Source organism: Theropithecus gelada, chromosome 17 (genome assembly GCF_003255815.1).
Source record: "Theropithecus gelada isolate Dixy chromosome 17, Tgel_1.0, whole genome shotgun sequence".
NCBI lineage: Eukaryota > Metazoa > Chordata > Mammalia > Primates > Cercopithecidae > Theropithecus > Theropithecus gelada.
The window spans coordinates 60,483,408-60,555,496 of NC_037685.1; the positions used below are offsets into that span (position 1 = coordinate 60,483,408).

The window sequence follows — 72,089 nt, forward strand, 5'->3', positions numbered from 1 at the left end:
CTCTTTAATAATAAGGAAGTTGGAGGTTTCTTCTGTACCTTAAACCTAGGAATGATAGATACCCTTCCTGACCAGTAGAGGGTACTATGTTTAAGAGTGTAGTTTAAATGGAAAATGTGAGGCTTTAATATAGAACTTGGTAATCATGAATAACACTATCTTTTTGCCTCCTCTCTCCTCTTAACCTTTGTGTTTATATCAGTGGCCCTCACCCCTGGATGCTTATAGGAATCAGCTGGGAATCTTTTGAAGAAATTTTAGTGTCAGGATTTTAATCTCATAAGTTCCAGCAGGACTAGTCTGAGGTGGATCCCAGGAAGTATATTTTTTGAAAGTGCTCCACGTTGAGAACCTTTTATATGCTTTATTCCCTTTCTCTGCTTGCTCTGCCTTTGTGTTAGTGACAATTGCGAATTGCAATTCCCAGGTTGTGACCTGTGCTTCTGACCGACTGGTTGTAAATTGGGGTTCCCACTGTCCCTCTTCTTGGGTTCCATAATTTGCTAGGGCAGCTCATAGAACTCAGGGGAACACTTTACTTACTTTTATCCTTTTATTATAAAAGATATTGCAAGGGCTACAGATGAACAAGCAGATGGAAGTGATGCATAGGGCAAGGTAAGGGGGAAGGTGCTAGGAGCTTCTATGCCCTCTCCCGGCACACCACCCTCCAGACACCTCCACGTGTTTACCAACCTGAAAATTCAGGGGTTTTGATGGAAGCCTCATCTTGTAGGTATGATCAGTTATGAACTTATTCTCCAATCCCTCTTGCCTTCCTAGACGACGAGGTTGCAGTTCCAAGGGAGGCTGCAGATTCCAAGCTCCTAGTCGTGATATCACAGTCCTTGGTTAAAATGTATTGATACTAAGATAAAAGCAGCATACGTAATGGGAGTACAATCTAGTTTTATATTAAGCCTTTAATATATATGAGAACAAGGGAGTTGGCGGGTATGACCATCTGGAAGTGTTGGGGGTTTGGTGTATCATTGAACACTGGCACACCACAGGATGGCTCCTTCACTAGACACAACTTTTCACTATACAAAATGTAAATAATAGGCTTATTACTTTTTTTAAATTTTGCCCTTTACTGTGGGTGTTATCCCTTTTTCTGGAGGACAGGGAATGCAGCTCAATGCTCTTCTACATTTTGTTATTCCTTTGTTTATTTTATTTTTTAGAGATGAGGTCTTGCTATGTTTCCAAGGCTGGAGTGCATTGGGTATTCACAGGCATGATTATAGCTCACCGAAGCCTCGAACTCCTGGGCTCAAATGCTCCTCCTGCCTTACCTTCCTGAGTAGCTGGGACTACAGGTGTACGCCACCATGCCCCCAGCTTGTTTTTCCTTTAAATGCAGACATTCAAGAATGAGAAAAACGATCTGAACAAGTGCTTTTGAAAAATGGAAGAACTATGTGAAATATAATCTTTCATTGGATTCTACAGTTGGATAAATGTGTTTATTCAAACACATGAAATATAAGTTAAATATAAGTTAAAATCAATTCATCTCTTAAAAAGTGTGGTCAAAGTCAAATTTAACCAAATTTTGACCTGCTATTCCAATAAAACAAAATAAAAAATGCTGTTACACTTTGTTGGACATACTTTCCTCATGACTTCAAAATTGAAATTCAAGTTTCTTCATATATAAGAAATGCTTCATTAAGAACCTACACTTAGGCCGAGAGCGGTGGCTAAAGCCTGTAATCCCAGCACTTTGGGAGGCCGAGGCAGGTGGATCACGAGGTCAGGAGATCGAGACCATCCTGGCTAACACAGTGAAACCCCGTCTCTACTAAAAATACAAGAAAACTAGCGGGGCGTGGTGGTGGCGCCTGTAGTCCCAGCTACTCCGGAGGCTGAGGCAGGAGAATGGCGTGAACCCGGGGGGCGGAGCTTGCAGTGAACCCAGATCGCCCCACTGCACTCCAGCCTGGGCCACAGAGCAAGACTCTGTCTCAAAAAAAAAGAACCTATACTTAATATGTTACAGATCTTTAAATATTCCTAAAGAATGAAAATATACTATTAGTTTGTTTTTGTTTTTGTTTGTTGTTTTTTGAGACAGAGTCTCACTCTGTAGCCCAAGTTGGAGTGCAGTGGCACAATCTCAGCTCACTGCAACCTCTGCCTCCCAGGTTCAAACGATTCTCCTGCCTCAGCCTCCTGAGTAGCTGGGATTACAGGCACACGCCACCACGCCCGGCTAGTTTTTGTATTTTTAGTACAGATGGGGTTCCACCATGTTGGTTAGGCTAGTCTCAAACTCCTGACCTTGTGATCTGCCCGCCTCTGCCTTCCAAAGTGCTGGGATTACAGGTGTGAACCACTGTGCCCAGCCAACTTTAAAAACTTTTAAAGATGAAAAATTAAGTTTTGAAAGCTTAGGGTTTGCTTCCAGATTTGAAGTTACTTCTGGAGCCAGTAGACCTGCTTTGTCAGCTATACTTTGCTTTTTGCTGCTTTTCAGTGTCTTGGCTTAATGGAGACAGGAAAAAAGCTATATTGTTCAGCACTGTGACAAAATGGAGGTCACGGAGGATGTGGCTTTGGGTCAGTGGAGGATCAGGTAGAACTCTGCTTTGACTTTTGCCACACTTTTGGAGAGATGAATTGATTTTAACTCAAGACTTTTGTATTTTTAAAATTTCAAAGTCAGAGAAAATCTGGAAGAATAATACCAAAAGCACCCATATGACCTTCACGTCTCTAATATATTATCTTATTTCCTCATGAGTAAATTCAGGAGAAACATTTTTGGCAGGACATCCATGGCGGTGGCGATGTCTGCTTCTTAACTGCAGCTCATCAGGAGTCATACAATGTCAGGGTGTTCCACTTGCTGGTGATGCCACGTTTGATCACCTGGTTAATGCGTGATGGCTTTCAGAGATCTTTGTTGTAAAAGTACAGTATTCTTTTTGTAATCAATAAGTAGTCTGTGAAGCAATAATTTGAGACCTTGTGTATATCCTGTTCCCTAAGAACCTTTCACTGAGGTTTTAGTATTCATGGAAAATCTTTGCCCAAATCATTTATAACACAGTCCTGGGGGTCAAAAGAGGGCTACAAAATCGTGACATTCTTTTTCTACTTGTTTTGGCTGACCAGTTGTAAAGCAGAGTTTCCCCACATTTCTCTTTCTCTCCTCAAGTGTCCTTACGCACTCATGGATTCTTCTGAAATGCTTTAGAGCCTATTTCTACACAGTACCCTTTTGATGGCCTAAACCTAACCATTTGATTGAACAGGTCTTCAATTTGAAAATGACTGGTGCCAAAATGTTTAATTTTAGAATTTTTCATTAATGTTATTTCAGAGTATTGAATATAATTTGAGATATTTTTGTTATCATAATCATAGACATTATGGCCAAAGAAATACCATGTTGGCCATAAAGGGAGCAACTGCTAACCCTCACACTACCAGTGTTCTGCCAGATCACAGCATAAGCAAGTCCAGAGTGAGATCACGGGGTGGTGGTTCTTGCCCCATTCTGTGTGATAGCCTTGAAGTAGGCATTAGGGTATGAAAATTTAAGAGAGCTGGGCACAGTGGCTCACACCTGTAATCCCAGCACTTTGGGAGGTCGAGGCAGGCAGATCGGGAGTTCAAGACCAGCCTGACCAACATGGTGAAACTCTGTCTCTACTAAAAATACAAAATTAGCTGGGCGTGGTGGCACACTGTAGTCCCAGCTACTTGTGAGGCCGAGGCTAGAGAATTGTTTGAACCTGGAGCAGGCTAAGAAAGCAACCAGGAAGCAAAACAGCAGAAGGAGGCAGAGGTTGCAGTGAGCCTAGATTACGCCACTGCACTTCAGCCTGGGCAACAAGAGTGAAACTCCGTCTCAAAAAAAAAAAAAAAAGAAAATTTAAGAGAAGATGGAGGAAACTGATAAGGCACAAGGAGTGGTGCACATTTGTTCTTCTTAAACTTTTTACTGTGGAAAATTTTCAATATCCAGAAGTAGATAGAAAAATACAACATAATCCCATGTCCCCATCATCTGTCTTCAATAATAATCATGTTTCATCTATATTTGCACCCATTGTTCCCCTCAATATTGCCTTAAAAGAAATTCCAGACATCTCATGTGTAAATATTTCAGTTTATAACACGAGCATAACCATAAAACTATTAACAGTAATTCCTGACAAATACCCATCGTTCAAATTTCTAATGGTCCAATAAGTGTCATATATAAATTGTGCCAATTGTCCAAATATATGGGTTCCACCGCCATCTCATTTTTCTTTTTTTGCTAGTTGTTGAAAAAACTAAGCTAGTTGCTCTATAGTTTCCCACAGTCTAGATTTCACTGTCTGCCTGTTTGTGATACAGTTTAACATGTTGTTTTCTTTCCTTAGTATTGCCTATAAACTGCTAGTTGAATCTATAAGCTTGATAAGGTTCAGGTTCATTATTTTTGAAATAGTCACTTCACCAGTGGTGTATTTTTCCATAAAAAGACACCTAAGGCGTAACCATTGCCCATTTTGTGACAGTGGTGGCCATTGACACACAATACATAGATTTATTTATTAAGGCTTGCAAAATGATGATTCTACATGTCATTTTTTGTTTCTTTCTTTATTTTTTTTTAGCCAGAATACTGTCTTAAAGAGAATCTTCCTGTTACGTACAATTTGGTTACCCAGGGGTAGAGTTAATATAGGAAAGGCAGAGGGAATAAACTTTATTCTGTTATTTCTAGCAATTTTCAAAATAGCAAAAATTATAATTATACAGTAATACTTATATAATAAAAATTGCATTATGCAGTAATAAAACATGGGTTATTCTGTAACCAATTGGTTTTTTTTGTTGTGTCATGAAGGTGCATATTGTTTAATCAATGTTTTTGTTTTGTATGCTTGTTTTTCACAAAGATAAAAAGGGCACGAACCAACTTATCATTTTGGGGACTGGCTTAAGAAGCCCTCTCTTGCCTTAATACAGCAAAAACTGCACACTCCCAGGGTTTAGTTCTGGGGAAAAGATAAGTAAGGTCAGCATCCAGATTCCATTACCCTCTATTTCACCTTCTCCTTTGGAGAACTCATTTGTCTTCTTTTGGCTGTCTGGCATTCACCCTTACTTCCCAGCAAGATTAACACCTAATTCTTTAGGGGAATCACCTGTCTTCCTTGTGCGTGGTCTTGAGGAGAGAGCGCATGCCCCCTTCTCGAATTCTAAGGGGGCGCTCTCTCTTCCTTGTCTGCTTCAGGGGCCTCCAGAGGGCAGGCATGGGACCCACGTCAGTCAGTTAAACTTCTCTCCTGGGACTGGGGCTCCTGAGCAAGGACATGGGGAGGACAGTGAGGTGCTACATCACCAGCAACAGCTGCTCTCATGCTGCGTCATCATTGCTGTAGTTGCTGCTTCTTTGTGAGTGCTGTTTTGCTTCCTGGTTGCTTTCTTAGCCTGCTCCTCAGCTTTCTACTGAATGGGTGAGTCTCTGTTATCATTAAGTCAAGCCTCTTGTGCTTAAGATAAAAGTACATTTTGTTGCTAGCAATCACAGTCTCTGAATGAGTAATTGACCTCACATAGTTTGTGTTATAGGGCAGCAGCCCCCAGCATTTTGCCACTAGGGACCAGTTCCATGGAAGACAATTTTTCCGTTGACCTAAGGGTGAGGTTCCGTGATGAAACTGTTCCTCCTCAGATCATCAGGCATTAGATCCTCATAAGGAGCGTGCAAGCTAGATCCCTTGCAAGTGCAGTTCACAGTAGGGTTCACGCTCCTATGAGAATCTAATGCTGCCATTGGTCTGACAGGAGGCGGAGCTCTGCCGTAATGCTCACCAGCTGCTCACCTCCTGCTGTGCCACGCAGTTCCTAACAGGCCACAAAACAGTAGCGGTCCACAGCCTAGGGGTTGGGGACCCCCGTTACGGGGAACAAGTCTCCAGAGAAATGTGGGAATTGGAAACTAGTTACCTGACTGAGAGGTTAGGCAGTGAATCTAGGTAGGAAATCTAGCTGCCTCTGGCAGGCAATTGTAAAATAGCTATCCTATCTGGTCACATAAAATCACAGACCCATTTTATAGCAAGGTTCTGAACAATCAGAATATCAAAAAGTCAGGATTCTGGGATGGCAGCTTCTAACAACACTGAAAAGTTTAAAGCAAGTGAGTAACAAGCTCCAACCCCCAAAGCAACCTACAGCAGCCTAAAGGATCTCATTTCTTGCAGCTATAATACTCAGCGAAAATCAAGATCTCAGTCTCCACAATCAGCACAGCTGTCGAAGCCGCTACCCCACCAGATCTATTGTATGAAAGTTGGAGCAGTCATTAGAACCAGTAGTATCCTGAGAATGGAATTAAGTGGGAATATGACTGAGGAAGCAGTTTCCTCATCTCAGGGTCAGTTTATCAGAGAAAACCAGTTCCCCTCTTGCTAACTCCCTCTGTTTCCAAACCCATAGCTAGCGTTAAGAGTCCAGCATGCCCCCTGGAGGCCAAATCCAAAGAAAGCTAACATGATAGAATCTGTGGACTTTGCCAATTTCTATCTATAAGAAATTCAGGGCACGGTAATCTTAGCACTTTGAGAGGCCGAGGCTGGAGGATCACTTGAGGCCAGGAGTTTGAGACTAGGCTGGGCAACATATTGAGACCCTATCTATATAAAACATTTTATTTTTGTTTTTTTAAATTTTAACAATTTGGGGGGTACAGATGGTTTTTGGATGCATGGATGAGTTCTTCAGTGGTGAATTCTGAGATTTTACTGTACCCAGCACCCAAGCAGTATACATTGTACTCAATATGTTGTCTTTTATCCCTCATCACCCTCCCATCTCCCCCAAAGTCCCCACAGTCCATTATATCACTGTATGATTTTGCAACCTCATAGCTTAGCTCCCATTTATAAGTGAGAACATGCAGTATTTGCTTTTCATTCCTCAGTTACTTCACTTAGAATGGGCTTCTGGTTCCATCTAAATTGCTGCAAAAGACATTATTTTGTTCCTTTCTATCACTGAGTAGCATTCCATGGTGCATAGATACCATATTTTCTTTATCCACTCAATGGTTGATGGCTACTTAGGTTGACTGTATATCCCTGCAATTGTGAATTGGGCGGCTATAAACCTATGTATGCAGGTGTCTTTTTCATATAATGACTTATTTTCCTTTGGGTAGATACCCAGTAGTGGGATTGCTGAATCGAATGGTACTTCTTTGAGTTCTTTAAGGAATCTCTATACTGTTTTCCATAGGGGTTATACGGATTTACATTCCCACTAGAAGTGTAAAATGTTTCCTTTTCACCTCATTTATGCCAACATCTATTGTTTTTTGACTTTTTGTTTATGGCCATGCTTGCAGGAGTAAGGTGTTATCTCATTGTGGTTTTAATTTGCATTTCCCTGATGATTAATAATATTGAGCATTTTTTCATATGTTTGTTTTCTGTTTGTATATCTTCTTTTGAGAAATGTCTATTCACGTCCTTTGCCCACTTTTGATGGGATTATTTGTTTTTTTCTTGCTGATTTGTTTGAGTTCCTTGTAGATTCTGTCCTTTGTTGGATGCACAGTTTGTGATTATTTTCTCCCACTCTGTGGGTTGTCTGTTTATTCTGCTGATTATTTCTTTTGCTTTGTAGAAGCTTTTTAGTTTAATTAGGTTCCATTTATTTATGTTTATTTTTGTTGCATTTGCTTTTGAGGTCTTAGTCATGAATTCTTTGCCTTAGGCAATGTCCAGAAGAGATTTTCCAAGGTTATCATTTAGAATTTTTATGGTTTCAGGTCTCAGGTTTAAGCCTTTGATCCATCTTGAGTTGATTTTTGTATAAGGCGAGAGACAGGGATCTAGTTCCATTCTTCTACGTGTGGCTTGCTAGTTATCCCAGCACCATCTATTGAATAAGGAGTACCTTCCCCAATTTATGTTTTTGTATGCTTTGTTGAAGATCAGTTGACCGTAGGCATTCAGCTTTATTTCTTGGTTCTCTATTCTATCCCATTGTTCAAAGTGCCTATTTTTATACCAGTACAATGATGTTTAGATAACTATTGCCTTGTAGTATTTATAGCAGTGGCGGCCCATCTGGAGCAGCTGCCCAGCCGGGCTGTGGACCCGAGCATCCCTGAGCTCTTGGAGACTCAGGAAGCCCCCGCCCCCGGCTTGGAAGTGCCTTCTCCTGCTGCCTGGCCTCTTGCTGCTCCCAGCACCTGCTCCAATTTCTGAGCAAAGTTGAGGCTGAGCCGGGGCACTGTCACAACTCGGCCGGGTGTGCATGCTCAGAGTAGCGCTGACATCCCACCTCCCTGCCACCTAGGCCCTCTCCAAACTTTAGGTGCCAACAAACATGGCAGGGAGGCCAAGGTGGTGCTGAGGGTGGCTTGGTATGGGCCTGCAGGTGACCCTCCACACAAACAGCCCGGGAACCATGGATGACATGATTTATGGCAGCAGGAGGCAGACAGGCTCCTGGGCAGAAAGGGGCATGTCCCCAGTGAAGCCCCACCTTCAAGCCAGGGATGGCCTGAAATGTGGGGGCTGGGTTGTCAGTTCTGTGAGGAGTCTGCAGCCTGGATGGAGTAAGAACTTAACGGTGCTTTTTCTGGGCTGGCCCGTGGCTGCCCATGGACCAGTCAGCACACACTTTCTCCCTTCTGATGCCCAGAAAAGCACTGGGTTCAGCCAGACTTGCAGAGATGTAGGGACCACCTGCCTGCAGATAGGAGCTACCAACTCTGTATCTCCTCTCTGCTGAGGGCTGCACAGACATCGGGATAATCTGCCTGCAGATAGTAGCTACCCACTCCAGGTCTCCTCTCCACTGAGCGCTGCACTCATTCAGATGACCTGCCTGTGGAAAGGAGCTACCCATTTCAGGTTTCCTGAGAGCTGTACTGTCACTCCAAAAAGCATCTCTTTGCCTTGCTCACCCACCAGTTGTCCACGTACCTCATACTTTCTGGACATGGGACGAGAACTTGGGACCTGCCAAATGGCAGAACTGAAAGATCTGTAACACACATAGGGCTGAAACACACCCCCCAACCCACTGGCCATGTTGTGAGAAGGAGAAGGAGAAAAGAGCTGTGACCCTTTGAGGAGCCCAGACCCAAGCCAGGGCTGTGACACCCTCTTTGGGACCCTGTGGTTCCTGGCATCTCCGAGCTTCCAGATGCCACCACATTTCTTGAATCCTGCAGTGGAAGCTGCTTGCGGTACGCCTGGTCCAGCCACAGCCTCACACAGAGCCAGTGCCCGTGTGGGTGCCTGGAGCTGTCCACCCTGCCACAGCAGCCAGTGTGCCTGCCTGTGCAAAGTGGTCAGACCCCATGCTCGCTTACTCACACTCCCCTTGCCACACTGTGCCTGGCTCGCCCTTGGCAGGAATGGAATCTGGGCTGGTGGCACAAGCCAAGCACAGCCTGCCAGGCCACGTGGGCGGAATGAGCCCGGTGGGCCCAAACAAAACTCCCGCAAAGGCGCCACAGCCACTGAGGCTTCCAGCTGGAAAAGCGACACCCTAAGGATCCTGTGACAGTATAATTTGAAGTCCGGTAACTTTATGCCTCCAGATTTGTTCTTTTTGCTTGATATTACTTTGGCTATGTGGGCTCTTATTTGGTTCTATATGAATTTTAGGACTTTTTTTTCTAGTTCTGTGAAAAATGATGATGGTATTTTGATGAGAGTTTTATTGAATCTGTAGATTGCTTCGGACAGTATGGTCATTTTCACAATACCGATTCTTCCCATCCATGAGCATGGTTCATATTTCCATTCATTTGTGTCATCTGTGATTTCTTTCTTCCTCCATCCCTTTATTTTGAGCCTATGTGTGTCTTTGCACGAGAGATGGGTCTCCTGAATACAGCACACCAATGGGTCTTGACTCTTTATCCAATTTGCCAGTCTGCGTCTTTTAATTGGGGCATTTAGCCTATTTACATTTAAGGTTAATGTTTGTATGTGTGAATTTGATCCTATCATTATGATGCTAGCTATTTATTTTGCCTGTTAGTTGATGCAGTTTCTTCATAGCATCGATGATCTCTACAATTTGGCATGTTTTTGTTGTGGCTGGTACCAGTTGTTCCTTTTCATGTTTAGTGCTTCCTTTAGGAGCTCTGAGCAAGCCTGGTTAATGACAAAATCTCTCAGCATTTGCTTTTCTGTAAAGGCTTTTATTTTGCCTTCACTTATGAAGCTTAGTTTGGCTGGATATGAAATTCTGGATTGAAAATTCCTTTCCCTAAGAATGTTGAATATTGGCCCCCACTCTCTTCTGGCTTGGAGGGTTTCTGCCAAGAGAGCCACTGTTAGTCTGATGGGCTTCCCTTTGTGGGTAACTTGGCCTTTCTCTCTGGCTGCCCTTAACATTTTTTCCTTCATTTCAATCTTGGTGAATCTGACAATTTTGTGTATTGGGGTTGCTTTTCTCAAGGAATATCTTTGTGGTGTTCTCTGTATTTCCTGAATTTGAATGCTGGCCTGCCTTGCTAGGTCGGGAAAGTTCTCGTGGATAATACCCTGAAGAGTGTTTTCTAACTTGGTTCCATTCTCCCTGTCACTTTCAGGTACAGCAATCAAATGTAGATCAGGTCTTTTCACATAGTCCCATATTTCTCGGAGGCTTTGTTCGTTTCTTTTCACTCTTTTTTCTCTAATCTTGTCTTCTCACTTTATTTCATTAAGTTGATCTTCAATCACAGGTATCCTTTCTTCTGCATGATTGATTCGGCTATTGAAGATTGTGTATGCTTTACAAAGTTCTCATGCTGTGTTTTTGAGCTCCATCAGGTAATTTATGTTCCCTACACTAGTTATTCTAGTTAGCAACTCATCTAACCTTTTTTCAAGGTTCTTAGCTTCCTTAAATTGGGTTAGAACATGCTCCTTTAGCTTGGAGGAGTTTGTTATTACCCATCTTCTGAGACCTACTTCTGCCAATTCGTCAAACTTATTCTCTGTCCAGTTTTCTTCTCTTGCTGGTGAGAAGTTGTGATCCTTTGGAGGAGAAGAGGTGTTCCGGTTTTTGCAATGTTCAGTCTTTCTGCACTGTTTTCTCCCCATCTTTGTGGTTTTATCTACCTTTGGTCTTTGATGTTGGTGACCTGCAGATGGGGTTTTGGTGTGGATGTCCTTTTTTTATGTTGATGCTATTCCTTTCTGTTTGTTAGTTTCCTTCTAACAGGTCCCTCACTGCAGGTCTGTTGGAGGTTGCTGGAGGTCAACTCCAAACCCTGTTTGCCTGGGTGTCACCAGCAGAGGCTGCAGAATAGCAAATATTGCTGCCTCATGCTTCCTCTGGAAGCTTCGTCCCAGAGGGGCGCCTGCCAGATGCCAACCAGAGCTCTCCTGTATGAGGTGTCTGTTGGCCCCTATTGGGAGGTGTCTCCCAGTCAGGCTACATGGGAGTCATGGACCCACTTGAGGTGGCAGTCTGTCCGTTATCACAGCTCAAATACTGCTGGGAGAACCACTGCTCTCTTCAGAGCTGTCAGGCAGGGATGTTTAAGTCTGCTGAAGCTATGCCCACAGCTGCCCCTTCCCCCAGGTGCTCTGGCCCAGGGAGATAGGGGTTTTATCTACAAGTCCCTGACTGGGGCTGCTGTCTTTTGTTCAGAGATGCCCTACCCACAGAGGTGGAATCCAGAGAGGCAGTTGGCCTTGCTGAGCTGCTGTGGGCTCCGCCCAGTTTGAACTTCCTGGCAGCTTTGTTTACACTATGAGCATAATGCCACCTACTCAAGCCTCAGTAATGGTGGACACCCCTCCCCACCGCCAAGCTCCAGCATCTCAGGTCGATCTCAGACTTCTGTGCTAGCAGCGAGAATTTCACACCAATGGATCTTAGCTCGCTGGGCTCCGTGGGTGTGGGACCCACCGAGCCAGGCACTGGAGGGAATCTCCTGGTCTGCCAGTTGCAAAGAACGTGGGAAAAGCACAGTATCTGGGCAGAAGTGTACCATTTCTCCCCATACAGTGTCTCACAGCTTCCCTTGGCTAGGAAAGGGAAATCCCCCAACTCCTTGGGCTTCCTGGGTGAGGCGATGCCCCGCCTTGCTTCGGCTAGCCTTCCGTGGGCTGTTCCCACTGTCCAACCAGTCCCAGTGAGATGAACCAGGTACCTCAGTTGGAAGTGCAGAAATCACCCATCTTATGCGTTGATCTCACTGTTAGCTGCAGACTGGAGCTGTTCCTATTCAGCCATCTTGCCGGAAATTCCCTTTTGTATCTTTTAAGTAGAGCATTTAGGCCATTTACATTCAACGTTAATATTGAGATGTGAGGTACTATTATATTTATCATATTAGTTGTTACCTAGATACTTTGTGTTTTCATTGTGTTACTGCTTTATAAACCCTGTGAGTCTGATGCTTTCAGCAGGTTCCATTTTGGTGCATATCAAGCTTTTGCTTCAAGATGTAGAACTCCTTTAGCATTCCTTGTAGTGCTGGTTTGGTAGTGGCAAATTCCCTCAGCATTTGCTTGTCAGCAAAAGATGATTTCTCCTTCATTTATGAAGTTTCGTTTTGCTGGATACAGAAATTTAAAGAAAAAGAAATTCAGGTATGTGTGATGGAATCGATTTTTTTTTTTTTTGACTCAACACCACTCACTGAAGGAATAGATTTTGAATGTGCTTTTAGAATATTGTATAATGTCCTTATGTAAAATAATTCTAGACTCAAATATTTCAAGGAGCTGGATGTGGCTTAATACTCTGTAGAACTGGATTCAACACAGGCACACACTAAGTGAAATGGAGATGCCGGAAGCCCATCGATTCTCAAGCTTTTGTGTGCACCAGAATCATGGGACGGCTTTTAAAAACACTGATTGCTGAACCCCACTCCTGAAGTTTGTGATTCAGAAGGGCTGAGTTGAAGCCTGAGAATCTGCATTTCTGACAAGTTTGTAGGTTATGGTAATTCCACTAAACTAAGGACCATACTTTGAAAGTCACTAGTATAGAAGAAAGAAATCAAATAACTTTGAAGGACAGGAATGTTGGAGTGCTTTGCCTATGTAAATCCCCTCTTCATTTGCTACCTGTCTTTCCCAAAAGGGTCAATATAATCTTTTGAACTTTACTGAGATATAATTTACATAACATGGTGTATTCATATATTTTGACAAATGTATATAACTGTATAACCGACATAATCAAAATGAAAAATATATCCATCATCCCACAAAGTTCTCTCCTATCACTTTTTAATCCCTGTATCTCCTGCCCCAGCCCCAGGCAAACCCTCATCTCATTTCTGACACTGTGGATTAGTTTGTGGGTTTTTTTTTTCCCCCAAGAATTTCAATTTCATGTACATAGAATCACACAGTATGTAATTGTTTTGTATTTGGTTTCTTTTGCTTTGTATAATGTTTTTAAAACTTATTCATGTTGTTGAATATATGAGTAATTTGTCTTTTTTGTTGCTCAGTAGTATTCCATTGTATGGATATTTATATTTTGTTTATTCATCTATTGAAGTTTATTTGGGTCATTTCCAGTTTGGGGCTATTATAGATGAAGCATCTATAAACATTTATAGACAAGTCTTTGTATGGACATGTGTTTTCATTTGTCTTGGGGCAAATGACATAGGAGAGAGCTGCTGCATCATATGATAAGTGTATGTGCATTCCACTTGCTTAACAGTGTCATCAGCTCTTGGTATTGTCACACTTTTTAAACTTTAGCCACTGTAGCGAATATGTGATAGTATCTCATTGTGGTTTTAATTTGCATTTCTTTGATGACTAATGGTGTTGAACATTACTGTATTTTTTGTGTGACCTGTCCTTTCAAATCTTTTGTCCAGTTCCCCACACTCTTTTTAAATTGATTTGTCTCATTGAGTTGTAAAAGTTTTTAACATATTCTGGTTATTAAGCATTTGTCAGGTATATGTATTGCAAATATCTTCCGGAGTCTTAGCTTGCTTTTTCCTCTTTTTTCTTTTCTTATCTTTTTGTTTGTTTGTTTTTGAGACAAGTTCTCACTCTGTTGCCCAGGTTGGCACATTCCCGGCTCACTGCAGCCTTGATCTCCTGGGTTCAAGTGATCCTCTCACCTCAGCCTCTCGTATAGCTCGGACTACAGGTGCACACCACCATGCTCTGCTAATTTTTGTATTTTTTGTAGAGATGGGGTTTCATCATGTTGCCCAGGCTGGTCTTGAACTCCTGGGCTCAAACGATCTGTCTGCATTAGCCTCCCAGGATGCTGGGATTACAGGTGTGAGCCATTGCACCCACTTCTTTTTATTTTCTTAACTGTGTATTTCAAAGCAGAACATTTTAATTTAGATGAAATCCAATTAAACTATGTGTATGTGTTTTACATCTTTGGGGTCCTATCTAAAATCTTTACCTAACCCAAAATTATGAAGATTTTCTTGTTATTTTCTTCTAGAAATTTTGTATTAACTTTCATATCTTAATGTTGAGTCTTCTAATCCATCAACTTGAATTTCTTTCCATTTATTTAGGTCTTCTTTAATTTCAGCAGTGTTTTGTAGTTTTCAGCATACAGGTCTTGCACATATTTTGTTAAATTTATTCCTAGGTATTTTATGTTTTTTGATGCTTTTATTAAATGGTTTGTTTTAACCTTAATTTTTTCAGTTGTTTGTTGCTAGTATACAGAAATACAATGATTCATACATATCGACTTTATATTTCACAGCCTTGCTAAATTCATTTATTAGTTCTAGTAGTTTCTTTATCTTAATGAAGGTTCTTTAGAATTTTCTATGTCATGTTATGCAGATAAACAGTTTTACTTTTTCCTTCCCAATCTACATCCCTTTTATCACCTTCTCTTGCCTTATGTCTAGGGTTTCCAGCATGGTGTTGAATAGGAGTTGTTAGACTGGATACACTTGCCTTATTCCCAATTTTAGAAGGAAAGCAGCCAGGACTTTTACCATAAAGTTTCATTAGCTGTAAGGTTTTAAAAAAATAAAATAGATGCCCTTTATCAGTTTGATCCCTAGTTTCTTGAGAATTTTTATCATAAATGGATGTTGAACTTTGATAAATATCTTTTCTGCATCTATTGATATGATCGTGTAGGTTTTTTCCCCTTTATTCTGTTAATATTATGATTAAGTAATTTTTAAATGTTGAGCCAGCCTTGCATTCACAGGATAAACCTCGCTTGGTCAGTATATATAATCTTTTTTATATATTGCTTGATTTGTTAATATTTTGTTGTGAATTTTTTATTTGTGTTTATGAGGGATACAAATTCATAATTTACTTTTCTTGTAACTTCTTTGGTTTTACATGAAGGTAATGCTGACTTCATAAAATGAGTTGGGAAGTGTTCCTTGCTTCTATTTTCTAGAAAAGCTGTAGGTAATACTAATATGTTTATTCCTTAAATGTTTAGCAATGAAACCATTTGGGCCAGGCCCCATCTTGATCATACACAGCTGTGCCCATTTATTTTTGTATGGTCTTTGGTTACTTTGTGCTACATTGGCAAAGTTAAGTAGTGCGACAGACTGTATAATCCACAAAGCCTAAACTGTTTACTCTCAGGCCCTTTACAGAAAATGTTTTCTAGCCCCTGACCTAGAGTAGTGATTCTCAACTCTAGCCATATACTGGAGTCACCTGGAGAACGTCTGAAAAAAAATACTATCTGGATCTCATACCTAGAAATTCTAATTTAATGTGTTTGAGCTGAGACTAGGCCATTGGAAGTTTCAAAAGCTCCCCAGGTGATTTGACTTGGCAGGTTGAGAACTGCTGGATGAGAAGAAGACTTTGTGTTTGTATTCATTTTACTTCCCACCCCAACACTGATTATTCTAGTGTGCATTTAGGGTTGAAAATCACTCATCTAGGGCAGTAGTTTCCATGTCTGGATGTGTATCAGTCACCCGGGGAGCTTTTAGAAATACATTGCAAGACCTCACTGCAGAGCTACTGAAGCAGAATCTCCAGTACATGAGGCCAGAGATTTTTATTTTTACTAATTTATTTATTTTATTTTAATTTTTTAATTCTTCAGATAGTTCTCACATATGCAGGGATTTCTTTAAAAGAGTACTGAACCCAGGGCACATTATTCTATTGTCAAGATTCTTGGGCATTGAATGAGTAATTAGAGGATTATGAGAGGTGAAGCCAGCTGGACTTTCTAGGTCAGGTAGGGACTTACAGAACTTTTCTGTCTTACAAGAGGATTGTAAAATGCACTAATCAGTGCCCTGTGAAAACGCACCAATCAGTGCTCATAGCTAGCTAGTGGTTTGTAAAATGGACCAATCAGCACTCTGTAAAATGGACCAACCAGCACACTGTAAAATGGACAAATCAGCACTCTGTAAAATGGACCAATCAGCAGGATATGGGTGGGGACAAATAAGAACATAAAAGCTGGCCACTCCCAAGCCAGCAGCCACAACGCACTCGGGTCCCCTTAGGTGCTGTGGAAGCTTTGTTCTTTCGGTCTTCACAGTAAATCCTGCTGCTGCTCACTCCTTGGGTCTGTGCCATCTTTAAGAGCTGTAACACTCGCCCTGAAGGTCTGTGGCTCTGTTCTTGAAGTCAGTGAGACTGTGAACCCACCAGAAGGAACCAACTCCAGACACAATTATTTAGTGAGTATGAAAGTAGAGAAAAGGGATTTAGATGTTTGAGGCCGTGCAATGCAGGCTGTGGACAATCTCATTGACTAGTCCTCTGTAATGATGAGAAACTTCATTTCTAGTAGATACAGTAATCTAACCTCCTTTGTACACTGCTGGATAACATGGGACATGTTTTTTTCCTCTTTGGTTTATCTTTAAATGGGCTCCATAAAGACAAGTCCTTCCATTAACATTCTTTCTTCAGATAATTGGGTTACATGATGGGAAATTAGATCTTTTTTTTTTTTTTTTTTTTTCATTTCTGTTTTGAGTCTATAGTTCCCCATCCCATCAGCTTGCATGCTTCTCTCATCTCTTCAGCACCACATTTACTAATTGTCTCTTAGGCTAGACACTTTGGAGATAGCTAGGTTCATTTGTGCTACATTTTTGCCCTTGGCCACCTCAATCTAATCTCCTGATATACTTGCTACCTCTCAAATCGACTTTTTGCTCAACTGAGAAACCATCTGTTAACCCTTCAACTGTATTACACAGTACCTCTTCAGTTCAGATGAGATGTGTAAAACCATGGGCTGTTGAGCTGGAAGAGACTTTATAGACCATCTTGTCTAAACTCGAAAAAGATAATTATAGGCAGTTAGTTGGGTACAGTTTTTTGTTAATGTGTTTTTGATGGGTACATCATGCTACACATATGCAATTCTTGCTTCGGGGTTTATAATCTGTTACTGCAAACCCTAGCTATGAAGAACATCAGTAGGGTCAAGTCCATTCATGTGTAATGCTGATAGGCAGTGAATAACCACGGTCAAGCCAAATCTCTGTGAGACTTACCTTCCTTTTCCGTAAAATGAGGAGAATGAATATCTACTTTATAAACTGTAAGATGCTTTTTCTGTTGGTTTGGGAAGAACCTTGGACAGGAAGGAAAACAAAAATGTATCAGTCAATCTGAGAATCACTTAGTTATTACATGGGCCCTCAAGCCCAGAAGATACTAGCTTAACCTACAAGGAACGATCTTGGAAATAAGAATTTCTAGTATATTAAATGTGCTATTCACTAGTCAAGCAATCACTGATTTCCTTAAAGTCCTAAGCAATACTATAAAACAGAAGATCGTATCTGCTTTCAAGAGATTACAGTGAAGTTAATCATTTAGTTGCACTTTAGGGCATTTGTGTTATTATTTATGGTAACTTAGAAAATGGGAGGTATTAAAGGACCTATGAAAATACCGTAAATCAATTTTAAAAGTGTATAAGCTGGCATATTTTTCAATTTGTTTGCAAGGCTGGCTTAACGATTGGCATGATAACAGTGGTTAGACTCATAAGGCATTAAATATATAGATTTAAATGATTTTTACAAGTAAAAATAAAATTTTGTAGTCATTTAGTTTAGTTCAACAAACATTTATTGAGGATATGAGTAATCAAAGGTTGTCCCAGTACTCAAGGCGATGATTGTCAGGTAGCAGAAACAATTACAAGTTGATGGAAAATGCTGGGATTGAAGTACTCACAAAGAGCTATGGAAGCCCTGTAGGGACTGGGGAGTAAGAAGGGATGTCAAGAAGGCTGCTATGCAGAAGAAGCAATGTCTTGGCTGAGGCTTGAAAGTTTCAGTGTAATGTGGGAGGAAGAGCAAATGGAACAGTGTGTGAAAAGACATGGGGGCATGAGAACACATGGTGTTTTGAGAGACCAAGGTGGACCTCAGGATGAGTGTAAGGCAGTCAGAAATGAGATGGAAAGGGGTCAAATCATGACTGGCTTGCTTGTTTGATCATTTTCCTATGAGTGACAATGCTGACGGATTCAAATTTAAGGAGTACAAGATCCGTAGTCTAAAAATTCTCTTATCAGTATTTCTAATTGAACAAGGATAGACAACAGCTGGGTAAGAAAGACTAGAGGTAGAACTTTCAGCCAGGGATCATGGAATGTGAATATCCTTTTACTAACACAAGGGACAACATGTTGGCTCCAAACGTTATTTACTTTATACCACTATTAGCTATTCATTCAGTTTTTTAACTTCTTTAGAGCAATTTTATTTCTAATCTATTTTTCCCAATTACCCATTATATTAGAAACATTATCATGCCTGTCACTGATGAAACATATTAAGAAAAGTGAAAAATACATATTCTTTAAAGTGCCTCCCTTTTAAGGATTTTGTATCAGTGAAGCACTGACTGTGGAATTCGTGTACAGTCTTCAGAAGTCACAGTATATAAGCTCTGACTATCAATAGCAGCTTAACAGGCTCTATCAAACCAAGCATTACCAAGTATAGGTAAAATTACACATATTTGAAACTTATATCATTATTTTCCTACCAATGAGTGATTCATCATAATTTTCATTATGCCTTCAAAAATCCCTGAGAGAGGCCAGAAACCCATTCTGCTGATGAAGAAACTAAGGTAAAGATTTCTCTTTGGTCTCAGTGTAAGAGCCTGGAATATGTCAGGGAGATTATTGCTTTTGACCTTATCAAGTTTCTTGATCCCGCCTTACACCCTTAAGTTTTAATGTTTCTCTTCTGTGTCCAAAAGTGAGGCGTATTTGAGATTTGTTCTGTGTATTGCAAGTATATTGCATGATACGCACAAAGTGCTCTAAGTGTGTGGTACCGCAAGAAGCTAAAGCCAGGAGCTGTCTCTCTGACTGTCCAGTTTAGGAGAAAAGATACGTCAAATGGGTTCTCAGTGAAGCACTGATTGTGGAATTCATTTATAGTCTTCAGAAGTCACGGTATGTGATATGTGCATTCATAGATTTTTTTTCTGTTTAAATCACAGTCATCTGTCTGAAGCATTCCTCACTGGATTCTTCTATTGAAGTAACTGGATTGAATTAACTTCTATTGAATTAACTTCCATTGTCTTCACTGGATTCTTCCTGTATAAGAAGTTCATAGCTTCCCTCATTCCAGCTGATACACTTGACAACACTACAAAAGGAAACAAGACATTTTAGAGTTGAGATTAAGACAATACATAAATAAGTAATCTGTTTTCCAACTTTTTTTCCCAGTTATATAGCTTTTAATAAATTATGCAGATTATTAGGAGGAGTATCCTGGCATTCTGAATCCAGCTGATTCATGCATGGTGTTCTTAAAATAATTTTAAAACTACATGATTTTTTTAAATCTTCTAGACCCCTAAGATATCCCATCTGTCCCATTGTTAACTCTGTGTAGTCCACATAACTAGTTATAACTAAAGCTATTAAAGAAGTTCCTGTTCGGTAGCTGTAACTGAAGCCCAGAAGCTTTGGAGGTAAGACACCATGTAATTTTGATTTTTAAAATATTGAGCAGTGTAGGGTTAAAAAAAAATCTCAGAAGCCTATCTACATTTACCTTATTATTAAAAGGACAACTGCCTTTTATCTACTTGTTACAACAGAATTTATAAATATATGAAGACTAAAATTAGAATTACCTATTATTCTACTCACCATGTATGCAATTCTTTTCTTTAATTTAAATTTTATTTTCCTACTTTTTAAAAAAATCTTTTTTTTTTTGGTAAAGATGGGAGTCTCACTATGTTGCCCAGATTGGTCTTGAACTCCTGGCCTCAAGCAGTCCTCCTACCTCAACCTCCCAAGGTGCTGGGGTTACAGGCATGAGCCACGGTGCCTGCTACAATTCTTACTAGTTATTTTTCATGAAATGGCTGTACCATCATTTACTTAAACATTCTCCCACTGTTTGACAGTTTGGTCATTTAAAAGTTTTTTGCTGTAATTAACGTTTTTATATATCAATTTTTGACAACATTACTGAAGATTTCTTTAGAGTATGTTTCTAAAAGGAATTGCCGGATCAATCACTATGAACTTTGAAAAAAGAGCTTTTGATACATTCATGAATTGCTTTATGATACAGCTGAATAGCACTATTATCAACAGTGTGTAAGATCAGTTGTCTTATGTGCTCACCAGCGCAGTATGTACTGGTAATTTTGTTAATTCAATAGATGAATAGTCTCTTTTTAAAAAAGATAACTAGTATAAATAACTCTTCATCAAAATTAGAGGAACTGCAAATACTGTTGTTCTCTGTCTGACACAGATCTAGGTATCAGAATTCAGTAGAAACAGTAAGTACTGAGCTCCTACTATGAGTAAGACATGAGCCGGCCCGTTCCGGAGTCTGCCATCTTGGCAGGATGCTTAACACCTGTGCTTATAGGTACTTTCCTCCCTAACTCAGAGCCTTACCCCAAAGTGCTCAGGAGAAAGCAGAGAAGGCCTGGCTTCTTGTGCCCCCACTGCCTTGATTCCCATCACTGTGCTATGCTATCAGCCACATGAAATGCACAGAGCTCAGCAGAAACAGATTAATGAGCTCTTCATTAATGTGTCAAATAAATTTGCTTGGACATTTCAGCCATCATTCATCTCGCCAGCTCACATGTTTTGTTAAATAGAAAGCAAAAAGAAGGCATAAATATTGCTCTTATATTTATGCTTCTGATCTATCCATTATATGTACTATTCATAAATGGAATTTTGTGCTTCTTTAATTTGAATATTTAAATTTAAAAACATTTAAACAGAAGTTTAAACAAGTCATTAAAACCAGACAAAGTCATTAAACAAGCCAACTCTGGAAAGAGAACTCAATAGTCAGCACATCCTATCTGCTTTTGTCATTTATACAAGAATCCACGTGAAAGTCAATCTAATTACAGCAATATTTGACCATCAGGGGATATTGTACTCTGGGAAATCATAGTTTAAGGTATACATCTCTAATCTTAGATGCTAATTTAATCAATGGTTTAAAGGCGGGGAGTTATAACGAACACAGTCTTTCTTTGAGTTCTTTATGCATGTCACTCTCTTTTTCTTCCTAAGTCTCCCAAAATTGTTGACAGATGCTTTCACATATTTTTATTTATTTTAATGACATGGGGGGCTTGCTATGTTGTCCAGGCTGGTCTCAAACATCTGGGCTCAAAATGATCTTCCCGCCTCAGTCTCCTGAGTAGCCGGGACTTCAGGCATACACCACCATGACCGGCTCTCTTTTTTTAATTAAAAAAATTTATTTTATTAAAATATGAAACACTTCATGAATTTTCATGTCATCCTTGCACAGGGAGCATGCTAATCTTCACTGTGTCATTCCAATTTTGTATATATGCTGCTGAAGCGAGCACTTCATGTCTAAAAGTTCTTGAGAAAAGCACATTCTGAGGCAAAATTTCAACAGATCTATGTAATTTTACTGGTGAGGTTAGGGGATTCACTTAATCCATATACCCTTTGATAAAATGATTAAAAATAATGACATACCATAGACTGATGGCTGGAAGTAGTAACAGACCAGCAGACAGCAGGAAAGTGAAGCCAGGGTACCAAGCAACAGTGACTGAGTAAATGCCATTAAAAGTAGAAACTGCAGTGACTCCTCCAAGTGTTTCTAAGAAAGCAATACAAGCAAACAGGGTACCTGTTTGGGGTAGGGGTATAGAGGGAGAAAAAGAAAAGGCAGAATTACAAAACAACAAACACAAACTAACGAAGACAACTGTTATTCATTGAAAACAGTAAACAGGAGAGCACTGCTTGGTGAATGAAATGCACGTTATTCCCTCAAAGTCCCTAGGAAGTCAGCAGCCCATTCTGCAGCTGAGGAAACTAAGGGAAAGGTTCTCCTTGGACCTGATGGGAGAGATGTTGAAAACTCCAGATAGCTGAGTTCCAGTGTCCACAGGGCAAAGCTAAAAAGACAATGCAGCTGACTCTTTTGAAAACTGCAGGTGTCGCCTCTCTGCCACAGCCCCAGGCAAAGCCACAGCTACCCCTGCTCTTCAGGATGCTGTCTCCCACCCTCCGTCCCCATGCTAATCTGTGATGCCTGAAAGTGCAGGATGGCTCCTACCAAGCAATGCTTCCTGCAAGAGCCTTTTGAAAGGTAAAGAAAACTTATCTGCTCCTCAGTCTGCCAAAAGTGACAGCTGCAGGCAAAAAGAGGAGATTCTTATCATACATTCTGCAATTGGAATTTTATCCCTCTCTTCAATGTGACCAAAAAATTCCATCACCACTAGATTCTGCATGTTTGACTCATCAAATTAACCATCCTGTGCTCTAGTGAAGGTTTATGCCACAGTTTAATGTTAAGTGATTCTTGAAAACATATGTTTCCACCTTATTGCTTGCAACTGCCTCTGCCCTAAGGTGCCTTACAAGATGAAGAATGGGGATTCTGCCACGGTCACACTTGCTATACACCAAAGCTGGTCAAGTGTAGGCCACTCAGCATTGTTCATGAGGTCTGCATGGTCAGTACAAGCTCACAATCAGAAACACAGTATTCTACCTAGGTTCAGTTTCGTCTGGAATCCAAGACCATGTCAACTGAAGAGTTAAACCTCCAAAAGACAGCCTGACCATCTTCATGTGCTTTTCTTCCTCTTTGTCAAATTGCTCATCATCAGATATAAAATTTCATGACCACTTTCAGTCAGCTTGATCTGGCTTTCTTGGTCTCAGTTCCTATATATGTATCTTCTGCTTTCTGCAGATTTTGTCAACAAGCCACTATGCTTATTCCCCACTTTGCCAAGTTTACTTTTCCATGATAAACTGTAATGCATTTTTCTTATTGACAATACACATCATGTAAATAACTGTGTTTGCTTGGACTGATAGGAAGGAAAAGGCCAAGCTTAAGGGTTATTTTTCAAAATTAGATATGGTTTGTCTATATTCTAATTTTCCCCATGGTCTTGATCTTTTAGACCATGTATTGATTTTTATCTATTTAAACTTTTTCATTTTATTGTACATATTCTCATATATTGCTTCAAATTATTCACTGAGTGATAGGACATACCTTCATAAAACATACATCTATCTCTGTGAAATATCATGTGATCACTTATGTGTCTTCTTTTAACTAAAATGAAAGCTTTGTCGATCTGCCTTGCTCACAGCTGTATCCCTAGGGCTCAGCTGTCCTGGTGCATGGCAGGCATTTAATAAATATTTGTCAAATGAATGAATAAAAGCTTAATTCAGGATCCCATTTACCAGTCATCAAGTAGCATGCAGACTTACTGCCTCCATGATGTACGATAATACATTAAGTCCGTTTAATTGGAAGGATGCTCTTCTACTTGTCTAACTACATTATTTTCTTTTATTTCTGATCTCCTGCTGCAGCCAGGAATAGTGCTATGGAAAACAGACTGCACAGTACTAGTTCTATTATATAAGGGTTTTAATCTATTCTTGATGGGAAATAGGTCAGACACTGCACCATCTGTTCTGATGGAACCATACTATTATGAAGTAGCTTTAGCTTATTGCCCAACTTCTCTGAGCAGTTCAACTTGTTTAATAGTTGCCAGAGATAAAACAGGATTAAAGGATAAGTCCAACTGAGTTCATCTTCTAAATTTTTTTTTTAATGGAATAGACCTCAAAAATCAAGTCTGTTTTACTGTATCCCAATATATAATCACAAGGAGTATATGGGTGATGCCCAGGTAAAATAGTCCAAGGCAGCTTCAGCTATGAGTTCACAGTGGTGCAGAGCATAGAGATTTCAAAATAATTACCGGAATTCCATTTTCGTACCTTTCTTATTTAAGATAATAGAAATAACGAGAGGCTCCTGAAAACTTTGGCAGTATTTCCCCACTCCTCTCATTGTTTAAAGTGCCTAATATTTTTCACAAAAATGGCCAATTTAAATAATAATGATGGATGGGAATACATTTAATTATAGAAATGTTGGCATCATCCAAAAGATGGTTTAGTTTACAGTTAAGAACAAAATAAGTATCCCAGAATAATGAAGTCACAATTCACAGTTACTGGAATTCAGAATAAGAAACGCCAAAATGTAAACATTTTAAAATATTACTGTATTTAACAGTATGATATGACTTTTTTATTTTTATTTTTCATAGAGATAGAGTCTCCCTCTGTTGCCCACGCTGCTCTTGAACTCCTGGCCTCAAGTGATCCTCCCACCTCGGCCTCCCAAAGTGCTGGGATTATAGGTGTGAGCCACTGCACCTGGTGCAGATGACTTTTTAAAAGCCTTCATAAACTAAACCAAATATAAACAAAAATAAACTATACATCTTGACAGCTCTATTTTAGCTCTAAATCAAAGCAGGTAAATTTTTTTCCCCAACAGCTTTACTGAGATATAATTAACATCCCACAAAACTCACCCTTTTAAAGTCTGCAATTCAGTGGTTCTTAGTATGTTACAGAGTTGTGCAACCATCACTACTATCTGTGGAACATTTTCATCAGCCCCAAAAGAAACTGTGTACCCATAAGTAGTCATTCCCCTTCCGCAGCCCCAGTCAAGCCCTAATCGAATTTCTGTCTCTATGGATTTGCCTATTCTGCACATTTCACGTAAACAGAATCATATTTAAATGACAATATGTGGCCTTTTGGGACTGGCTTCTTAAATTTTGCATAATCATTTCATAGTTCATCCACGTTACGGCATGTAACAGAATAACATTTCTTTTTATTGCAGAAGAGCAGTTTGCTGGATGGATAAACCACATTTTGTTTATCCATTTGTCAGTTCATGAACATTTGCATAGGTTTCACTTTTTGGCTATTATGAATAATGCTGCCATGAACAAGATTTTGTGTGGACATATGCTTTCACTTCTCGTGGTATGTAAGTAGGGGAGGGATTGCTGAATCATAAGGCAACTAACTTTCTGAGGAACTGCCAAACTGCTTTGCACAGCTGCTGCACCATTTTATGTTCCCACTCGCCGTGTATGAGGGCTCCAATTTCTCCACATCCTCATCAACACTTGCTATGGCCTATTTTATTTTGGCCACCCCAGTGGGTCTCACTCTGTGGTTTTGCTTTGCATTTCCCTGATGGCTAAAGATATCCAGCATTTTCATGTGCTTATAGGTCATTTGTATATCTTGTGTTCAAATCCTTTGCCCATTTTTAAATTGAGCTGTCTTTTTGTTGTTGAATTTTAAGAGTTCTTAAATATGCTGCATACGAGTTCCTGATCAGACAAATATAATTTGCAAATATCTTCTCCCATTCTGTGGGTTGTCGGTTGCCCTTTCTCTCCTTCCTCCCCTCCCCTCCCCTCTCCTTTCCTTTCCTTTCTGTATTTTTAGTAGAGAAGGGGTTTCACCATGTTGGTAAGACTGGTCTCGAACTCCTGACCTCGGGTGATGCGCCCACTTTGCCCTTCCAAACTGCTGGGATTACAGGTGTGAGCCACTGCTCCTGGCCTCACTTTCTTGATGTTGTCCTTTGAAACATAAAAACTTTTCAAAGGACAAACTTTGAATGAAATTTTTGGATGAAGTCTAATCTATCAATGTTTTCCTTTGTTGTTGTGCTTTTGGTGTCATATCTAAGAAACTATTGCATAATCCAAAGAAGCAGATAGATTTTTACATAGTTTATATAAATTTTTCCATTCTTTAGTGGTTTTCAAAGTAATCATCATCACATCATCTATAAACAAATGCGTGAATATAAAGCTTCATCTTATGAGTGTAAAATAAGAGGCCGGGCACGGTGGCTCATGCCTGTAATCCCAGCACTTTGGGAGGCTAAGGCGGGCCGATAACCTGAGGTCAGGAGTTCAAGACCAGCCTGGCCAACATGGTGAAACGCCGTCTCTACTAAAAACACAAAAATTAGCCAAGCCTGGTGGCAGGAACCTGTAATCCCAGATACTCAGGAGGCTGAGGCAGGAGAATTGCTTGAACCCAGGAGGTGGAGGTTGCAGTGAGCTGAGATTGCACCATTGCATCTCAGCCTGGACAGCAAGAGCAAAACTGTCTCAAAAAAAAAAAAAGAAAGAAAGAAAGAAAGCATATTTTTAATTTATTGAATTATGTAGTCTTCTCCAGTGTTGACTAACCGGGTAAAAATACAGTAGCATAATTATGAATTATTCATAAATCAAATAAGTACATTCATAGCACTGGGCTAAGATATGACATTAAAGAAAGTGCCAATGTCTAATAAGATTCATATGATACAAAAGGGAAGGAGGACAACCCCATATGCCTGATATCTAACTAGTAACTAGTTCTCACTGAACATTTAATTTTTGTCTTTGCTGCATCCTGGTTATTCTCTGCCCACCCCTTCAACTGTGTGACTTGGTGTGCCCTGCTCTGTGCTTGGGAGGCTGACCCCACAGATGTATGGCTTGGACTTTCGTGCTGGCCTGAGTTCCTGCTGCACTTGGTTAAAAGGGTGAAACGGGGGAAAGGGCACGGTGTTTCTTCTCTGCTTCCTATCTGGGGCATCTCTCTGGCTGCCCTGACAATGCCCACTCTCTATAATGGCCTTCATGAAAGTCGCTCGATTGAACCAGCTGAGTGGGACCACGTTTTCTGCCAGCACTCTGAGTCAGGCCCAGCTGTGACATTTGTAGGGGCCAGTGTAAGAACATGATTAGAGGCCTCTATATTGTATTCTAAGGATTTTAAAGTTATTTGAAATCTGGCTAACAAACTGTTAACTAAAATATATTATGCCTTCGTACTGTGAAAAATATCCCTTTGTAATGAATGATCTAGAAGACCAGCACACACTGAGGCTTCTCAGACGTTTTCAGAGTTCCATGTAGGAACAGGGTGGCCCAGGGTGAACTGGCCCTCAGCCTTTGGTGCCCAGCTGGAGCCCACCCCCATTCTGCTCTACCCTTTGCACCACCCTACTCAGAAAGGGTCATTTACATGTGGGTGTAGAGCACCCCCATCCTGCGATTCCAAGGTCCAGCCAGACCCTCTGTAAGGAGTCGCCCTTGGCTCCTTCCTTGGTCTACAGGTGAGCACACTGGGCACCGTCCACCCTCGGGAGAAGGTGGCTGAGGAAGAGGATCATCTAGGTCCTCACTGGACATGGGCCCAGAACTGTCTGGGCTGGGAATTGCAGGGATCCAGGTGGGCAGAGTTCAGTCTAGAAGGAAGGAGATGTGGTGAGCTCCCAGTGGGCATCTCCCACCTGGCGCTGAGCTCTCCTTTCTTCTTAGGGCGGGGCACGGCCCAGAGCCCGGCGAGCTCTCTGAAGTACAAGGCCCTAGGCAGGGGCTCCCTTACAAGAATGTAAGCCTTTTCCTCACAGAGCTTACCACTTTATTCAAAAGGAGATCCGTGCATAAAAAGGGCTGTAGAATATTCTGAAGCATTAAACATTGTTGTACACAGATTTGAGTTTGTAAAGACGGTAGATTCATATTTCTTAAGCAAATTAAACTTACCTTGTTCAGTCGAATGAACCACTTTTGACAACATGGACCGGAGAACAGAGAATGGCACAACAGCGAAAAGGAACGGCGCCCTGGCTGTGAGAGAAAGGGTTCAACATCACTGGCGTATTCTGAAAGCTGACGGCCAATTTAAAACAGGAAACACTTTCACGCTGCCTAAATGTTTCCTTTTCTACAAGCATCCTAACTCATTGTATCTAAAAATGGAATGAATTAATTGTAGAACTCTGTTTGATGAACTAAAGTAGACTATGGACAGGTCAGTTTAAGGTTAATTTACTCGAGAATTCCTATTCCAGTACAAAGAACAAGAGATCATGTAGTTTTTAGGTCTAGATCTATTTATATAATCTGCCGATTAAGACTGATCTGCTGGCCGGGCTCAGTGGCTCATGCCTGTAATCCCAGCACTTTGGGAGGCCGCGGCAGTTGGATCACCTGAGTTCAGGAATTCGAGACCAGCCTCACTAACATGGAGAAACCCTGTCTCTACTAAAAATACCAAATTAGACAGGCGTGGTGGCACATGTCTGTAATCCCAGCTACTTGGGAGGCTGAGGCAGGAGGATCGCTTGAACCTGGGAGACAGAGGTTGCAGTGAGCCCAGATCGCACCACTGCACTCTAGCCTAGTGACAGAGTGAGACTCCGTCTTAAAAAAAAAAAAAAAAAAAAAAAAAGACTGGTCTGCTTATTTTCCTAATTATGTATTAACCTCTTATTTAGCAAATTGTGACTGCAAATTCGTTTTTGTTTGTGCTTTTTTCAGACTTGGCACTCTTAGTGTTAGCATGCCTTTATTATATTGATTCATTTATTGGTAAACTGGTTCTTTATCATCTTGCCTGTTCATCTTTGTGGCAGAATAACTTCATAAACACAAATTACCTCTGGTCTTCAGTTATGACCCTTAATAGTCAGTAGTTTTAATTACATCATAAAATAGTAAAATATGACATTAGCAGATCACTTTACAGTTCTCAAAGCGTTTTCACATAGGTTAACTTACTTGGCCTTGGCAGCTCTTAGGGAGACAGGGAGAAAAACTGGCCATTATTGAATGGTAGGGATTGTGCTAAGCGAGTGCTTGACAGCTACCTAATATTCACTGTAATCCTCTAAATTAGGTAGTACCATGCCCATTTTACAGATGAGAAAATTAGGGCTGAGAGTAGTTCAGTAACTTTTCTAAGACCATCTAGGACTATAGATGGAAGTTGGGCCCAATTCTGTTTGGTCACACTGCTTCCCTGCAAGATAATAAGGGGTTAACACCTTTATTAGAGAAAAGAGTAAACTGGACCTTTCCCAGAGTCTCATTTTATAGTTCCATAGCCTTTTCCAATGCAGTATCTCATTCGAATCCTGCAAAAACCGTTATGAGGTAGGTAGTTAAGGAAGCAGGCTAATTTGCCAACCAGCAATTCATCAAAAATCAATTTATGAAATGGCCAATTTGCTGAAAGATCAATTTGCAAAACCTGTCTTTAAAAAATTTCTTCTTGAATATATTAAATTGACATAGTTTTTTGTCTTGTATTTTTAGTATACTTTATATCATTGTCCTAAATATTTTTATGGAAAGTAGTCTTCTTAGTAGCATTTTAAGAAATGTTCACTTTAATGAAAGCTATGTTGAAGAACTGACTCATAACAAGAACATTCCTGAAAACAATTTTGTGGCAAATATACAAATTTGGGAAATGCGGTTATTCAGTGAATTAAATTTTTAAAAGCAAATTTGGCTTTCAGCTTATTGACTCCTGGCAAACTAGCTATTGCCCTTTAATTGAACTAGAATGGCTTAAATAGAGGGCTTTATATTAAAGTTTTTCCCCCAGTAGACAATAGTCATTTTATATGAATATCAAATACATAGTTCTAAAGCTACACTTGGAACTCACCTAAAAACATCATCAGTGTTGTCTTGGCGAACACGGTCATAGCCATTCCTGTCATCGTGGTAAAAATCCCAATGAAGGCCATATGAATATCTTCCATACAATAAGAAAAAAGCCATATTCCTAGGAAACTAGTCAAAAAAGAGGCACTATTCAAAGCTGATCCATAACCTATGAAAACTTCATTCCAGCAGAGTGGGGAATCCAATTCATAAAGGATAGAAATTGGGCCAATGCCAATTACCACAAAAAAATAAGTGATCATTGTAAAAAGTAACAAACAGAGTAAAAATCGTCTCTTACTGGAAGCATTTTTAAAAAGCATGTAAGTTCGGTAAAATAGGTTTTTGAAGCCTTCACTACATGACATAGTAACATTCTGAGATGAAAACTCTTTCACTGGATCACCAAGAAAAAATAAAATATAGATCAAATTAACAGCAAGAGAAACAGCAATAATTAGAAACGACCACCCAAAACCTAGCCCTCTAATAAAATAGCCAGATAACAGTCCTGTTAGTCCAGTAACAAGTCCAACTAGAAAGTCAATGATAGCTATTCGAATTGTTTTTTGTTTGTGTTCTTTACACTGATCAACTATATAAGCAAAGCAGGCTCCCCAAAATGTGGTATAATTGCCACAAAATGCACCAACGAAGGTAGATGCAATCAAAAGCTGGAATGGAAAGGCAAAATAGCAAAGCAAACAGAGCCAAACGCTGGCTGCAAGAGCACCAACGGAAGACAAAATCATAGGGAATTTTCGCCCATAGTGATCACTAATAGACAGAAGTATGAATGTAGACACCAGACCAGGAATTAATCCACTTATGTCCATCTGCAGATTAAAACGTGACACTTTTTTCTGAACTTCCTGCAAAGAAATAAAAAGAAATGTGTTTACAATAGTTTAAACAATGTGCATACAAGTATCATGGTGCATGCTTTTTGCCCCGTGGCCAATAGGTTATGGATGAGGAATCTCTAGTGCATGGGCAGGACTAATACAGCTTACATTTTCATCCAGTTTACAAAGCAATACAGACTGAGTATCCCTTATCTGAAATGCTTTCACCAGAAGTGTTTCGGATTTTGGATTTTTTCAGACTTTGGGATATAATGAGATACCTTGTGGATGGGACTCACATTTAAACACAACATTCATTTATGTTTCATATGTACCTCATACATATAGCCTGAAGGTAATTTTATACAATATTTTAAACAATTTGTGCATAAAACAGTTGCCATTGAGTACTTGTGTGTGGAATTTTACACTTCTGGTAAAATGTGGTGATCAAAAAGCTTCAGATTTTGGCCGAGCGTGGTGGCTCATGCCTGTAATCTTCATATTTTGGGAGGCCGAGGCAGGAGGATCACTTGAGGTCAGGAGTTTGAGACCAGCTTGGCCAACATGGTAAAACTCTTATCTCTACCAAAAAATAAAAATAAAATAAAATAATTAGCCTTTATTTAGGGAGAGCTTGGCTGTTTCTCTTTTTTTTTTAAACCTATGTCTTCACAGATAGATTAATGAGAAACATATTCCTTTATTTACTAAATAAAAGAACATTTAGAATAAGATAAAATTGAAAGAGGAGCCTTACATTGTCTACAGATGGTAGCATGCCATGGCTGAGTGTAGCAGCTTACGCTTATAATCCCAGCACTGTGGGAGGCCGAGGTGGGAGCTTCGCTTGTGCCCAGGAATTTGAGACCAGCCTGGGCAACATAGTGAGACCCTGTCTCTAAAAATAAATTTAAAAAAAAAAAAAAAAGGCCAGGCACGGTGGTTCATGCCTGTAATCCCAGCACTTTGGGAGGCTGAGCTGGGCGGATCACTTGAGGTCAGGAGTTTGAGACCAGCCTGGCCAACATGGCAAAACCCCTGTCTCTATTGAAAATACAAAAATTAGCCAGGCGTGGTGGCTTGTGCCTGTAGTCTCAGCTATTCGGGAGGCCGAGGCAGAGGTTGCAGTGAGCTGAGATTGTGCCATTGCACTCCAGCCTGGGTGACAGAGTGAGACTCCATCTCAAATAAATAAAAATAAAAAGTAAATAAAGGTGGTAGTATGTCATGACCTGAGGAGTAAGATAAACTCAACTTCCAAGGACCAAAATGACAATGACAGATGACATACACACACAGATTGGAAGATGTGTCAATCATTACACTAGTTATTTGATGGAAGGAATTTTGCATGATCTTAAAACATTTTTTGCTTGCCATTTCTCTGTATTTTCCAAAGTCAATATAAAAAGTGTGTGCCATTTGTATACTGGGAAATGCTAAGCTGATTTAAAAAACAGATTTAAACCGTTTTTAGTCATTGAATGAATCACTGAAGGCAATGGTGGTGCCTCCTGGGAAACAAACATGTTCCTTTGTCCTAAGGAGCAAACGGAGCGTAGGCCGCCACTCCAGCGTGAGTGGCACTCCAGCGTGGGTGGCACTCCAGCGTGGGTGGCAGGGTGAGGCTGGGGTGGTTTCTGGTTCCCGGAGGTCTAAGAGCACCAACTTTAAGGGAAGGGATCCAGAGTAGTAGGTTCTCTTGAATATAAATCCAATCAAGAAACAACAAATGAAAAAGTCAATTTGAAAATTTGGCAAAAATCGTTGACATGAGACCACTGCTCTGGGCAATAGAGGGCGCTCAGCAGCTGGGCCAGGCTGGAGGTGGCCAACACTTGCCACCTGTACGGTTGCAGAAGCCACCAAGCTGACTGGACCAAGGCCTGTCTTCCCTCATTCCAAGAGGGCAAGAGCCGCGGACTTCCCCAGACATTCTAGTCCTCTCCTCCCAGGTCCCTCCCACTGCAACCAGGGGGCCTGCTCCTAGCGGTCAGCTGAAAGAAAGCACAGAATCAAATACAGAAATTGATGAGCCTATAAGGAGAGATTTGTTAAAGGATACAAAATTAAGCTAGACAGGAGGAGTAAGTTACAGTGTTCTGTAGCACCACAGGGTGACTGCAGTTAACAGTAATACATTATATAGTTTCAAAGAGCAAGACGGAGGATATTGAATGTTCCCAACACAAAGAAATGAGACATGTTTGAGCTGATGGATACGCTAATTAGCCTGATCTGATCACTATACATTGTATGTATCAAAACATCACTGTATGCGCCATGAATATGTACAATGATTATTTGTCAGTTAAAAGAATAAAATAATGCCGGGCACGGTGGCTCACACCTGTAATCCCAACACTTTGAGAGGTCCAGGCAGGAGGCTCACTTAAGGCCAGGAGTTCAAAGCCAGCCTGGGAAACAGAGCAAGACCCTGTCTCTACAAAAAATTAAAAATTAGCTGAGTGTAGTGGCAAGGGCCTGTAGTCCCAGCTGCTCAGGAGGCTGAGGTGAGAGGACCCCTTGAGCCTAGAGTTCAAAGTTGCAGAGAGCTATCACCACACCACTCCACTCCAGCGTGGGCAGCAGAATGAGACCCTGTCTCAAAAAGTACCATACATGCATAAATACACAATAAACAAAAAACACTTCAGGTGATTCCAATGTCAAGGTTAAAAAACACTGTGTGAGAGGTTCCAGGATGGGATTCAAGTATGTATACTAACAAACGTCTCCAAAGCCGAAATCTGAAGAGCATCCCTACCGTAGGACCCTAACTTTGAAACTAAGAGGATTTGTTAAACTCTATTCTGTTTATGTGTGTTTTTCTCAACCTAGAGAGACTCTGGGCTTCTCAGGTTCAGAGCCATTTTGCCTATCCTTGTCACCACAGGATAATGCGTTCTATGACAGAACCTTGATGTCTTCCAGGCTGTTCAGAAACAATCACTTCCAAGAAAACATTTCCCATGGGAATGCGGAAATGAGTAAGATTAGGGGTTGTGCCAAACTGTCTAGCCTCACCCCAGCAAGGTTCCACCTGACACCTCGGGAAGTGCTAGAACCTTGCCTCTCGGGTGATTTGCCATTTCCTCCTTCTCAGGCTCTTCTCCCGGTCACAGGGACTCTCAGAGCCAGCAGGAGGTGACTCAATTCCTTTTAACTGATTATCTTTCACTGGGAAGGCAGCACCACTTCTTTACAATCACAAAATAGCCCCAAGAAGAAGAGTTTAGAGTTTACAGGTGTGATTTGTTTCTGAGGCATTGTAGAAAAAAAAAACCATTTCCAAACCTGGATACTATCTCTTTGCATTTTGAAATGATAGACTTTTGTCAAAAACTGCCCAAGGGACCAGGAGAATAGTGAAGTGCATCCTGTTTTACACACAAAAAATTGGGGAGGTGGCTGGAGAGGGAAGAAGAAAGCCTCCTTAATATCTGGCTAAACATTTTTGGTGTCAACGGGGGGGTACTCTGCACTCCAGATGTCCTCACACAGCTGCTCCTTAACACGTGACAGCCAAGGCTGATTTGACACGACACCACCACCACCAAACAATAAACGCTCCTTCACCCCACCCTATGACAGACACTGGCCCACAATCTTCAGTGATGCGCCACTTTCTAGAGTCCCTGAAAACTGGGACATGCAGAAACAGTAAAAGGATTGGGGAAGAAGAGAGCCACCCCTGTCCACCAAGTAGCCCATTCCAACCTGCCCTGCCCCAATTTTCAGACTTTTTTTTTTTTTGGACAAAGGAAGGAGACAGCCACAGAGGAGATGACACCGTGGTGACATTTTCCGAGAGAAAGGAGAAGAGCTAGTGTCGCAGAGGAGGAGGGTGTTTTAAGAAGAGGCAGATTTGAAAGGTGTCAGGAAACTTCAAATGGGGTGAGGTCCCAGTAAAGGCCATTAGGTTTGGGAATTAGGACTTCGATGGCTGCCCTAGAGAGAGCGATGGATGATGAGTTCAGGGTCCTCTGACTCAAAAGCCCCGTACACATTCCCTTTTTATTAAATCCTATGGATATTGTAATTTCTTACCTCCTGGAATGCAAAAATTGGACTGCTTTTGTTTTTTTCACACTCAGAAATATTGCTATCAGATGAAAACGTGTAGTTGCCAGTTTCTTCCCATATTCTCCGATAAACATACTGCGTTGTCAGCAGACTGGTCAAAGTCATAGCAAATGCACTAAGGAAAATGGCAGGTTCTACAAATAAAATCTTCATATTGCCTGGGTAGGTAGCTGTATTCTATAAAAAGTGAAAACGGAGAAAGATCATCTGTCTCATCCCAGAGGCTAGATATTCAAAGATGGGGAAGTTTGAGCAATTTCGTGGAGTAAATGTTTAAACAAGCACACTAGAGAACAGAAAAGGCAGTAAGCACTTTCTCAGAGAATAACTTTTACTCTGGAGTAGAGTACTCTGTAGCAACCTGACGCTGCCGTGCTTTCCATTTTTATGATTACGACATTGTAGGACTCCAGCCGCCTTTGAGTCTTTGAAATAATAAATTGTCACCATCTTGGTTAGCCAGTGATCACAGTACAGTTCCCACACTGTATACTGCCAACTGTTTTTTCATAAGTTCAACAATGAGGTTCCTTTTGGGAAGCCACAGTTGCACAACTGTTATTGTTATTTTGCTGCGTGTTAACAACGGACAGGGAGGGGGCGTTTTAAAAAGCAGCTCCCAATCAGAAGGGCCTTATTTTTAACTCACCCCACGATCACCGTCTTCCTGCCAGGCTGGGCTCAGGTCGGGCCGTGCCCGGGGCTGTCGCCTCGGATGCCCTGCGCTCGCGCGCGCCCGGGTTCAAGGGCAGCCTGTGGACTGGGGCAACGGAGGACGCGCCGGGGACAGTAACCTCGGGCTGCGCGGCCGGCGCTGGGGTGGGGAGGGGACTTTCCCGTTGAACTCGACCAAATTACCCTTGTCGGGGAGTCTCAAGCGTATTGTAAAGCAAACCACGGCAAGCGCACTTCCGCGTCCCGAGTGACACCTGCACGGTTCCCCGCGCAGCCCTCGGCTTCCTCGCGGCTCTGCGGACTTGGCCTCAGCGCGGCGCGGTGGGGCACGCGGCGGCTGCTCCTTCTGCGCAGTGGACAGTTGGCCGATCGGTGCCTCTGTGAGTCGGTCCGCTGCCCGGCCAGCGCTCGGCGGTGACTCGGCCGCAGCCCGCTGAGCATCGCTGTCCGCCCAGGAGGCGGGGTCGGCTGCCGCGGCGCTGTCACAGTTCTACCCGGGTCTCCTGCGATTGGGCCCAGCAGCCGGTGCCCCAGCGGCGATTGGTCCACCCCGACGTCACTCTCCCCCGGAGAGTGGCTAGTGGATCGTGCACCCACCCTCGGAGGTCCGGAGTGGATCCCGCGCGGCGGAGCAGCCACTCAGCACCGCTGTTGGGTGCTGGGCCGCGCCGCAGGCTCAGCGGCTCTGGAGTTGCAAAGCGTTTCTGAATCCGAATAGCGTTTCTCATATAAACACATAAAATAACTGTTGCAAAAGTAACATGTTTGGGCTGTAGCCCCCAGCAGGATCCCGGTGGGCCGGGCAGGTGCCCGCAGAAGAGGGGAAGGGGCGCCGGTGGAGGGCATAGGAAAGAGAGTGTTCAATGCAGAGTTAGTGGAGGGTTGGAATGTGGTCGCTGGCTCTTCCTGGGGAGGGGGACTTGGGCAAATCGTTAAATTTTCATGAACCTCCATGTCTTTATCTGCCATGTGAGGATAATAACAGTCTTACAGGGTTGTCTAATTAAACACTCAGCATGTATACACAACCTAACCCCTGGACATAGGAGGAGCTGTCAGTGCTCTCCAATACACCCACCAAGAACACGCCTGTAGTGAAAGAATTGAGCTATTACTTCTTGAAGCCAGGAGGAATGCATGCGTGAGGAACCGTGGGGGCATCTCAGTAAGAAGGTGTTAGATTTTACTATGGGCTTGTGTTATGTGATTTTGGGAAGAGTTCAAGAAAGCAAGGCCTTACTCTGGATTGGTTGCTGTCAGGAAGTGGCAGTAATTCTATGATTGGGTATCTTAATAAGTCTTATTTAAAAGGAGTCAAGACTAGACAGAGGCTAAAGCCATGAATGATAAAGAAGCAGCAGTCACACATATTTGTCATTTTTGTGGTTTAGACAATGCCTAAATTTTGTCCGTGTTCAGACAAAATTACGACGTGGTCTTGTTTTTGTTTTGATCATGGTTACAGAATGCTCTTGTCTGACTTTGGTGTTCTGTGAAATTGTTTTCATTAGACAGAACACCATGGTCCAGAAAAGTTCTTAGCAACACTAAGGCCCAGCTGATAGTTCCAGCACCTGGATGTCAGAGCTGCTTTCTCTTCCTCAGCACTCCTTAAATGACAGTTATGTCACTGAATGTAGAGTTAAACGTCTTTGGTTTGAGTCCTAATTGCTACTTAGTAGCTGGTAGCCTTGGACTTGCAACTTAATCTTACTTCTCAGCTTCTTCAAATCAGCATTTATGAAGCACTTGTTATGAGTTTCAAACAATGGAGCATGAATATTGGAAAGAAGATATACAAACACGAGTAAGATATAGTTTGCAAGGAAGACATAATATTTTACATTGCAGTACTTTGTGCTAAGAACTAGATTATTTTAAATGGCACTTAGAAGATGTCCTTTTTTTTTTTTTTTTTTTTTTTTTTTGAGGTGGAGTCTCGCTCTGTCTCCCAGGCCGGAGTGCAGTGACAGGATCTTGGCTCACTTCAACCTCCGCCTTCTGGATTCAAGCAATTATCCTGCCTCGGCCTCCTGAGTAGCTGGGGTTACAGGCGTGCGCCACCATGCCCGGCTAATTTTTGTATTTTTAGTAGAGGCAGGGTTTCACCATGTTGACCAGGATGATCTTGAACTCCTGACCACAGGTGACCTGCCCGCCTCAGCCTCCCAAAGTGCTGGGATTACAGGCATGTGCCACTGCGCCTGGCTGAAGATGTCCTTTCTTATGGGGCAAAAATAATTAGTGTCCAATATACTTCCACGCTTTGCATTCCTACTCTTCCACATGAAGAAGAAAGCCAGGTCTTCTTAATGAGTTCTGCTGCTGATCTCCATGGTGACAACAGTCATTATGGAAGCCTTTTTTTTTCCAAGTAATATTAAGTGCTTCAGTATGTATTAAAGAAGCTTGACTCTTAATTGTCACTCTATTGGGCACAGTGGAGTAAAAACAATTCTAAAACCAAGTATATGGAAATCATCAAGACCTGTCACTCCCATTTCTCCACAGCTATTGTTGCTCCTCACAGATTCCCACTCCAGCCTTCTTCCTTCAAAGACTCTGAGAGAAGAAATAAAACATAAAAGCAAGTGTGCAAGGGGCAGTGGCCATTCACCAGACATAATCTCCCTGGCCGTGTTTCTGAAATGTAGATCAAGAGGTGTATTCTTCGGGAAAGGGGTCTCCAGGATTTTGAAATCTTATGTTTTCATTTAAATGACCTAGAAATTTTAATGTTAGCATATTATGAATTGTCTTGTAATCAAGTACTGACATTTTATTTCGGTGTCTATATTTGTATTTCTGCTTATGGTCACATTGGCTCCAAGCAGTCGTACCTAAATGATGTCTGACTAATGAGAAAATAAGTGGACTAAATATGTAAATGATATGCCCAAACTAAGTGAAGTCCAAACAATGTCATATCATGCTCTTCAAGAGAAGTTTCCATAGTATTCCAATAAGAGGTATGGATGGGAGACTTAAGTCATCGCCTTACACACAAATAGACATACTGAACTCAGAAGAACACATACTGTGCTGGGCAGTGCCATGGTCAAGTGGCAAAAGCCAAAATGGAATAGAGTAGCTATGAGATTTTGTTGGTCTCAAGAAGAAAGTGACTTGTTTACTTCTAATCAAATCAGCAAAGTAAGATGTGATGAAAAGACTTCAGTTATACCAATGACTGCTTAGTAGATGATTGTCAAAATGGCTCTGATAAGAGTAATGTGATACAACTCCAAGCACAAATTGTTGAAGGGAAATGTGATCTAATCATATGACCTTAGTCAATAAGTTTCCAAAATAGGCCTCAGTAGGTCTTATCTACTTGAGAATTTCATAACCTGATGTCAGCCTTGTCTTTCTTGACCTCTGTTGCTTTGGACACTGTGAAATAGATTCCTCCCTCTGGAAATATTTTCCCTCTTTGGGTTCCGTAACCTGGCTGTCTTCCTGCTTCCCTGAGAGCTCCACCTCGGTTTCCTCTGTGAGCTTGCTTCTCAGATGGTGCTGTGCCTCAGGCCCTATCTCAGCTCTGACCTCTTCCCAGTCAATTTCTTATGCACTTAAGATCAGCTACCACAAATATGACCATTTCCAAATCTCTTATTTCCAAATCTCTTATTTCAAGCCTACCCTCTTCTCTTGAACTTAACACCCAGAACTTCCTTTTATTTGTATTAAAAACAAAAGCAAAAAACAAAAACAAAAAAACCCAAACCCCACAAAACTGTATACTTTAAATGTATAAAGCAGATATCATCTTCCTCATACATCTGATACCCTCTTATAATCTTTGTTTCAGTGAGTAACATCACCTGTCCAGTTAACAGATATGGAGACTTAGGACTCATCCCTGACTTTTTGATCATTAAATGCATTGCAACTATTTTACATCATAAATAGAATTAATATTATCTATACCTTTTTCAGGTGTGTGGCTGTAAGGAAAGCAGGTCCCTGGTTTAGTAGCATTCAGACTGAACATCTCTTTTTTGGCTTGGCTGAGGTGATAGGCTCTGTCTTGCTATTGGTCTATTGCTGAGTGGCATTTGAAAGTTGCTGGAGAGGTGAACAAAATGCAAAGTGATCAAGGAGTTCTCTTGTAAATCAGAACTCCTGACCCTTTCCCTCTAAGGTCTCAAGTTATTACAACACTTCTGATGGCCTGCGATGGTCCTAAGAAGGCTCAGTTGTCAGAAATGTACAATAACAGCCCTCGAGGAGAAATCCACCATGTTGGTGGTGACGGTGGTGGTGGAGTTGGCAGCGGAGTTGAGGGAGGGTCAGTGAGGAACAGAATCATGTGATTGCACCACAACCTGATCTACCACCTTGGACCCTGGGGTTCGTTGAGAGAAATGGCTGATTAACTGTAAATGCAACTATCTGTCACTAGAGTTGTAACCAGGAATCCAGTGTCCCATGGTGTGGAGAACCCATTGCTACAACCTTTATGCCTGGGAGCTGAACATCTTGTTTCTGGTACCAGCCTCACCAGAGCAGTGGTTAGAACCTTAGGCAGAGTGACTAGACCTCTCAGTTTCTTTTCTGCACAATGATAGTAAACAGGACTACCTCATTTGCACTAAGTAAGCTCCTGGAGGATTTTACTTTTCAAGGAAGGAAGAGCTCAGAGAATGAAGAACGCACTTCTTACAAGCAATAGGATGGAAGCTCACATTTGATTTGTCTGTGTAGTGACTTAAATTTGGCTTATTTCCGGCCTGGTGCGGTGGCTCATGCCTGTAATCCCAGCACTTTGGGAGGCCGAGGCGGGCTGATCACAAGGTCAGGAGATCGAGACCACCCTGGCTAATACAGTGAAACCCCGTCTCTACTAAAAATACAAAAAATTAGCCAGGCGTGGTGGCGGGCGCCTGTAGTCCCAGCTACTCGGGAGACTGAAGCAGGAGAATGGTGTGAACCCAGGAGGTGGAGGTTGCAGTGAGCCGAGATGGTGCCACTGCACTCCAGCCTGGGAGACAGAGCCAGACTTTGTCTCAGAAAAAAAAAAAAAAAAAAAAAAAAAAAATTTGGCTTATTTCCTATAGCAGCAGGTAAAAGCTCCTAGAACAGGGGATGGTAATTGGTGGGTATTCACTAATGCGTGGATTTGAATCTCACTCATGCTTAATCAGACGCACCTCGTACTATCTTTGAGAAACTATAAAGCACAACCTGGCCACCACTCCAAACTGACATTTCCCCTGCAGAAGAGTCAGTTCAACCTTAACAGGCTTGGGAATAGCAGGAAGAAAGGGTTTAAAGCCAGCGAGTAACTTAAAGTCCCATGCATGTGACTTCACAATACAGCCCTTGTTTAGAAGGTTAGCCCACCTGTTTCCACCTCCAGCTCCTTACCCTTACCCCAGGCCACCACTGTTTCTCACTTGTGTTGCTGCACTGTTTTCTACCTGGACAATACAACATCTTCTTCTGAAACCATCAATGGCCTCCCCACTTGAATTCAGAATAACATGCAACCTCCTCACCATGACCTGAAAGACCCCAAAGGATCTGGCCACATCTATTCTGCACCCTCAGCTGGCCAAACTCCCTCCCACATCAGGATTGTCACACTGCTCCTTCCCTTCCTTTAGGTGTCAGCTGAAATGTCACCTTAAAGTATTCCCTGTCACACCCAAAGCAGGAAAGTGCTGTTCTCTAGCTCAATAGCTTCTTGTTTGATTTTTTTTTAACACTTCACATTCTATATCATTTTATATATTTGTATGTTTGCCTTTTTTGGTCATCTGTGCCCTGTACTACAATGAAGCTCCATGCATGCAGGGACCATGGCTGACTCTTATATGACTGTTTCATATCTAGAATTGGGGCTGGCATGCAGGAAATCTTAGTGAAATGGATGAAATGAGGTGGTTTTGTTCAGTACTCCTAAATTATGGAATTATACACCTGATCTGCCCGTGGGAACCACAGAGAATAATTGTTGGATGTATTTATTTTTTTAAGAAGCTGAGTTTATGACAATAAGCTCTGTCTGGCTGAATCACTTAAAATACATGTGTATCAGAACATTCAGCAAACTGTCATGACAAGCAATATTGAAATATGATATGTAATAACAGAAATGGAAAAGCTTTTATTTATAAAACTGATCTAAAATGTGTCACTCCCAGACTAATTGTAATTCTATCTGAAATTTCATTCTCAACCAGAAAGAGGGACAAAAATGTCCAGCCTCGCTAGTAATCAAATAAACACACACCAGGATAACAATTAAGATATAATCTTTCACATTCAAAATGAGCAAGTAGTTTGTTTTTAAGATAAAATTAGCTGGGAACAGTAGCTCGTGCCTATAATCTCAACTATTTGGGAGGCTGAGGCAAGAGGATCGCTTGAGACAGGAGTTCCAGACTCGTCTGGGGAACATAATGTGACCGCATCTCTCAAACAAAATGAAACAAAACTATATGTTCGTATATGTATACCCATATATATGTGAACATATATATTCATTTGGCCAGCCTGAGGTAAAATGAACCAAGTGTCATATATTGCTAGTAAAAAGTGAATTAGTAAAACATTTTTCAGAATTATAATTTAACAATATGCACTAAAATCATTATACATTGTCTACTCAGCAGGTGTTACTGACAGAATAATGGAAATTTTCATAGCAATTTAGCTGTTTAGATTTTTATCAGGCTGTTTGCAATTTGAAAAGATCTAAATATATACCCAGATATAACTATAACTATATATATATAAACCAAATGTTCTATGACACGAAAAAAAAGAAATATGTAGATATATAATAATATATAATAATAGGGGAACAGTGCATACATATGTTGAGAAAGGCTGTTAGATTATTTTCATAGAATATTTAGTTACAATGAAAAATTTTCAGGCCATGATATTGAGTGAAAAAAAGGCAACAAAACATATTTGGCATAGCACATCGCAATTTAAAAAAATATATATGTATAAATGCATAGAAAAAAGCCTATTAAGTAATATATCAAATGTTACTAACAATTGTCTCTGAGGGGTAGGATTATTAACAATTTTTGTTTGCATATTAACTACCATAGACAGTATGACTTTCTATATTGTCCACATTTTTAGCAATGAATATGTATTAATTTATAACCAGAAAAAGTTTAACTAAAAAGAAATGAGAGAGGAAAACAATAGAACAATTACATGCAAAGTCATTCCTACTTGTTAAAATGCTTTAGTCTCCTAAAACCTAGACCTTCTCAAAGGTTGGTATTTTCCAAGTGGTTCTACAAGCTTTAAGGCTGAATCAGCAACCACATGGCAAAGTGACCTTCTGGGACTGTCATAGGTAGCCCAAGATAAGAGGATGGTGGATGTTAACTACTCGCTAGCAGTCAAGAGTCCTTGATCTAGAAAAGTAAAGTCAAGAATAGAGAAATAACTGTTCTGAAGTGAAGGGAGGAACTGGGGGAATCTTTTGTACTGCCTGGATCAACCTATTTAAAACCAGACTCAGAATCAGTGAGACTTACGGCATGTGGAAATGTGCTAGTCCAGCCCCCTCACCCTACCCATAAGAAAACAAAAGCCACAGGTGAAATGACTGTGTTATCTTCCACAGAACACATTGCCCTGCCCTAGGCCTGTGCCCAGAGACTGTGGATGGGGTCCTCCCTGTAACCCAGTCCCTGCTACCACCCATCTGTCCACTTTCATTTTCCACCTTCTTTTTTTTTTTTTTTGAGACGGAGTTTCACTCTTGTTGTCCAGGCTGGAGTGCAATGGAGCAATCTCGGCTCACTGCAACCTCCGCCCCCGGGTTCAAGCGATTCTCCTGCCTCAGCCTCCCGAATAGCTGGGATTACAGGCATGTGCCACCACACCTGGCTAATTTTGTATTTTTAGTAGAGATGGGGTTTCTCTATGTTGGTCAGGCTGGTCTTGAACTCCCAGCCTCAGGTGATCTGCCCAGCTAGGCCTCCCAAAGTGCTGGGATTACAGGCGTGACCCATCGCGCCCAGCCAGAAAGTGGAGTTTTTAAGGAGCAGTTTAAGGAGGCAGTTAAGAAACTTAAATTTTGAGAAAGAGGAGCTCAGATTGCTGCTCATGCCACAGGAGGGTAAAATGCCCTCTTATCTTTCCACTCCTGCAGCTGCTCCCATGTTACTCAGTTTTTACCACTGGTGTCCTCGAGGTCACTGCACTGCTCAGGATTATGAAAACAGGACAGTCACCAGCTCAGGGAGGGAGAGCTGCGTCCTTGGTTATCTTTAAATGAAGGGAGATGGAATTTGTCTGGTCAGCATTCATTCTAATCCTGATCAATTATGGTTCACTTTATTTCTATCTCCCCGCAGCCCTGATGATAGACAGGTTTGCAATATGCAGGAAAGCTGTATGTAATCAGAGTGGAATCTACAAGTATTTCCTGCCATGGAACTTGTAAGAAAAGAAAAGAAAAAAAAAAGGATCTGCGAGTATTCAGAACACAACTAGGCAAAACTCTCCAATTTTTCTTTTCTTTTTAAAAATTATTTTATTTGGTTGGGTGTGGTGGCTCACGCCTGTAATCCCAGCACTTTGGGAGGCTGAGGCGGGCAGATCAGGAGGTCAGGAGATCAAGACCATCCTGGCTAACACAGCGAAACCCCGTCTCCACTAAAAATACAAAAAATTAGCCGGGTGTGGTGGTGGACACCTGTAGTCCCAGCCACTCGGGAGGCTGAGGCAGGAGAATGGTGTGAACCCAGGGGGTGGAGCTTGCAGTGAGCCGAGATGGTGCCACTGCACTCCAGCCTGGGCGACAGAGCAAGACTCCGTCTCAAACAAACAAACAAACAAACAAAAACCATATATATATACACACACACAAATATATATACACACATATATATATACACATATATAGATATAATTTTATTTATTTATTTCATTAGTTTTAAAATAAATAGAGACAAGATCTCACTATGTTGCCCAGGCTGGTTTCAAACTCCTGAGCTCAAGTGATTCTCCTGCCTAGGCCTCCCCAAGTGCTAGGATTACAGGCGTGAACCACCATGCCTGGCTGGCTTTTTCTTTAAAAAAAAAAAGTCCTTCCCCAAATAATCTGCTATCCCACAGTATTCCCCATCTAGTGTTCCACAAGCCGTGGCTATGTCGGATTTTCCTGAAGACTCGAGAGTCTGTTTCCTAGGGCTGCAGTAACAAAGCACCACGAGCTGGGTGACCTACACAGCAGAAATGTATTCCCTCCAGTTCCAGAGGCCAGAAGACAGGAATGGAGTGTCACCAGGGTTAGTTCCTTCTGGAGAGTCTGAGGGAGAATCTATTCCATGGGCATCTCTTAGCTTCTGGTGGCTGCTGGCGATCCTTGACATTCTCTGACTTGTAGCATCACTCCAATCTCTGCCTCCATCATCACAGGGCATTCTCTCTGTGTGTCTGGGTCTCTGTGCCCCTCTTATAAAGACACCTGTCATATTGGATTGGGGCCCACTCTAATCCAGTATGATCTCGTCTTCACTCATTATATCCTGTAATGACCCTATTTTGCAAATTTTTCAAATGAGGTCATATTCTAAGATACTGGGAGTTAAGACTTCATCATACTTTTTTGAGGACCACGATTCAACCGTAATACCCGACATCGTCTATAACTGCTTTCTTTCTTATTCGATGGTTCACCAAGGGCAGGGAAGCCGGAGTGTTCTGCCCAGGCACAGACAACAAGGAACAATTGTCTGTAAAGGATGTATAAATGTAATAAAAATGACTAAAGCATCCTCTGCTTTTTGTTATCTACTTGTGCCAGCAGTTCTAAACAACATCTATGAGTAAAATAAGCACCCTCGCCAAATTTGTTTGTTAATTCTAAATAATTGTGTGTGTGGTAGTTTAAAAATATATCTACAAATTTTTCCATACCCTTCCCTTCCAATTCCACTCACTTGAATGTGGGCTGGACTTTCTTTGGTAAGCAAAGATGTTAGTTCATACATAATATATTACAGAATCTTTAAGTGAAAATTTATTTTTATTAATTGCTTTAAACTAAAGAAGGAATCAAGCAAACAAGCATAAAATTAAGTATAACAATGAAATTATTTTTAGTGATTACTGAAAATAGTTTTGTTGTTTACAGCCAAGGGGGTGTGGAAGAATGATTTGATATGGTTGTCAAACATGCTAGGCACTATGCCACTGCTTTTACAGCATTGAACCTTGAGACTTGGAAAGAATTATCTGAGACAGTATAAAATGTCTAGTATCTAAAGAAGACCGCCGCATTTTCTTCATCATGACTCTTTCTGATGTCAGAGAGTTCGATCATCTGAAGACTGAAATGATATCCCTCCTTTAGCTGATGATAAATCCATGAAAGATTACTTTTTTTTTTTTATTATACTTTAAGTTCTAGGGTACATGTGCCTAACGTGCAGGTTTGTTACGTATGTATACTTGTGCCATGTTGGTGTGCTGCACCCATTAACTTGTCAGCACCCATCAACTCGTCCTTTACATCCGGTATAACTCCCAATGCCATCCCTCCCCCCTCCCCCGTCCCCGTGATAGGCCCCGGTGTGTGACGTTCCCCTTCCCGGGTCCAAGTGATCTCATTGTTCAGTTCCCATCTATGAGTGAGAACATGCGGTGTTTGGTTTTCTGCATGAAAGATTTCTTGAGTATCAACTATGTGCTTCGAACACATCTGTGAACAAAACAGACTTAGGGAACGGAGACAGCAAACCAAAAGGTTAAACGTAGCTGGGCAGGTGGCTCATACCTGTAATGCCAGAGACTTGGGAGGCTGAAGTTGGAGGATTGCCTGAGGCCAGGAGTTTGTCACCAGCCTAGGCAACACAGTGACACCCCATCTCTTAAGAATAAAAAAAAAAAGTCAAGAAAAGTACTGAGGGATGGGCCTGCTGGGGTGGGGTGGAGCGGGCAGGCTGTAGGATTATGCATCTGACGAGGGCAGCTGTCGCTGAGGAGACAGGCTTGAACGGAGACTTGCCGGAAGCCAGGCAGTTTGCCGTGCAGATAGCTGGGAGAGCATCCGGGAAACAGACCAGTGAAGGCATGGCCCGTGTGGATGTGTACCTAGCATGCTGGAGGAAAGGCAAGGAAACCAACGCAGGAAGGAGCAAGAAGGAGAGGGGAGAAACTGCCCAGGAAGAGGGCATAAGCTTGGATGAGGCAGCTCTCTTCCATGGGGATTGCCTGTAGGCCAACTGGGCCGACAGCCCTAAGGCCCACACTCCCAGCAGCTGGGAAATGAAACTTTAGCCCTGAAAAAAGGCTCAGGGCACCACTCCCAGCATCCCCTACAGTGCTGGATTTATAGGAGTCATTCCATTTGGATAGGGAGTTAAAGGAGTGCCCAGGTTTGGAAGAGAAATTATATTTAAGGGGGGAGCGGGCGCGGTGGCTCATGTCTGTAATCTCAGCACTTTGGGAGGCCGAGGCGGGCAGATTGTTTGAGCCCTGTAGTAATATGGTGAAACCCAATCTCTAAAAAAAAAAAAAAAAAAAAGAAATTAGCCAGGCATGGTGCACGTGCTTGTGGTTCCAGTTACTCGCAGGGCTGAGATGGGAGGACCATCTGAGGCCAGGGAGGTCAAGGCTGCAGTGAGCCGAGATGGCACCACTGCACTTCAGCCTGGGTGTCAGAGTGAAATCCTGTCTCAAAAAAAAGAGAGAGGTCACCCTCCTCCTCATCTATATCCTATAATTTCTTGCACAGCCTATTTGTTATCCTTAACTCAACTATTTAATTATTCCACACATTCCCTGGGAGTGGAGGATACACCCCCAGGAAAGCCGTTGTTGGGTGTGGACTTAAGACGCCCTTGGGGTCCCTGCCCCTAGCTCAGGGCTATGCTGACCATTCTGGGCTCTGCATTGAATGTGCCATCAGTTTCTGCTCTCATCTTCATGGCCTTTTCTGTAGCCTCCTTTGATTAAAAAAAAAAAAAAAAAAAAAAAAAAAAGCCTGGCGTGGTGCCTCACGCCTGCAATCCCAGCACTTTGGGAGGCCAAGGCGGGCGGATCACGAGGTCAGGAGATCGAGACCATCCTGGCTAACATGGTGAAACCCCGTCTCTACTAAAAATACAAAAAATTCGCTGGGTGAGGTGGCGGGCGCCGGTAGCCCCAGCTACTCGGGAGGGTGAGGGAGGAGAATGGCGTGAACCCGGGAGGCGGAGCTTGCAGTGAGCCGAGATCGCGCCACTGCACTCCAGCCTGGGCGACGGAGTGAGACTCTGTCTCAAAAAAAAAAAAATTTTTTTTTTTGAGACAAGTTCTCATGCTGTCACCCAGGCTGAAGCGCAGTGGTGCAAACATGGCTCTCTGCAACCTTGACCTCCCAGGCTCAAACAATTCTCCCACCTCAGCCTCCCCAGTAGCTGGGACTATAGGCGCATGCCACCACCGTGCCCAGCCAATTTGTGTATTTTTTGTAAAGACAGGGGTCTCACCATCTTGCCCAGTCTGGCCTTAAACTCCTGGACTCAAGCAATTCCCCACTTTGGCCTCCAAAGGTGCTAGGATTATAGATATAAGCCACCGCGCCTGGCCTGTAACCTCCTTTTATTACTACAGATCAATTCTGCTTTGGAATTCAGTATTCTTGCTTAACCCTGCCTCCACCCACCTCTCCTTCTACTTTTGCCTGCTATAAATTATCAATCCCATATACCAGACTTGCCAACTGGGAAAGTACGGTTGTCCAGTGAATTAACCACTGTTTGCCAGGGATTCTAGGTTTGAGGAAAAAGTAAATTTGAACACTTCTAATAACTCATCCAACTCCAAAACGTTATGGTATTAAGTCCTGAAAATGACACTAGATAATGTAACATACAGTTATGGACTGAATTGTTCCCCACAATGCACTGGTTTGAGAACTTACCTCAAATGTGGCAGAAATACTTGGAGAAGGGTCTTTAAAGCAGTAACTAAGATTAAATGAGGTCTTTAGAGTGGGTCCTAATTCAAGAGGACTGGATGTCGTCATAAGAAGAGGAAGGTAGGTTGGCACGGTGGCTCACACCTGTAATCCCAGCACTTGGGAAGCCAAGGCAGGCAGATCACTTGAGGTCAGGACTTTGAGACCAGCCTGGCCAACATATAGGAAGCCCCATCTCTACTAAAAATACAAAAATTAGCTAGGTGTAGTAGCATGTGCCTGTAGTCCCAGCTACTTGGGAGGCTAAGGCACAAGAATCCCTTGAACTCAGGAGGCGGAAGTTTCAGTGAGCCAAGATTGTGCCACTGCACTCCAGCCTGGGTGACAGAGCAAGACTGTCTCAAAAACAAAACAAAAAAACAAACACACACACACACACAAAAAAAAAAAAGGGAAGAAACACCAGGGGCTCATGTGCACAGAGGGAAGAGCACAGCGAAAACACAGACATCCCTGCAAGTCAAAGTAGACTTTTGCAAGCCTCAGCAGAAATCAAACCTACTGACACCTTGATCTTGAACTTCCAGCCTCCAAAAGTATGAGAAAATAACAACCCCAGAGCTCCCTGGAGGCCCACTGAGGCCTTGGTTGTTGCTGCTTCTCCTGTGGCCTTCACTCCTCTCAGGCATCCGCCCCAGGACCCCCTCAGTGCACTTCCTGTGCCCCTATCTCCACCTTGGAGTGGGCTTCCTGGGAACCAGATCTATGACATGCCCTCTACCTTTCCATATTTCTCTTCCAGTGAAGAACATTTTGGCAGCGTATCAAGAAGGTGCCTCTTACTATCACAGCTTCTTCAAAGCGCAAAACTTAGTTAAAGAGTGACCCATACTGGAGGGTATTTGGGTGGAGATAAAGGGGTCTGAATAGATGTTTTCATAGGCCCTTTTTATAGGACTTGCCTGTTCTAACTCACTGTCACCTGATAGTTCTTCCTTAGTCAGAGGGCTTAGAGGCGCAAATAAAAGCAAAAATTACATGTCATGTGCCCAATTCTGTTGTTCTCAGGCCAAATTTAGCTTCTTTCCCAAGCTTCCAGAAGCCCCAAACAGTTTCACTTTCAACCTGCTTTCCTTTCTTGTACAAAATAAGAAAAGATTTGGGGTCATCACAATTTTCATTTCATTGCAGAAATGAAATTGGCAATGGACTGAATTTCTTTATTTTTCTTTTTCCTTAGAGACAAGGTCTTGCAATGTTGCCCAGGCTGGTCTCAAACTCCTGGACTTGAGTGATCCTCCTGCCTTGCCTTTCAAAAGTGTTGGGATTACAGGCATGAGCCAATGGAGTGAATTTCATTGAGAATTTACTCTTTATTGAGCATCTTTTCTCTGCAGGATACCCTACCATGGAATATAAAAAAAGGTAGAAGAAAAATCCTTGCAGTAAAGTGATTGCAAAACAGATAGAGAGGTGAATGGTATTAGGCAGAAACCTGTCACTGTCACTGGAGACATGCACAGAGGGAAGCCATTGGCCATTTTAGAGAGGACCTGATGATGGCAGTCTTGCTTCTGGAAATCAAAGTGGAGTCCAGGTCTTGTGACCTGGGATAACCTGAACCATGGGAATCTCTCATCACTGACATCACATAAGGACTTGTGATCATTTGTTCTGACTCTGCAAGACTTAGCCTTGAGCGAAAGGTAGGAGAAGACTGCATCTCCAGCTGCTTTGGAGTGAGGTTTCCCACACCAGTCTTAGTGGCTCACACCTGTAATGCCAGCACTTTGGGAGGCTGAGGTGGGAGGATTGCTTGAGGCCAGGAATTCAAGGCCAGACTTGACAGTGTAGTGAGATTCTATCTCTACAAATTTTTAATCCCTAAAGCCAAGCATAATGGTACATACTTGTAGTCCCAGATACTCAGGAGGCTGAGGTGGGAGAATCACTTCAGCTCAGAAGGTTAAGGCTGCAGTGAGTTATGATCATGTCATTGCACTCCAGCTGGGGTGACAGAGTGAAACTCTGTTTCCAAAAAAAAAATCCAACTGTGTTAGGGTTCTCTAGAGGGACAGAACTAATAAAATACATATATATATGTGTGTGTGTGTATATATAAAACTCCCATATATATATGGGAAGATATATATATGAAGATATATATGAAGATACATATATATGAAGATACATATATATGAAGATATATATATATATATATGAGAAGATACATATATATGGGAGTTTATTAAGGAACATTGACTCACATGATCACAAGTTAAGGTCCCACAATAGGCTGTCTGCAAGCTAAGGAGCACGGAAGCTGGTCCAAGTCCCAAAGCTGAAGAACTTGGAGTCCGACGTTTGAGGGGAGGAAGCATCCAGCACAGGAAAAAGATGTAGGCTAGGAGGCTAAGCCGGTCTAGTCCTTCCACGTTCTTTGGCCTGCTTTTATTCTGGCTGCACTGGCAGCTGATTACTCTGTGCCCATCCAGACTGGGGTCTGCCTTTCCCAGCCGACTGACTCAAATGTTAATCTCCTTTGACAGCACCCCCACAGACACACCCAGGATCAATACTTTGCATCCTTCAATCCGATCAAGTTGACACTCAATATTAACCATCACATAAGCCATCACATAAAATGACAAAATCGAAGTATTACAAGTTCTGCTTCTTCATCTTCGCAATCACTGTGCTCTCCTCATTTATTTCAAGTCTGCCTTAGTCTCACTCTATGGCCCAGGCTGGAGTGCAGGGGCACCACGTCGGCTCACTGCAACCTCCACCTCCCGGGTTCAAGTGATTCTCGTGTCTCAGCCTCCTGAGTAGCTGGGATTACAGGCACTTGCCACCATGTCTGGCTAATTTTTGTATTTTTAGTAGAGACGAGGTTTCACCATGTTGGCCAGGCAGGTCTCGAACTCCTGACCTCAAGTGATCCACCTGCCTCGGCTTCCCAAAGTGCTGGGATTACAGCTGTGAGCCACCACACCCAGCCTTTTAAACACAATAACAGATGGTACCACAGGGTTGGAGCCAGGTAATGGGCCGGAAGCAAACTTGAGTGATTCTAAAGTGTTACCAATTTATTCTCAAAACACCTTTCTGTGGATGAGTCCTGGTAAGCCAGAATCACAGGATTCTCCAGAGTAACTTCGGTAAGTATAAGATGATACTTATGAGAGAATAAGTAATTCAAGTGTGTTAATTGGAAACTTACATATGTACTAGTAAAACTCACCAGTAACTGCAGCAATTGTTGAGAACTTCACCACAAAAAGATTTCTCAGGAAGATGCATTTTGTGTAGAATCACTAGTACCATTGGTTTTATGATTTTTTTTTTTTGTCTCTACTTGTGATGCATCTCCTGTTGCCTACACATGGCTCCCTCTCCCACTCCTTACTCTCTTCCTCAGGGAGTGGGAATCTGGACTTGGAAGATATGGACGTAGTGCTGGTGTATGACCTTGAGAAATGGACTAGTACTGTGGTTGCTGATTTATTAGTAAAATGGAAACGATGGCACATCTCTGTTGACGTCACATAGCTGTCACGGAGATTCCAGAACTATGGGCCTGAAACATGATCTACATATGCTAATCTGTACTCAGCCCATGACATTGCAATTTGCCACAGTAAGAGCCTCTCAGTCTCGTCTTGGGCATTCAGGGTGCACCTGTTGCTTCTGTCTTCCAGGTTGGCTGCTCTTTCTGTCTGCTTACTGATCACAGTGTGGGCATTTCCCCAGCTTCTGGCATTGGCTCTGGGCTCCTCTCACTTCCCCCTTCTCTGCCTCTTTTCCTCCTTTCTCTCCCTGCTGAGCTTACCCACTTATTGCTCTTACTAATTAGCCCAGCAACAGCTCCCACATCCACCCCTCCCATGAATGCCAGGCCAGCATTTCCAACAGACTGCTGTCTTCTGTCAGTCAGAGGAACAAATTCAAAACTGGAACCTTCTCTCTCTTCCCCTCCCACTTCACAGCAGCATCCTCCCACGAATGTCTCACTTTTGTAAACGGAAACCCTGTCTTCCAGGAACCCAAACCTGAAACATCAGATTCTGCATCACACTTTCTTTTTATTAGTCCTTACACCCAAACAGAAATGAACCACAGTGGGCGGAGGACACAGTTGTGGAGGAGCCGCGGAGTCAGCTGACTGGAGTCAGATCCTGGCTATACCATGTCTGACCTTGAGAAAGTCTTTTTAACGTCTATGAATCCTAGAGTTTTTGTTTGTTTGTTTGTTTGTTTTAAATAGGCAGGGTCTCACTCTGTTGCCCAGGCTCAGGCTGGAGTGCAGTGATGCGATCTTGGCTCACTGCAGCCTTGGCCTCCCAGGCTCAAGTGATCCTCCTGCCTCAGCCTCCTGAGTAGCTGGGACTACAGGCGCACCTACCATGCCCAGCTAATTTTTGTATTTTTTTGTAGAGATGGAATTTCACCATGTTGTCCAGGATGGTCTTGAACTCTTGTGCTCAAGCAATCTGCCTGCCTTAGCCTCCCAAAGTGCTGAAATTATAGGCTTGAACCACTGCACCCAGCCTTAAAAATGAGTTTTAACTAGTATTTTTCCATCTCCTACCTGGAAAATAGTCACAGAGATAATAATTTATTTTTTGTGTAATGTCCTTTCCCTTTAAAGGGTATTGAATAGTTTTTTAAATTACTTTTTTTGAATCATGGTGAAACACACATAACACAGTTTATCGTCTTAAACGTTTTTTAAGTGGACAGTTCAGTGGCCTTGAACACATTCACATTCTTGTGCAACCATCACCAGCCATCTCCAGAACTCTTTATATTTCCTCACACTGAAACTCTGTACCCATTGAACAGCTCCCTATTCCCTCCTCCCCAAAGCCCCTGGCAACCACCATTCTACTTTCTCTATGTGTGAAGTTCACCATTCTAGGTACCTCATATAAGTGGAATCATACAGTATTTGTCCTTTTGTGACTGGCTTATTACACTTAGCATAATGTCCTCAAGGGTCATGCATGTTGTAGCATGTGCCAGAATTATTTCCTTTCTTTTTTTCTTTCTTTCTTTTTTTTTTTTTTTTGTTGAGATGGAGTTTCGCTCTTATCGTCTGGGCTGGAGGGCAGTGGCACGATCTTGGCTCACTGCAACCTCCGCCTCCTGGGTTCAAGCGATTCTCCTGCCTCAGCCTCCCGAGTAGCTGGGATTATAGGCGCCCGCCACCACACCTGGCTAATTTTTGTATTTTTGGTAGACACAGAGTGTCACCACGTGTCTGAATCAGGCTGGTCTCGAACTCCTGACCTCAGGTGAGGAGGTCGACCCGCCTTGGCTTCCCAGAGTGCTGGGATTACAGCCATGAGTCACCACACCCGCCTGAGCTTTCCTTCCTTTCGAAGGTTGAATCATGTTCCATTGTATGGATGGACTACATTTTGTTTCTCCACTCATCCTGTCAGTGAGCACTCGGTTGTTTTCTCCTCTTGGCTATTGTGAATAATGAATAGGAACATGAGTGTGCACCTGTCTCTTCGAGTCCCTGTTTTCAAGTCTTTTGGATGTACACCCAGAAGTGGAATTTCTGGATCATATGGTAATTGTATATTTAACTTTTTGAGGAACTGCCATACTGATTTCCATAGGGGCTGCACTATTTTACATTCACACTAGCAATGTACAAGGGTTCCCCTTTCTCCTCGTCTTACACTTATTTTCTGTTTTTAATATAAATTTTTTAAAATATGACGAATTAACTAGGTTTAGTCAGTGTTTCTCTAAACTTATTCGGAAGATCACTTCTCAGAATTATCTGGAGGGGGTGCTTATAAAAATGCAGACTCCTAACCCCACCTCAGACCAAGTAGGACCCCTGAGACTGGGGTCACAAAGTGTGACTTTGTGTATGTGTGTGTGTGTGTGATACAGGGTCTCACTCTGTTGCCCAGGCTGGAGTGCAGTGGTGCCATGACTTCTCACTGTAGCCTCCAGCTCCCGGGTACAAACAATCCTCCTGCCTCAGCCTCCTGAGTAGCTGGGACTACTGGTGTGTGCCACCACGCCCAGCCAATTTTAAAATTTTTTGTAGAGATTGGGTCTCACTTTGTTGCCCAGGCTGGTCTCGAATCCCGGCTTCAAGTGATCCTCCCGCCTTGGCTTCCCAAAGTGCTAGGATTACAAGCATGAGCCACTGTGCACGGCCTGAAGTGTGGCTTTTAAACAAGTTCCTATAGGCACTACCTCCTTCACCCACAGGAAGGCCTCCTGCAGGTGGGGTTCTGGACATTATTAGAGGAGGGGAAGAGGGATAGGAAGGGGAGAGGAACTTCCTGGCCCCCTAAAGCTACAGCACATAGGAGAACTCAAGTCACGGTCATCAGGATAATCTCATGTGTATTCAAAAGACCACAGAAATTAAAAATTGCAATCATCCATATTGTTTTTTCAAGTTCTCAGTCTTTTCAGTCATGATCTACCAAAAAAGTCAAATCAAGGTCTGGAAGCATGACATTTTTAGCTGAGGAAATGCTCTTGATCAAAAACCAGATTTTGACAGGCGATACTCAAGTGAAATACCCGATTATCAGCTTCCTACAGATCTCACCAGAGCCATTCTCAGGCATTAGGGAAGCAATCTCCATGAGGGCCACTTCCCTGGCCACAGCGCCTGCTGTGAGATGAGTCATGCCTTTTGTCTTGTGCCTGGAATTTGGGGATGTTTATGAAAAGTTGATGTAAATACTAGTCATAATTCCTCTCTTCACAGATTCTTTATTTCAGAAAATGAGTATTTCATCACGTACAAACGTCATATCACTTCCAGCTCCATTGCCACCTGGAAATGTTCTTTCTACTGTTTTACTAGGGATTATTTAAAGGCTGTTGGGAACTCTCCAGGGAATACAGTTTCTGGGATGCCTTCAGTCATATTGAAACGCACATTCGCGTCAACTGTACTGTAGAGGAAAAGGGATATTTTCCCTTCCCATTATGGCTGAGGCCCTTATAAGAAAAAAAGACAGATTAATAAGAGAAAAGCATCCAAGTGTATTTGATATAAGTTTTACACGATACAAGACACTTTATAAGGAAACGAAGACCCAAAGAAACGGGTAGACCTGTGTCTTTTTTATGTTCATTTTGATGAAGAAGTAGATAGTCATGGAGAGGTACAATTGAATAAAAAACAAGTATGGTCGGGTGGTAGCGCAGTGCGAGGGGAACTCAGCAAGTCCTATTCAGATTCCCCTCTGTGGTCCTGTGTCTTCAGAGATCAGGATGTTCCTTTGCCTGGGTAGAGGGAGGGCACCTCTTGAAAAACAGTCTTAGGTCTGTCTTCAGGGGAAGGTAGGAGACGCTTTCCCTGGTGCTACAGCTTGCTTCAGGGTAGAAGAGTGAGAGGAAGGTGAAAAGGACTACCCATGTTTTGGGGTCGTGTGTCATGAACCCCATCGTTACCAGTTTTATCTTTTGAGTGCTGAGAGGAGATTCTTGAGGTTAACAAGTAAGTGCTAATGAAAAGCAAAGTATCTTTTTTTTTTTTTGGCAGGTTCTCGCTCTGTGGCCCAGGCTGGAGTGCAGTGGCATGATCACAGCTCACTACAGCCTCTATCTCCCAGGCTCAGGTGATCCTACCGTCTCAGCCTCCCAAGTATCTGGGAATACAGGCACGTGCTGCTATGCCCAGCTAATTTTTTAATTTCTTTGTAGAGATGAGGTCTTGCTATGTTGCCCAGACTGGTCTCCCAACTCCTGGGCTCAAGCAGTCCCCCTGCCTCAGCCTTCCAAAGTGCTGGGATTATAGACTGAGCCACTGTGCCTGGCCCCAAAGTAACTTTTTAAATGCAGCCTCCTTGAGTTTCAGTACAACATCTATTTACTCACTTCGTTTAAATTCTCAAAGCAGATGAGATGTAATTAATACATACATCATGATGACATTTCCCATAGCACAATAAAACTTAACTTTCAAATTAAGCCACTCTGCTACTGAACATTAGCATTTTTAAGGTAAAGCAGGATGGTTCATACCTTTTAAAAAAATAGATAATGGGTCACATCAGCTTTCTTCCCCGGTGGCATCTCTCGGCATTCTACTGAATTCCTCAGACACAGCCACTAGACTAGCCCAGATGAACGTACTCAAGCAGGACACAGTCCAGACTTCCCAGCTAGTCTCAAACAAAACAGAGCAGAATAAAAGCCACAACATCCCGTGGAATTCCTGTAAACAGACATAATGTTATGCAAATGGCCATCTAACCTATTTGGTACTTGGCCAGTTGTTACAGGAAAGGGGTCCTGATCCGCTCCCCAAGAGAGGGTTCTTGTATCTCATGCAAGAAAGAATTCAGGGTGAGTCCATAAAGTAAAGTAAAAAGCAAGTGTATTAGGAAAGTAAAGGAATAAAAGAATGGCTACTCCATAGACAGAGCAGCCCCGAGGGCTGCTGGTTGCCCATTTTTATGGTTATTTCTTGATGATATGCTAATCAAGGGGTGGATTATTCATGCCTCCCCTTTTTAGATCATATAGGGTCACTTCCTGACACTGCCATGGCATCTGTAAACTGTCATGGCGCTGGTGGGAGTGTAGCAGTGAGGACGACCAGAGGTCATTCTCATGGCCATCTTGGTTTTGGTGGGTTTTAGCTGCTTTCTTTGCTGCAACCTGTTTTATCAGCAAGGTCTTTATGACCTGTATTTTGTGCCGACCTCCTATCTCATCCTGTGACTTCGAATGCCTTCACCATCTGGGAATGCAGCCCAGTAGGTTTCAGCCTTTTTACCCGACTCCTATTCAAGACGGAGTTGCTCTGGTTCACATGCCTCTGACACAATGGTGATGGAGAAAGAAAAGAGAGTTAGAAACAAAATGATCATTTTATAGAGAAACCCAGTCCCTACAAACAGCATCCTGTTTTTGGGAAAAGCCCTGGGGGACAATGTCATAAACATTTCCCTCTCATTTTTCTTCCCATATTTCCAGTCCTGTCTGCTGCTTTATTTCACAAAAAGGATTAATTACATTTTGTCAGGAATGAAAGGTCATTTTGTACTGGTGGCCTGGCATGGAGAATATCAGGGACTGCGGACATTCAGTGAGTCAAAGATCAAGGCCAAATTGATAGTCTGGGAGAAATAAGTATGCTGTTTATGGAAGTAAGCATTTAAAACAGATTTTTTTTTTAATTGTACTTTTAGGAGCTATGGGGATATACTGAAATAGGCTTATTCTTTTTAAGTACAGTTTCATTCATGTAAACACATTGTTTTATAAAGGCTTGGAGGCAGATGAATTAATACTTGGGTGTTTGGTGCTAATTTTACTGTTTAACAAGAGAGAGAAGGCAGGCTGGGAGGAGCCTGGATTCGCCTTTGTTCTGTTCAATAGAGGGCAGACGCAATGACTTCTTTCACGGAGGATCTAAAACTCTGGAGAACAGGGTCCCTCAGATTTTAATGTGGCTGCATATCGCCTGGGGACATTGTCAAATGCAGGTTCTCATTTAGCAGCTCAGGATGGGGCCTGAGATTCTGCACTTCAAGCAAGCATTGGGCATCGCTGCTATTGCTTGGTGGACGGACCACACTTTGCGCTGTGCTGTCTTAGTGTAGCATTGCTGAACAAATTGAATTTTCACCTCATTAAAATGACGCTTGTGCTAAGAAGCAAACAGGTGCTTTGCATCCTCTTAGAGCTACAGAGCAGAAAGCCCTGAACGACAGGAAGACCAGGCCTTCTGGGCTGTTAACCTGCTTGGCTCTCTTATCAATCAATTGGAGTCCTTGTTTGGTTTGAGACTTAAAAGTGTACTTTATACTTTCCAGTGAGGTTGCAGAGTGCAAATGAGGCTTGGTGTGGATGGTTGATGATTCAACAGCTTCTCAGACACATTCGTGTTCCCAATTTTTTTTTTTTTTTTTTTTTTGAGACAGATTCTCACTCTGTCACCCAAGCTGGAGTGCAGTGGCACAATCTCGGCTCACTGCAACCTCTACATCCCAGGTTCAAGCAATTCTCCCGTCTCAGCCTCCCAAGTAGCTGGGATTACAGGTGACACCACCACGCCTGGCTAATTTTTGTATTTTTAGAAGAGACGGGGTTTCACCATATTGGTCAGGCTGGTCTTCTGAGTAGCTGGGACTACAGGTGTAAACCCTGTGAGAGTGGGTTGTTAAAAAAAGTCTGGCTCCCTCGGTTTCTCTCTCTTGCTTCCTCTCTTGCCATGTGATGTTTTTGCACACACCTGCCCCCTTCTACTTTCTGCCATGAGCAGAAGCAGCCTGCGGGCCTCACCACATGCAGCTGCACAGTCACCAGAACTGTGAGTCGAATAAACCTCTTTTTAAAATAAATTACCCAGCCTCATGGGCTTAGACATAAACTAAGTTTGCATTTTGTTGTCTTTTTAAAAAATAAGCATATCATGCCACTTGCTTTGGCCAATTAAATGTGGGTGGAAATTACATGAGACTTCCAGGAGGCAACATGAAGAGCCTGTGAACAATTCTGTTCTCATTCTTCCAGCATCGTGGAAGCATTTACCTAAAGGGATCCTCTGTCAGCCCATCAGAGTCCTTGGATGGTTGCAATGAGCAGAGCACTCCCATCACCCGTGAAACCTGTAATTCACACTGCATGTGGTCCGTGAGCCTCGAAGAAGGCCTTGTTGTGTTCACTGAGGTGTGTGCGTGTGTGTATGTGGTGGTGTTACAGCAGCCTAAACTATTTTACTCCAGCAAATCCACTGGCATCCAGCTGGAGGTGTGATCAACCATCTGCGAGTACAGAACTGCCAGGAAACTACCCACTGGCATAGGCTTTCTTTTCCATTGTAGTGTGGGCAGTGTTTAGGAGGGGGTGAGTTTTTTCGGGTTAAGGAAACTGATCATAACCACCATGAGGCATCATTTCCTCATCTTCTCAAACGGCTGGCAGTTCAGTCAAGAGCTGGAATGAATTCTTGTGCATGGTAAGGACTCCATAAATATTTGTTTATTAAAAAAATTAACGTTAACTGTCCTGTCCACAATGCATTACTGCTCATTCTTCCGACACCTCCCTCAAGGTAAGGTAGCTACTGGATAGAGACCTAGCCAATCTTCAAGGAGAGCTGGTAAAAGACCGACAAGTACAGTTAAGCACAGAGTCAGATAACACCCTTCTGTAAAAGGAGGATAAACTCAAGTGCACGGGGCGGTGTTTTGTTTGTTGGTTTATTTTGTGGGAAGAATCAGGTACTCGACACTGTGGTGTTTTATTGTTTCTGTTCCACTCGGTCATTAATCTGGATCCCAGGCTGGTGCAGAAGCTCAGGCATTGTTTGGCTTTTTTCTTGTCATGGCCCTGCCAGTTCTTCCAGTTCTTGACTTTCTCACCAGAATCCTCCCCCACATTTTCTACTCATCACATCGCACTTCTACTGCCATTGCCAGGAGCTGGTAATGACACATCTGGGCCACATGGGCATTTTCTCCCATGTCTTTCTTCAGTCCTTCCTGAATTTGAAATTAATGTGAATAAAGAAAATACTCATTTACTAATATCCCCTACTGTTTAAACTTGTTGACTTATTTGCATAGAGTGCAATTCAGAAATGACACAGGGCTGGGTGCAGTTTGGGACCAGCCTGGGCAACATGGACAAACCCTGTTTCTACAATCAATACAAAAATTGGGCACGGTGGTGTGCAACTGTGGTCTTAGCTACTCAGGAGGCTGAGGTGGGAGGATCTCTTGAGCCAGGGAGGATGAAGCTGCAGTGAGCCAAGATCGATTGTGCCACTGCATTCCAGTCTGGGTGACACAGTGAGACCCCACCTCCAAAAAGAAAAAGACAGGGAAAAAATGGAAAAAAGGAAGAAAGGAAACGACATAATGATATATGTAAGACTGAAAAGTTTTTTGCTGCATGAGATATGGTATTGTGAAATGATTCAGATTTTGGCCTCTGAGCTCAGGTTGCCTAGGTCCAAATCCCACTCTGGCACATAGCTGGGTGATCTTGGACAGCTCTCTCAGCCTCTCTAGGTCTTGGTTTCTTCATCTGTAAAATGGGGTCCTGATCATGTGTCTTTCACTGGCTATTGCTGTGTGCATTAGAGTTAGTACCTATAAAGTCCTTGGAAAGGTGCTTGGGTCATTGCAAGTGTTAAAAGCATTGTACCCTACATAGGCCAGAAGGAAGGCACTAGAGCAGAGCCGACAGTACAGGCCATGGTGTCTGACTACATCTGTGGCCTCAGGCAAGGCAATGTCCTCTCTATGCTTCTGTTTCCTCATCTGGCAATGGGGACAATGCAGGTACTTCCTTCAGAGGAGTTTTGTGAGGCTAAAATGAAATTGCATGTGTAAAGCTCTTAGCAAATGGTGTTGGCACATACAAAATGCTCCACTGATGCCAGTTATTTTATTATTATGATTTAAAAAATTCTCTGCATTTAAAGAAATCTGCCACCTCCTTTCCAAACACCCTATACTTTCTTCTTCTTTTGGAAGTATTTCTCTCATAGTTTGAAATATTTAATTCATGATGTTGTCCAGTTTTTCTTTGAAGGGCTAGTTTCTTTGATCCAGGGAGATGCAGCATTTACATTGGCTGTCAACAGGGCAACGCCCAGGAATTATTATTTTTCTAATGATCTAACGTCATTTTCCAGAAATTCTCTAAAAAACAAACTTCTTCGGGGACAAAATAAATTTGAGACTTCCATTAGTTCTTGCAAACACTTTATAACCCACCTCTCAGATGCCAAAATTTTCCTGCACATTCTGACCTGGTGCCAGAAATCATATGGCTGTGACATCTAAAATGAGAATTGTTTGGGTGTACTCAGTACATTCTATTTGTTCTGAGGTATATTTTGTACTGAAAGTTTAAAAGAATTACCTTGTATCTTATATTTAGACTACCGTAACTTGTTTTTCTCTTCTATATATTTATTCAGGTTTGTTTCCTACTTTATTTTACAATTATCACAAGGGCACTACAAAGTCTCTTTTGTGAAATCGCCAAATGTTTCAGAATTCAGCACACATTATTAACTGTTCTTTCACCCTCCAAGAAACTCCACATTCATCTCAGTTCCCTGTATTGAAAAAGTGTCTGAATAAAAGTATATGGACATTTACTTATTACGAGGAAATCAGCATTTCTATTTATCTCTTAACTATTATAACATTTAATCATATTTCTTGGTTCAAGGCAAGTACTAATTGTACTTCTCTCAAAATATGAGCACTATATTTCTTCAGAAATAATGCTAAGCCGAGACAACAAGGCAAGACTTGTTTAAAATTTTTAAACATCTTTAAAATTTGTTTTTTTCTTTTTGAGACAGAGTCTCACTCTGTCGCCCAGGCTGGAGTGCAATAGTGCGATCTCAGCTCACTGCAACCTCTGTCTCCCCGGTTCAAGCGATTCTCCTGCCCCAGTTTCCTGAGTAGCTGGCCTTACAGGTGCCCACCACCACGCCCAGCTAATTTTTTTGTATTTTTAGTAGAGATGGGGTTTCACCATGTTGGTCAGGCTGGTCTCGAACTCCTGACCTCAGGTGATCCACCCACCTTGGCCTCCCAAAGTTCTAGGATTACAGGCATGAGCCACCACACCCAGCCAAAAACTTTTTTTTTTTTTAAGTTAGCTGGGTGTGTTGGTGCACACCTGTGGTTTCCAGCTACTTGGGAGGCTCAGGCCAGAGGACTGCTTGAGTCCAGGAGTTTGAGGCTGCAGTGAGCTACAATGGTGCCACTGCACTCCAGCCCCTGGGCCACACAGAGAGAGACCCTGGAAAAAGAAAAAGAGGAAAGAAGGAAGGAAGGGGGAAAGGAAGGAAGGAAGGAAGGAAGGAAGGAAGGAAGGAAGGAAGGAAGGGGAAGGAAGGAAGGAAGGAAGGAAGGAAGGAAGGAAGGAAGGAAGGAAGGAAGGAAGGGGGGAAGGAAGGAAGGAAAAAAGACGGAAAGACAAAGAAAAAGAAAGAAAAAGAAAGAAAGAAAGAAAGAAAGAAAGAAAGAAAGAAAGAAAGAAAAGCTGAATGTTACAGATATTGACGGCCACAGAGAGACCCTATCTAAAAAAAGAAAGAAGAAAGAAAAAGGAAGAAAGAGAAAAAAAGGAAGAAAGAGAGAAAAAGAAAGAAAGAGAGAGAGGGGAGGGAAGGGGAGGGGAGGGGAGAGAAGAAAAGAGATGAAGGAAGATATAAGAATTAAGAAGACATTGGCTAGGCCGGGCACAGTCGCTCTCATCTGTAATCCCAGCACTTTGAGANAGGGAAGGGAAGGGAAGGGAAGGGAAGGGAAGGGAAGGGAAGGGAAGGGAAGGGAAGGGAAGGGAAGGGGAAAACAGAAAGAAATGCTGAATGTTACAGATACTGACACAGACACTCCTACATTGGAATGCATATTCTCTCTGGGCTTTTACAGTTAGGGAAGTGCTGAGTCATTGCCTGGCGTACTCATTGCCTGTAGTTTATAAACCAGCCACATGGTGGCAGAGTCAGTGTAGAACCAGTGGGCCATGTGGCCCTCTTGCCCCCCGCCAGCCTTGCTTGTGATAGGGCAGAGCTCCTTAGCAGTTACTAGCAATGGCTCACTTGGTTGAAATAATTTTTTGAAGCTTTTGACAAATAATATAAAAATTACTAAGAAAGCTTGGCAAGTTGCGGCAAAAATTATTTGCTTGGGCAAACTTTAGTCAGGTTCTGGAATCTTCTCCTAAGGCCTTGTGCACTTCCTTGTAAAATCCAGTTTTAGCAAAGAAACCTGCTAAGTCAGTTAAGCAAGAATCCTCCACCTACACTGTCTGATCACCTTCATGTCTGATTGGTTTCTTCTCCCTCCACCAGCCCCCAGGCGATGGCTGGTTTCCTGGCCTGTCTTCAGCAAGAATCCTGTTGTCCCTTTAGCTAAAATCTCCCTCAGGCCTGAAGTTCCCTCTTAGTGATTTTCCCTCTACCGACCCCCGCCCTGCTCCTTGGCTATACATTCCTAATTGCTCATGCTGTATTCAGAGTTGAGCCCAATCTCTGTCTCCCACTGCAAAATCTCATTGCTTGGTGGTCCCTATACCTATTGCGATGGTCCTGAAGACAGTCGGCCACATCATGCTTTAACAAGTATCACTGGGTCATTTTTTTCTGTAACAGTGACTACATCACATGGTCTCTGACGCTGGCCAGCCTCCTTGGAAGGGAGCTCAGGAGAAAGGGGAAGTACCAGGGCAGCTGGGTTCACTGGGATTAGGAATAGAAGCAGCGTGCTGGGCATCTAACAGCAAAGATGAAGCTGGTTATCTAACTAAGGAGTCTCTGGGTAAAATATGAAAGAAGACAGACATGCCAGGGAAAGGGCGGAGCCGGCTAAAGGCCATGGGAAGTTGGACGTGATGGCGTGGGAGACAGTAACTTTAAGATGGATGTGTTGAGATACAGCTGCAGCTAGCATATTTTGAGAAGCAGTCTGGTATTTGGGAAGATAGAGTGTACGTGTCCAGGAAGCCACAACTCTGCACATCCGGTCGAGGTATACTACCTCGTTGCTCGGGCCCACAGCCCCGAACTGCCCCCGTGGGTGGTGCTTCGAGTACGCCTCCACCAGTGGGCAGTGCGGTCCACGAGGATCGGCCATTCTAGCCACAGGGAGGTTCTTCCGGTGGAGCACTGAGCAAAACGGGACGGTTTGAGAAGGGTTTCATTTCTGGGTCTCTTTGCTGCGGTGTTCGGTGCCTTAACTGGATGCCCCCGCATCCCAGAGCCAGCCGGCCATCTTCTGCAGTGATGCTGTTCCCCGGGGGAACAGAGCCCGGCGCTGAAGCACAGCCGCAGGAACAAACGCCCTGGCTCCTGCGTGCCATTTCTGCCCGCTGCTGCTGCGGTGGCCTGAGGTCTTCGGATGGCCGCCTTCACTCCGCCTCTTCTTCCTGCCGCCTCCTCTCCCCAGGCCCTTGCTTCAAAGTCCTCCTCCCCTTCCTTTGCGCTGATAACATCGAGCAGAGCCGGCTCCATTTCTGGGCTTTTTACTGCCTAACTGAACCTCTACACTGTGCTAAGGAGAGGCTATTTATTTTTTCTCAGGAAACCTCAACATCCAGGTGGGAAAGGGCAGGTTTCCTGGAAGAGCACTTCTAGAACGACCACCCCCTCCTAAGAAACAAAACAAACTTTAAATCTAGGTACTTCCTGTTTCCTCCGTTTAAAGCACTCCCCCATCTAGCCAGAGCCTTGTAAAAGTACTTCAAAGCCTCAGCTGGCCAGGTTTGGACTCTAGGCTTTTTCCTTTTAACTCTTTGTGGTTTACTTTAATTGGGCTTTTAGTTGTCCTACTAAATGGTTTGTGGCTATTAAAGGAGCAAGGTTATGACATCCTTGTCAATTCTGCCAAAACTGTTGTACGTATCCAATCTTGATACATATATTATGTCATGCAGAGAGGAACGCATGCTATGTCCAGATGTCACTGGGGCAAAAGGCACACAGTGGATGCTGGGGTCACTTGTCAATGTAAATATTTATATTTATTTATTAAAATTTGCAAAATGCATACCCATTACACTTTACTTGTAAAATTACGCTATTTTCTATTTCTCCTTGTAGTTATTCTCCTTGAGAGGCACAAACCATAATGGCACATCAGAGTCTCAATATGACCAGGTTGGCCAACATGGCAAAACCCCGACTCTGCTAAAAATACAAAAGAAAATCAGCTGGTGTGGAGGCGAGTGCCTGTATTCCCAGCTACTTGGGAGGCCGAGGCAGAAGAATTGCTTGAACCCGGGAGGCAGAGGTTGCAGTGAGCTTAGATTGCACCATTGCACACCAGCTTGGGCAACGGAGTGAGACTCTCAAAAAAAAAAAAAAAAAAGGAGTCTCAAAATTAGGGAATCACTTCTTAGATACAAATGTTTTGTTTTGTTTTGTTTTTAAATTCCATTTTATAAAGTGAATCTTTCTTGGAGGGTTTATAAAGTGAATCTTCTTGGAGGGAATATGTGAAGGAACTAGCCATCAGGTAAACCTCATTATAAATTAGTCTTTTGGAGATTGGAAAGATCTTGAAAAGAGACATGAGAACGGTGACCTTTATACACCTGGGCAGATTCCTGCCTCATTTTCCTGTGGAAAAGTGGGAAGATGTCTGTCTCACAGAGGTTGAAGATCAAAATCCAAAGGAGATGATGAATGGGAAAGTGCTTCATCAAACTTGTATGCACTGACCAAAGGTCAAAGCTATTATAGTTTTAACAGCAGCAGAGGAAAGAGGAGGCTGGAGGGGAATGAGCCTGGGAGTTCCAGACTAGCCTGAGAAACATAACATAGAGACCTTGTCTCTACAAAAAATCAAAAAATTAGCTGGGCATGGTGGCACACACTTGTGGTCCCAGCTACTTGGGAGGCTGAGGTGGGAGAATTGCTTGAGCCCATGAGACTGAAGCTATAGTGAACCATTATCATGTCACTGCACTCCAGCCTGGGCAATAGAGTGAGAACTTGCCTCAAAACAAAACAAAACAAAACAAAACAAAACAAAAACAAAAAGAAAACAAAAGAATAACCAAGTTTAACAATTTCTGTGGGGTCTTCATTTCCTTATGAAGCCTCCTATGTCATATAAAACTTAAATACATTTATATGCTTTTCTCTTGTTAATCTGTCTTTTGTTACAGGGGACTCAGCCATGAACGTAGGATGGGTAGAGAAAGATATTTTTCTTCCCCTACGCCTGTGTTCCACCTATTCATTCCTCCCTTCCTTCTCTCCTCTACTCTCACTAATTTTTTGGTTACTGTTTTAAAAAACACAGAACATGAAAGATACCATCCCAGCCATTTAAGTGTACAGTACAGCAGTGCTAACTACATGCACCCTGTTGTGCAACAGACTTCTGAAATGTTTTTATCTTGCAACTCTAAAACTCTACACCCACTAAACAACAATGCTTCTCCCCCTCACACCAGCATCTGGCAACCACCATTCTATTTTTAATTTCTAAGAGTTTGACTACTTTAGATACACATATAAGGAGAATCATGCAGCATTTGTCTTTTCATAACTGGTTTATTTCTCTTATCATAACATCCCAACAAGTTTCATCCATGTTGTAGCATATAACATAATTTCCTTTTTGAGGCTCAATAATACTCCTTGTATGTATGTACAAGATTTTCCTTCTCTGTCTGTTCATTTATAGACATTTAGGTTACTTCTGTATCTTGGCTATTGTGAATAACACTGCAATGAATATGAGTGTGAAATTATTTGAGATCCTGTTTTCAATTCTTTTGGAGATATATCTGGTGGTGGAATTGTTGGATCATATGGTAATTCTATTTTTAATTTTTTAGGAAACCTTGATACTGTTTTCCATACTGACTACACCATTTTACATGCCTACTAACAGTCCACAAGGGCTCCAATTTCTCCAAGTCCTCACCAACATCTGTTACTTTCTGTTTTCCTGATAGTGGCCATTCTAATAGGCATAAGGTAATAACTTAATGTAATTTTGATTTGCATTTCCCTAACAATTAGGATGTTAAGTATATTTTCATGTGCTTGTGGGCCATTTGTAGTTCTTATCTGGAGAAATGTCTATTCAAGTCTCTTGCTCATTTTACATCAGGTTATTTGCTTTTTGTTGTTATTATTGAACTGTAGGGATTCTTTATATATTCTGGATATTAGTCCTTCATCAGACACATGGTTTGAAAATATTGTTTTTTCCATTCGGTAAGTTGCCTTTTTCCTGCTGTCAATTATTTCCCTTGCGGTGCAGAAATATTTAAGTTTGATGTAGTCCCATTTGTCTATTTTTGCTTTTGTTACCTGTGCTTTGGCATCATGTCTAAGATCCTTATAAAATCTAATGTCATAAAACTTTTCCTCTATTTTTTGTTGTAGAAGTTTTATAGTTTTGGGTGTTATATTTAGGTCTCTAATACATTTTAGGTTAATTTTTGTTTATGTTTTAAAGTAAGGGTCTGACTTCATTCTTTTACATATGGATATCCAATTTTTCCAGGACCATTTGTTGAAAAGACAATCTCTTCTCCATTGAGTGATTTCAGCACCCTTGTCAAAGATCATTTGAGCAGATATGTGAAGGCTTATTTCTGCATTTTTCTGTTCCTTTGGTCTGTATGTCTGTCTTTATGCCAAAACCACACTCTTTTGATTACTATAGCTTTGTATTCTGTTTTGAAATCAGGAAGTGTGAGGCCTCCAGCTTTATTTTTCTTCTTCAAGATTGTTTTGGCTATTCAGGATGCTTTGATATTCCACATGAATTTGAGGACTTTTTTTCCCCCATTTTTGCAAAAGAGGCCATTGGGATTTTGATAGGGATTATATTAAATCTGTGGATCAGTTTGGGTAGTATGAGCATTTTAATAATATTAATTTTTCCAATCCATGGACACAGGATATCTTTCCATTTATTTGTGTCTTCTTTAATTTCTTTCAGCAATCTTTTGTAGTTTTCAGTGTACAAATCTTTTGTATTTTTAAGTTTATTTGTATTTTTTTCTTTTTGATGCTATTGTAAATGGGATTGTTTTCTCACTTTCCTTTTTGAATTGATTATTGTTTAGTATGTAGAAACACAATTGATTTTTGTATCCTGCAACTTTGCTGTATTTTAAAATTACTTCTAATAGTTTTTGGTGGAATCTTTAGGATTTTATACATATTAAATTATATCATCTGCAAACAGAGAGATTTTTACTTCCTTCTTTCCAATTTGGATACATTTTATTTATTTTTCTTGCCAAATTGCTCTGGCTAGGAATTCCAGTACTATGTTGGATAGAAGTGATGAGAGTGGAAATCCTTGCCTTGTTCCTGATCTTAGAGGCAGTTTTTCACAATTTCTATGGTGTTAGTTGTGGGCTGTTTACATATGGCCTTTATTATGTAGAGATAATTTCCTGGCCGGGCGCGGTGGCTCAAGCCTGTAATCCCAGCACTTTGGGAGGCCGAGGCGGGTGGATCATGAGGTCAGGAGATCGAGACCATCCTGGCTAACATGGTGAAACCCCGTCTCTACTAAAAATACAAAAAACTAGCCGGGCGTGGTGGCAGGCGCCTGTAGTCCCAGCTACTCGGAGGCTGAGGCGGGAGAATGGCGTGAACCCGGGAGGTGGAGCTTGCAGTGAGCTGAGATCGTGCCACTGCACTCCAGCCTGGGCGACAGAGCGAGACTCCGTCCCAAAAAAAAAAAAAAAAAAAAAAAAAAAAAAATTTCCTTCTCTTTCTAGTTTGTTGGACGTTTTATCATGAAGGGTATTTAATTTTGTAAAATGCTTTTTTCTGTATCAATTGAGATGAGCATGTGTTTTTTTTTTCTTCATTCTTTTAATATGTTGTGTTATACTGATTGATTATCATATATTGAACCATCCTTGCATTCCATAAATAAATCTCACTTGGTTATGATGCACAATCTTTTTTTTTTTAATATGTTGTTGAATTTGGTTTGATAGTTTTTTGTTGAGAATTTTTGCATCAATATTCATCAGGGATATTGGTCTGTAATTTTTTTTTTTCTTTTCTTTCTTTCTTTTAATTTTTTTTTTTTGTTTGAGTTTGCTCTTTAGCCCAGGCTGGAGTACAATGGCATGATCTCAGCTCACTGCAACCTCCACCTCCTGGGTTCAAGCAATTCTCCTGCCTCAGCCTCCCAAGTAGCTGGGATTACAGGCATGCAACACCATGCCCTGCTAATTTTGTATTTTTAGGAAAGATGGGGTTTCATCATGTTGGCCAGGCTAGTCATAAACTCCTGAGCTCAGGTGATCCACCCACCTCAGCCTCCCAAAGTGCTGGGATAACAGGTGTGAGCCACTATGCCCAGCCAGTTTTATTTTCTTATAGTATCTTTGTCTGATTTTGTTATCAGAGTAGTGGGGTCCTGAAAAAATGATTTTGGAAATGTTCCTTCCTCTTCATTTTTTTAAAGAAAAGTTTAAGAAGAATTGGTGTTAATTCTTTCTGAAATATTTTGTAGAATTCTCCAGTGAAGCCATCTAGTCCTGGGCCAATGTAATTATTTGATACTGTATAATGCAATGTGTCTGCATTTATAAGGTCTCGCTATACTATTGAACTAAATTTTCCAACTGACCAACAAGTGATGTTATAAAATCACGCATGGGCAAAAGAGTCATTCAAAGTACAAGATAGACCAGTGAATTTTAATGTAACAGGGTGTAAAAAGTTCACTCATACAGTTTCTTTTTCTTCTTTTTTAGCTTCTACCTTGCTTGCTTTAATATATAATGTAACAGGGTATAAAAAGATCACTCATATAGTTTCTTTTTCTTTTTTAGCTTCTACCTTGCTTGCTTTAATATATAATGTAACAGGGTATAAAAAGTTCACTCATATAGTTTCTTTTTCTTCTTTTTTAGCTTCTACCTTACTTGCTTTAATATATAGTGTAGTATAAAAAAAGTAGTATCAAAAAAGAATACCCAGATTTATCTGAAAAGACTATTACAAACTTATTCTTTCACAATCACCTATCTGTGTGAGGCTGGATTTTCTTCATGTACTTTAACCTGAACAACAGATTATAACTGATTGTGAAAACAAGGTATTGTAATGTTGAAAAAGGCATTTTTGCACTGTTTATGGTATTGGTGCAAATTGACTCTAAAAAAACTCCATTTCAATCCTGAATTCCAAGACCTTAACTTTTTAAAAGTAAGATTTAAGGCCAGGAGCAGTGGCTCATGCCTGTAATCCCAGCACTTTGGAAGGCTGAGGTGGGTGGATCATCTGAAGTCAGGAGTTCAAGACCACCCTGGCCAACATGATGAAACCCCATCTCTACTAAAAATATAAAATTAGCCAGGCATGGTGGCGCATGCCTGTAATCCCAGCTACTCAGGAGGCTCACTTGAACCGGGAGGTGGAGGTTGCAGTGAGTCGAGATCAGGCCATTGCACTCCAGCCTGGGCAACAAGAGTGAAACTCCATCTCAAAACAAAAACAAAAACAAACAAACCAAAAAACCCCATAAATAAATAAAAGTAAGATTTAAAAAACCCTTGCCTAAAAAGTGTTGTCAAATAGAAACTAGCAATTTGTTCTCATCTTTCTGTAATGCCACATGGCTCGTGTATGTGTGTGCGTGTGTGTGTGTCCATTCATTCTTTTGCCCTGGTTATCTTATTATTAGGCATATAGTCTAAGAAACAGATTCTAAGGAATACTAAAAGACCAAAAGGAAATTCAAACAAATATGTTTATCACAGCACAATTCACAATAGTGAAAAATTGAAGCAACCCAAGTAAGCAATGAATAGCAAATGTCATGTAGACAATAGTACATCAGTATAATAAAACATTAGGTAACCATGAATATGGAAGTCTACAGATGATATTTAAAAAATAAGCACACACAATCATTTATAGTATAATCATTGATTCTAACGCTATAAAAATTCATGTTTGAATATAGACCAGGATGAGAAATATTTTAGTTAAGTAGATTTTTTTTCTGTAAAGTAGTTATGTGCACATGAACATTTATAAATGACAGACAACCAGTGCAAGAATATTAAATTCTGGATACCAGAAGGGAACACAAACAGGTCAGGTGAACCATTTTAGTTTGGTAGAGGCCTCTCTATCTCCACTTTGGCCTCCCATTTCCTCGCAGTCTGGTCAGGGGGAGTAGGAGGGCAGCGCAGTTGTGGGGGTCCACAGGCAAAGGCACTGACTGGGGTCCATGAAGAGGAGCAGCAGAAGCTGGGCCACCAGCCAGGGATGCTTGGTTGACTTGGCAGTACATCAGACCTCATCTGGTTTCCCTGCTTCTTCTTGGATTGGCAGGGCGCAGGGGTTTGCACTCCAACCCAACCAGATTAATCACACATTTATTGAGTGCTTACTGTGTACCAGGCACTGTACTAGGCCTTGGAATCAAAGGTTGACTAAGACATCGGCCCTGCCCATAAGCTGCTCTCAATCTGGATGAACATAGCCAGGTATCAGGCAATCTGTATGAGCCATGAGTGACTGAAATGGGCAAGCACTGATATTTTTAGATACTTGAAGACAAGACATACTGAAAACCCCCACTGATGAGTAAGTTTCATAAGTTTTAGAATAATTGACTCAAGCTGCCCACAGGTGGCCCTGCATCTGTGTCTCAGTGACTCACTCCATTCCAGAGCATCTCTGATGAAGCCTTTGAGGAGGCTCAGAAGGGGGAAAAGAGACTAGTGCAAACCAAAACAGCAACAACATACACAGGGCAGCTTCGTCACGAATTGTATGACCTTTTGGAGGAAGATGAATGAAAATAATTCTGTTTCTGAAGGGAAATGTGATGATTTGTCTCAAAATTGTTGTTCCTTCCTGCAACAACAACAAAGTGAAGGTAGTGCCAATGAAACTATCTCAAGGTCATCTTTGGGAGCCTAAAAAATCGATGCAGAAGCATGGCAGCACACAGAACAAGGAGAGAGGTCTGGGTTTTAAGCTCTTCTCTACTAACTAGCTGTGTGGCCTGGGGGAGCCACTTGCTCAATTCGTTGTTGTCAAATATTAGCTTCCTCACGGGAGAATTGTGAGAACACATAATATGGGATTGTGAACTGTAAAATAGAACAAAAGTGCCGGGCGCGGTGTCTCTCGCCTGTAATCCCAGCACTTTGGGAGGCCGAAGCGGGCGGATCATGAGGTCAGGAGATGGAGACCATCCTGGCTAACACGGTGAAACCCCGTCTCTACTAAAAATTCAAAAAATTAGCCGGGTGAGGTGGCGGGCGCCTGTAGTCCCAGCTTCTCCGGAGGCTGAGGCAGGAGAATGGCGG

General features: G+C 42.0%; 1 protein-coding gene and 1 non-coding gene across 2 annotated transcripts; both read right to left on the reverse strand.

Annotated features, from left to right (window-relative positions):
* Positions 1-18,011: 18,011 nt before the first annotated feature.
* SLC46A3 (solute carrier family 46 member 3) lies at positions 18,012-35,806 on the reverse strand. The gene is made up of 6 exons (XM_025364818.1): positions 35,619-35,806; positions 34,688-34,900; positions 29,791-30,661; positions 27,879-27,962; positions 21,934-22,090; positions 18,012-19,573 (listed from the first exon to the last, which is right to left on the reverse strand). The coding sequence occupies exons 2-6, from the start codon at positions 34,874-34,876 to the stop codon at positions 19,492-19,494; spliced, it is 1,383 nt and encodes a 460-aa protein (XP_025220603.1). The 5' UTR covers positions 34,877-34,900; positions 35,619-35,806; the 3' UTR covers positions 18,012-19,491.
* On the reverse strand, positions 21,692-21,797 carry LOC112611231. The gene has a single exon (XR_003116599.1). It is a non-coding gene; the product is annotated as a U6 spliceosomal RNA (small nuclear RNA).
* Positions 35,807-72,089: the final 36,283 nt, after the last annotated feature.

Excerpts from the sequence above, each read along its gene's own strand:
- SLC46A3 (XM_025364818.1), bottom strand. The coding sequence starts at position 34,876 with ATGAAGATTTTATTTGTAGAACCTGCCATTTTCCTTAGTGCATTTGCT. Across the intron at positions 22,091-27,878 it reads GGTTCATTCGACTGAACAAG|GTACCCTGTTTGCTTGTATT; the intron begins GTAAGTTTAATT and ends TACCCCAAACAG. Across the intron at positions 19,574-21,933 it reads CTTCCAGCCATCAGTCTATG|TGTTGTCAAGTGTATCAGCT; the intron begins GTATGTCATTAT and ends TTCCTTTTGTAG.